The sequence below is a fragment of the Solanum verrucosum genome, unplaced genomic scaffold, assembly GCF_900185275.1.
Source record: "Solanum verrucosum unplaced genomic scaffold, falcon-dt-bn FXZP01000128.1, whole genome shotgun sequence".
Lineage (NCBI taxonomy): Eukaryota > Viridiplantae > Streptophyta > Magnoliopsida > Solanales > Solanaceae > Solanum > Solanum verrucosum.
In genome coordinates, this window is record NW_026020327.1 from 1,516,648 (window position 1) to 1,580,235 (window position 63,588).

The 63,588-nt window shown below is 33.1% G+C and overlaps 5 protein-coding genes, 1 long non-coding RNA gene and 2 pseudogenes across 8 annotated transcripts; 4 read left to right on the top strand and 4 right to left on the bottom strand.

Moving 5' to 3' along the window:
• Positions 1–2,638: 2,638 nt before the first annotated feature.
• Positions 2,639–3,592, top strand: LOC125835947 (transcription factor HEC3-like). Its single transcript, XM_049515055.1, has one exon. The coding sequence runs from the start codon at positions 2,771–2,773 to the stop codon at positions 3,590–3,592; it is 822 nt and encodes a 273-aa protein (XP_049371012.1). The 5' UTR covers positions 2,639–2,770.
• A 4,223-nt stretch (positions 3,593–7,815) lies between these two features.
• Positions 7,816–12,733, top strand: LOC125835933 (protein trichome berefringence-like 7). 2 transcript variants are annotated; one of them, XM_049515042.1, is made up of 4 exons: positions 7,816–9,420; positions 10,303–10,461; positions 11,166–11,474; positions 12,579–12,733. In XM_049515042.1, the coding sequence occupies exons 1-4, from the start codon at positions 8,606–8,608 to the stop codon at positions 12,595–12,597; spliced, it is 1,302 nt and encodes a 433-aa protein (XP_049370999.1). In that variant the 5' UTR covers positions 7,816–8,605; the 3' UTR covers positions 12,598–12,733. The 2 variants fall into 2 exon arrangements, with proteins under 2 accessions (XP_049370999.1, XP_049371000.1); XM_049515043.1 differs by lacking the exon at positions 12,579–12,733 and having other exon boundaries at positions 10,303–10,541; positions 11,166–11,307.
• A 389-nt stretch (positions 12,734–13,122) lies between these two features.
• Positions 13,123–19,394, bottom strand: LOC125835960 (chromatin assembly factor 1 subunit FAS2). Its single transcript, XM_049515066.1, has 12 exons — positions 19,241–19,394; positions 17,742–17,853; positions 16,609–16,635; positions 16,456–16,528; positions 15,571–15,674; positions 15,275–15,486; positions 15,090–15,186; positions 14,248–14,320; positions 14,036–14,124; positions 13,816–13,954; positions 13,612–13,712; positions 13,123–13,518 (listed from the first exon to the last, which is right to left on the bottom strand). The coding sequence occupies exons 1-12, from the start codon at positions 19,352–19,354 to the stop codon at positions 13,313–13,315; spliced, it is 1,347 nt and encodes a 448-aa protein (XP_049371023.1). The 5' UTR covers positions 19,355–19,394; the 3' UTR covers positions 13,123–13,312.
• A 564-nt stretch (positions 19,395–19,958) lies between these two features.
• LOC125835942 (uncharacterized) lies at positions 19,959–22,368 on the bottom strand (annotated as a pseudogene). Its single transcript, XR_007443429.1, has 3 exons — positions 22,171–22,368; positions 21,985–22,089; positions 19,959–20,982 (listed from the first exon to the last, which is right to left on the bottom strand). The product of XR_007443429.1 is annotated as an uncharacterized LOC125835942 (transcript).
• Positions 22,369–27,147: 4,779 nt separating this feature from the next.
• LOC125835950 (uncharacterized) lies at positions 27,148–28,569 on the bottom strand. The gene is made up of 3 exons (XM_049515057.1): positions 27,497–28,569; positions 27,317–27,407; positions 27,148–27,202 (listed from the first exon to the last, which is right to left on the bottom strand). The coding sequence occupies exons 1-2, from the start codon at positions 28,198–28,200 to the stop codon at positions 27,347–27,349; spliced, it is 765 nt and encodes a 254-aa protein (XP_049371014.1). The 5' UTR covers positions 28,201–28,569; the 3' UTR covers positions 27,148–27,202; positions 27,317–27,346.
• A 14,262-nt stretch (positions 28,570–42,831) lies between these two features.
• On the bottom strand, positions 42,832–43,391 carry LOC125835953 (cell wall / vacuolar inhibitor of fructosidase 2-like; annotated as a pseudogene).
• A 7,506-nt stretch (positions 43,392–50,897) lies between these two features.
• On the top strand, positions 50,898–53,637 carry LOC125835720 (putative late blight resistance protein homolog R1A-10). Its single transcript, XM_049514823.1, has 3 exons — positions 50,898–51,074; positions 51,184–52,538; positions 52,596–53,637. The coding sequence occupies exons 1-3, from the start codon at positions 50,898–50,900 to the stop codon at positions 53,635–53,637; spliced, it is 2,574 nt and encodes an 857-aa protein (XP_049370780.1).
• Positions 53,638–53,707: 70 nt separating this feature from the next.
• On the top strand, positions 53,708–55,230 carry LOC125835961 (uncharacterized). Its single transcript, XR_007443430.1, has 3 exons — positions 53,708–53,805; positions 54,339–54,422; positions 55,187–55,230. It is a non-coding gene; the product is annotated as an uncharacterized LOC125835961 (long non-coding RNA).
• Positions 55,231–63,588: the final 8,358 nt, after the last annotated feature.

Here is a 63,588-nt window from a genome sequence, read left to right on the forward strand (position 1 = left end):
TATTTTAATTTGCTTCCCCAATAGATTTTGATAAAATTATTACGATCTAATTCTTATGGAGAAAAAAATTTGGCTCATAACGCTCCTGCACATATACATTACAATAAAATAGGATTGCTGAGTATAAAAATTGTCATTTTTAGATATTACTCATACTTTAGTATTGAATCCTTTGTCCTGTCTAAATACAGAGTGAGAGCTTTGTTTATTGTTGGCTATTTAATCAATAGACTATCATCTAAAGCGTTAAATCTTGAGTCTCCATATTATCATTTTTTTATCACCAAAATTCAAGCTATCATATAAATTTCTTTATTTATTTTTTGCATCCGCCTCCTTCTCAACGCAATAGAATTTATATTCAATCTACTAAATGTGATTTTTTTTTTTGAGTTATAGTACTTTGCAGAAAAGTTTTATTTGCTAATAAAATTTATGTTCTAATAGTTTTTTGTATTTCTAGAAATGTTGTTTTCTTTTTAGAATCAATATTTATGTTCTACTTATGTTTAGTCATCCTTTGTGTCTCATTTTCTTTCTTCTAAACCCTGCATATCTATACATAGTTATGATTATTTTATACCATTTTACTGATTCGCAGAGTTGGTCATAAATTAACAGATCGTAAAATAATTATTTAAAAAAAAGAAAAAGATAGAAAATAGAAATAAGAACTCTATATTAGAATACAATGTTTATACTATGGCCATAATCCTAGAAAGAGGAATTTTAGCCACTCATGATTTGAATACAAAAGATATAATTCATGTATTTAACAAGAAATAAAGTTAACTGAAAAGATGAATAGTTTAACCTTAGGAGAGTTTATTTGCCTTCAGGTTGCCTTAAGTTGTAAAACATAGAAATGAGTAAAAGTAAAGAGTATTTAGCTTGATTATCTTTAAAACAAAATATTAACATGAAAGATATTTGACCAAAAAAATGTATAAAATAATAAATATGCCTAATATTACTAGCTCTGACGTTGTTTGGCTTTATGAAGTTGAGATTGAATTTTCTCAATCTAATCTTACTTTTCTCCAAGCTAACGATACAATTGTTATTCAGATCACTACTAATTCAATTTAGCATGAGAGAACAAAACATATTGAAGTAGACTGTCATTATATGAGAAAAACTATACATAAAATATTTATTAATACTCTTTAACATGTCTCCTGTGTTCTTCAAATAGTCTGTATTTATAAAATTCATGGGTCAACACGCGATCAATTTCTAGTAGGCAAATTAATGCTTCTTGATCCACCAACATCAGTTTGAGGGGGATGTTCGCATGATGAATGACTCGCATATCATGAATTAATAGAGAAAGATTGTATATATTTATGTAACTATATATATTGTATTGTATATAAGTTTGTAATTAAAGAGATTTGATGTAGTAACAAATTAGAATAAATATTATAGCATAACAATTAAGCATAACATATTTGGAGGGATAACATATATAACTGACGTTAAGGATAAAAATGATAGATCTTCATAGATGTAAATTCAAAAATAAAACGACTCTCAATTTGAGAAGTAAAAATAACAAAAATCTACATATATTCTATCCTCACGATTTCACCAATTCACAAATATCATGAACTAATAGAGAATAATTGTATATATTTATGTGACTATATAGTATTGCATATATATAAGTATAATTATAAAGATTTGATATAATAATCAAAGAGAATAAAATCATAATATAACAATTAGGAACAACAAATTTTGAGGGATAGAATTATAAGTTTTTAGAGATAAAAATGATAGATATTTAGAAATATAAATCTGCATACTTCCTATTTAATGACATGAGTCTCAATTTGATAGGTACACTATTAAAAAATTAATAAAAATTAGAATTATTTTCTAATATTTTCACGTGGCATTAACCTCTGGATCACACCCAAGTCAGCAAGAATTTATCAATTGATTTTGATGGCTAGCAAATTAAGCAAAGCAAATAGATAAATTCTAGGGATGAAGTAAAGGCAACAAGTCTCTACTAAATGCACTTGTATACCAATATAGTAAAAGTAGGACATTTATGGCCTTTGAAACACACTCCCCCCAAACCCACAATCCTCACAAAAATGGAATTTTTTTTTGCTTTTTCTAATTTATTTTGGAAATAACTTGATCTTGTGGTCCCCCTCCCACAATAATTATTTTAGTTCTTTTATTTAGGAACAGTGTTGGAGTATAATTTACGATACTTTGACTCAAATCATATATTTATCTTTATAAAGTTTACTAACTAGATTAACTTAAATGACTGAGTATGTTGTTGTTGCTGTTGTTTGACTAGTAACATAAAATGACTACAATCTCAACTTAACAAACTTTAAATATCGACTCCGCCTTTTGCTTTTATTAGAGGTTGAATAAAGTTTATAACACCCCCACCCCCTTCCCTTTGTCCCTCTATATCTTGATATATATACATGTAAATATATGTGTACGAATTGTGTATGTCATAATGTATATAACTTACGCCTTTTCACTACCCTACGAAGATGTACTATTTAGCCCTCTAAGGCATCACACAAAGTACATATTCAAGAGCTTTGATTCAACTTTGCAACAAGTCACCTCCCTTTTTGCACCCCTCTTTTCTTTTCTTTTTTACATTTTTTGCTTAAGGGGTTTCAATAAATATGAGAAAATATATTCATAATTACACAAGAAAAACACAATAGATATTCTTCTTCTTCTTCTCTTCTTTCTCCATATATTCACCATTTATATTCTTCTTACCATGGATATCAACCACATTAAACTCACTACCTCCACTTGGGAACCAACCATGTCCAATATGGACAACGAACATGTCTTCCGCGACCAACAACAACCATGCTTGTCCAGTATACCAAACGACCATGTCTACCACGACCATCATCAACAACAACAACAACAATTTCATTTCGAACATAACCCTATTTGGCCTAGTTTTCCTCTTCAAAACCCTCAACACCATCACCTCCCCTCTTCCTCAAGCCAACAACAACAACAACAACAAGTTGTTCCTTTTGATCATGTTTTAAACAACCATGTTCAAACACTAATAGAGGATCATAACGATCAAGAACACAATGATCAAGACGAAGATGAAGAAGAAGAAGAGGAGCTAGGAGCCATGAAAGAAATGATGTTCAAAATTGCATCTATGCAACCAGTAGATATTGATCCATCCACTATTCGAAAACCTAAAAGACGAAACGTACGTATTAGCAACGATCCACAAAGCGTAGCAGCCAGGCTTCGCCGCGAAAGAATAAGTGAAAAAATAAGGATCTTGCAAAGATTAGTCCCCGGTGGAACAAAAATGGACACTGCATCCATGTTAGATGAAGCAATTCGCTATGTTAAGTTCTTAAAAAGGCAAATTCGTAACTTACAATCATCAAATCATAACCTCCCACCAGCACAGATACCAGGACCGTCATGCCCTAATAATGAAAATTGGGCAAATATTGTCACACCAAGTACAAAAGGTCTAATTCTTGGCTCATCTAGTAATGTTACAACTTTTGTTGGTAACACTACATCGGATCCTACTTATGAGGTAATTGGTAATTGAAGTGTGATTAATATTATTATTATTGTGTACTAATTGGAATTTTTAAGAATAAAAAAATATTAGTAATATATAGAGGAATTAATTATTTGTGTATAGTGGATCATGTGAATTGTGAACTAAAAAAAATAGGTTTGTTAGGATTGTGTTGACTTAAAGGGCATGATAATCATCACAACGGTTAGACTTGAGTTACGTATGTTCTATATAGTATATTAATAATTATACAATAAGGTTTTTATCTATTTATTTTTTCTGATCATCAAAAAGTTCGTTTGGCTGAATTCTCTCCCGGGAATAAAACAGTGACGTGAGAAGCAATTGAATATGATTATACTCTTGGTCCCTCTCCCCCCCCTCCCCCCCCACCCCCAACCCCCACCTCACACACTTTTTTTTCTTCCGATTTCCCACCTGGTGTGTTCGGTACCCATATTGGAGCCTGATTAAATCTAGATTCACGTGGAAAAATTTCACATATTAGGGATAAAGTGCTCCCTAACAAAGGCGACTTTGTACTCATGAGACCGACTTGAACTCGAGACCTCTGGTTAAGGATGAAGGAGTACTTCCTACTCCACAACGACAACTCTTGTTGGTATCACACACACTTGTTTGTGCTCGTGTGTGCGCGTTTGTACAATCATGTAATGTATAGGTATATTGAGTTTTAACTTATATATATACATCGTAAAGAAATTATATGTTAGGAATATTCAAAATCTCATTTTGTATGGAAAATTTTATGTTCTTATTTTTTGAATGACTTAATAATGTAAATAAACGTTTTAGGTGGTCTTTTTTGCTCTCATTTGTTGATTTTTCAAAGATCTTTTCAGTTGAGTTTGTGACTAAATTTAGAGCATTTTGAAGTTTTATATGTATTTTCATATGATGAGAAGGGTGTAGTAAAAAAGAAATTAATAGGGATATATGTTAAACTAATTTGGATAAGGATTTTTTTTATATATTCAGGTGTTAGAAAATTAAAAAATTGGATTTTTAAAAAAAAACTACATATCCTGATGATAATTCAATTGAGTTGTTTTCTCTTTTTCCCTTAAAAATTAAAATTTGCTTTCTTTACTTTTTTGTCCTTTCAATACTTCAATGGCTTTTCACTTCAAAACCCTATATTTGCAATTCCACAAATCTCTCTTTCTCTCTCTCTTATTGAGTTTTTATTGTGTGTCTGGTATTTATATTAAAATTGATTAAATCTGAATTAATTTGTGCATTGCATGGTCCATTTCTGATTGCAGTACTCCCAATAGAATATTTTTATTTTCAGAATTCGAACCTAAAACCTCTAATTAAGGGTGAAGGGTTATCAATCATCCCATCACAACCTATATTGATCTCTCTCCGTGTGTATTATGAAGTAAAGATTAACTTTAAAACCCTAATTTCCAAACTAAAGGAATACAGTCAATATATTTCTATTTTTAGTTCCTAGCTAGCTAATTATCAAGTTCTAGCTAAATTTCATTAGTCATTATGTTTAATTTGAGAAGGCTTATTAATTAGTTGTATCACTAATTTATTAGTTTTTGCTTAAGTACTGTTTTACAACACTTAATTATTTGTTGGAAGACAGTCAAGGACATATTGAAGTTAATTTCTTTCAAAAAAAAAATTGCGTGTTAATTTCGTTAATTTGAGGAATAATTCTACTTTTTGATTTTATATACATGTACATTAGATATGATATTTAGTTATTAACTCAATCACTAAAGCGAGCTATATAATTGATGGCAAGCTTAGAATTCAATAATTTCGATTGAATAAATAGCTGACTTCACGTATGACATGTTATCTCAATTTTTATTGTTTTTTTATTAAATAAACGTTGACATTGTTTTGTTTTTTCGTTTTAAAATTTTAACGTCTTTTATCCATAATTTTTTTAGAAGAAACAATGTACTTATTATGGTGATTTGGCTTCTTGTGTTACTAAAACTATAGGTTGTATAAATCATTAAATCTTCATATTAATGATCGTTTCAATTTTTCTAGCATAAGTAATTCATGTATAATTTCATAACAACAACTTATTTAAAATGTCTATAGTTGAGTCATTTAGTTAGGTGAAAACGCATATTAATTTATTATGATTAATTATTGAAAATCTATGAGTAAATAGTTATCTAACATGTATTTATTGACTTTATATAAACATTAGATATCATTTTGAAAATGTTAGTTCAGATTAATCAATCACTCAAATAAAGTATTAACATACCAACATGGGTTGTGGTCAGAGGCGTATCTAGGGGGTCACCTGGTTCACGTGAACCCGTGATCCCCTCCCCAAATCATATATAGTAGTGTTATATTTTAAAAAATATATTGAAATATGAATGTGTGGACTGTGAACCCACACTCTTGAAGTATCACACAGTGCGATTATGAGTTGGTGCACCTCTCTTTATAAAAAATTAATCTTTTTCAGTAGTAAAAACCTAAATATCGAACCGATCAAATTTATATCATAGATCAACATTTTTATAACAGTGCACTCATCATCTCAAAATCTTAGATACGCCTCTGGTTGTGGTGCACTGGTGAGAGTGTTTCACCCTTAACCAGAGGTCTCGGGTTCGAGCTCTGGATATGGAGAAAATCCTGTTGGGAGCGCCACCCCGAATGGGCCCTGCAGAGCGTGATTCGAATTTAGTCGGAGCTCCAGTGTGGATTCCAAACATCGGATGGGAACCAAAAAAAAAAAAAAGTGTTAACATTGGATGAGTTTCAGTTGAAGAATACATATGATCATAAATTGAAAAAAAAAAAAAAAACATGTTGTGGATGGTTTGAAAATTCGATTTATATTAAGTCCATAGAAATTGCAGGTATATTAGTCAACCTGAAAGACATCATCGAAAATACATAATGTCTGAATCAGTTTGAAAAATCATTTGAGAATAATATCTTTCTCTCGATTTTTTTAATTGATAATATATATCGTGACCTTTAAGTCAATCTTTGAGAAATACTTTTTTTTTTATAATTAATCTTATCCATAATTATTGAAAGATATTTTTATAATTAATTAAGTGAACAGTGAACTCCTCCAAATCCCAAGAACATAGCACATGTGAACACAACTAGAGTGGTATGGAGACCTGTGACGGTTTCAACTATTGACTATTGAATTATAGATTAATACAGAATTATTGAAAACATCACTAAATTCGCATAAATTATTAGTTATATTTTTGAACTAATAACAGCTTTAAAAATCGCATAAATTATTAGTTATATTTTTGAACTAATAACAGCTTTAAAAAAATATTTTTATTTGATTAGGTGAACTTAAATATACTCCGATCTTGTAATATGCATTAAATGCATCTCTAAATTCTCGTCAAATTTAGAGATGTTTTCAACACTTCTCTCGATTTTTTATTAAGAGCATCATGCTCTTACAAGAATTCAAGATCACTTGCTATATCATGTGGCAGATCAAAGGTGTATCGAAAATATATCTAAATTTATATTACCAATACACCTTCGATCAAAATATTAAATTTATTATTATATTTAAAGATTAATATAATAGATTATGATTTTATAAAAATGGACAACGAGATTATACTTAAAAATCAATTATGATTCTTTAGCAATTCTTTAAGTAACAATAAAACAATTGATTTTGACAAAAAATTATTCTTTAAGCATCCCACAATTCAAAGGGAAAAAATTACACCAATTCTTGTTGGTATAAATTCAAATTAGTTGTTACATAAATGACCTGATATATTTGATTTTTAACATTTCTATAATGATAGAATTACATTAGAATCACGTTTTTCAATAAAAATATTATATCAACTCAAAATTAAATATAGACATCTTTCTGACCAAAAAAATAAATAAAATATAGACATCTTTCCTTTTAAAAAACTTTTTGAGACAAAGGATCTGAAAGAGATTTCCAATTTTGAATGGTGACAAAAAAACAAAACTTTGAACCATCTAGAAATAAAAAGAAAATCACCAACAAATATAACTACTTAATTTTTAATCAGAGATTTCGTATTTAAGCCATATTAAATATGAAAAAATAATTACTAGGGATCGTTTCCCTTCAAATGGAGCCCACGACAGCACTAATCCGATTTAGTTAAACTTTACGCAAATACTAAACACCGAATAAAAACTAGAAATAAACAAATAAAAAGGAATTTGGGGGGAAAATTGAAGAAAAAAAAGGGCACCCACTCTGTTCTGTTGGATAGTCTGCATCCCACGTACCAATTTTGCAACTAATCTCTCTTTCTTTAATCAGGTGCTTCTTTCCATAATCACAAAACATATTGCAATTTCGATCTAATACCAATATTCAAGATTTGCATAAAACCACTGTAAGTTGTCTAAATCATTCTCCAAATCTCCTCATTTGCCTACCTTTTTTCTTTGATTTGTTCAAGATTTTGAAAAGGGTGTGATTTTATTGTTGTTTGGAAAACAATAAATGGTTGTATTGTATATATCTCTTGTTGATAGCATGGTGGTGTTTGTTAAAGTTTAAGTTTTTATTGATTAAGTGAATCAAGATTCAAAAGGGGTTATACTAGATTTGGTTAAATGGTAATTGGGCTGGTGGTTTCTTGGATGTTTTTGTGGTAAAGTTTGAGTTTTTATTGATGAAGTGAATCAAGATTCAAAAGGGGTTCTAGTAGATTTGGTTAAATGATAGTTTGTGTTAAAGTTTGAGTTTTTATTGATGAAGTGAATCAATATTCAAAAGGGGTTCTACTGGATTTGGTAAAAGTTGGGCTGGTGGTTTCTTGGATTATTTTTGTGTTAAAGTTTGAGTTTTTATTGATTAAGTGAATCAAGATTGGAAAGGGGTTCTACTGGATTTGGTAATTGGTAGTTGGGCTAATGGTTTCTTGGAGATTTTGCTGATGGATTGTTTTGGTGTGTGAAGGATCGATAGTGCTGATTAGAATGTGTTTTGAAGGTTGTTGCATTAGTTATTGGAAGTGGTGGAACCAATAACTAGGACAAATGAGTACTTTCGGTAGAAGTCTCTCTCATAAACAGAGGGCATTGACAGTTAGCAGCCCTAGACTGTTTGATAAGTCGGTTAGCAGCCCTAGATTTAGTAGGAAAAGTGAGGTTTCAAGACTTTTTCGTGTACTTATAGCAATTGGATCTGTTGTTTCCTTTTTCTTGGCAATTGGAGGAGGGTATTTGTATGTCCTACCCAGTCTTACAAAATCATTTCATGAGGAGAATCTTATTAGTTTTAATGGTTCGGATAGTTTTTGTGACATATTTGATGGAAAATGGGTAGTTGATAACAACTACCCCTTGTACAATGCCTCAGAATGCCCCTTTGTGGAGAAAGGATTCAACTGTTTGGCTAATGGTAGAACCAATGGTGATTATCTTAAGTGGAGGTGGAAGCCAAGGAATTGTGAACTCCCCAGGTTTAATGTGCATCATATGTTGGAAATTCTCCGAAATAAAAGAATTGTTTTTGTTGGAGACTCAATGAGTAGGACTCAATGGGAGTCTTTGATATGCCTTCTAATGACAGGGGTGCAAGATAAGGGAAGTGTATATGAAGTAAATGGGAATAAGATCACAAAATTAATTCGCTTTCTGGGAGTGAGGTTTAGTTCCTTCAATTTCACCGTCGAATTTTATCGATCTGTATTCCTTGTCCAACATACTTGGTCTTCCAAATATGGAATAAAGAGAGTTAGATCAACCCTTACGTTGGACAAGCTTGATGATATCAGCGATGAGTGGATCAATGCAGACGTCCTCATATTCAATTCTGGACAGTGGTGGGTACCTGGGAAGCTTTTTGGAGTGTAAGTGCACTTTGTTCTTTTACTAATACAAGTTTTATTACTTTGCGAGTATATATACATGATTGCAAACTGTAGCTACCTTCATATACTGCAAAACTGTCATTGAGCAAAACGAACAATAACAACATGACAATTTTGCAGTATTTGAAGGGCCATCATGTATGGAATCCCCCTTTTAATCGTCATTCTCCTTTCCTCCTTTTTCACTTGTAGCCGCCCTTGTTTAGCATGTGCGAGTATCCCTGTGTGTTCCACAAGAATTTGGTTGAAGTCTCAATAGGACAGGTGTTAAAGCCACTTAAAATTGGAATTGCTTGTTCCATAGTGAGGACACATAATGCTGACCCCAACTAGCTTGGATTGAAGGGTAGTTAGTAGAAGCTTTTGTTCCCACAGTGAAAGAGTTCATTGTAGGAGGTCACTCGTGCATGAACGCATTACTTCTGTTTAGTTTCATTGGTTTCATTAAATCATTTGCTTAGGGCCTTCAAAGATTATTAGCCACTCACTATATGAATATGCACAAAACAGGAAGGTCTGAGGATTATGTTTGTAGCCCAAACATTTAAACTTTCCGGGAATCTTATGTTCATTTTTGTACATCTACTACATTTCGAATCAAAAGCTAGCTCACATATCAATCCCCTTAAGGTAGAAATGTCTCCGTATTTTTCATTTCTTTCCTGGATACATCTTGTGTGAATTTCAGCATTTCTGTCATTAGGTTTTAAAAACTCTTTAGTTTCTAAAAAGTAAACAAGATCAAGGAAACGTTTATGCGCTGGATAATGCACCTAGTGTTTCCTTCTTAGTTTTCATGCTGAAGCTGGTATTTTGTGTTTCAGTTGTTCTCATGATGCTTCTTAATCTTTCTTTGAATAGGGGGTGCTATTTCCAAGTAAATAGTACACTGAGGATTGGAATGTCAATTCAGATGGCATTCAGAACTGCCCTTGAGACTTGGTCATCCTGGATTGATACCAAAATTAACCCTAACAGGACGCGTGTTTTTTTCAGAACGTTTGAACCTTCTCATTGGAGGTACTTGTTGATAGCTATGCCTTCTATACAGATGAATGCTTTTGGATCTCTCAGTAGAAAGTTTCTACAAATTGGAGCTGGTAATAATTGGATGGACCTTTTGAACATTTCTTTTGATATTTCAAGATTCAAAGCAATTCTTTTAAAAAGCCAAAATTTTTGTTTGAGTGTCTCCAGCAAAAAGAAAGCTGCAAGAGAAATACATCCAGAATACAGTACACCATCTCAAAGTAACTAATGTCTTAGCACAATTTTGAAAAGATCATAACTAATCTCAAACAATGCTAAAGTTTTTTATTGAATCTTGTGAATTTTATTGATGTTCGAAAAGTTATAATGTTGATTTCTGCCAGTTCCAATTTTATGGAAAATATTCAATAGAACACAACATTTGGCCTCTCCGGTGTTAAATATAACACAAAATTTGACTCCACAAGATAAGGGTAAGATTTGCGTACATTCTACCCTCCCTAGACCACACTTGTGGGACTACACTAGGTATGTTGTTGCTGTTGTTGTTGATATAGTATGTTAGATATTGTATCAACAACAACAACAGACCTGGTGTAATTCCACTGTGGGGTTTGGGGAGGGTTGGATGTACGCAGACCTTACCCCTACCTTTGTGGGGTACAGAGGCTGTTTCCGATAGACCTAACATACTCTATCAGTGCAACTAATGAATACATATTGGTTTTCATCAGCAATTTAACTCAGCGGATGTGCAATGTGACAAATCAACCTCTTTCAGAGACTAATGGTCAGGAGAGTAGCTCATTTTCTGATGCTGTACTAGAGGTGGCACACAGCATGAAAGTTCCAGTTAATGTGCTACACATAACTCCCATGTCCGCGTACAGGAAAGATGCACATGTTGGTCTTTGGAGTGATAATCCATCTCTATCTGATTGCAGCCACTGGTGTCTACCTGGACTTCCTGATCTTTGGAATGAAATGATCTTTTCATACCTGCATGATAGCTATCAACATACGTCATTGTATCAACAAAGAGAGTAAGTTTTGATACTTGCATTTAAAAATGGTCAATTCAATAGTATTTCTTTTTTTTTCACTGTGTGATGTGTTATAGTTAATCCATATTCTAAGTGGACTCAAACAGCCAGTATGTACTCAGACATCAAGGCATCAAAGTTCAAAAATTAGGGTGTGGAATTGTATATCTTCTTTGATAGTCTCCTTCTAGGATATGTATTTTGTTGTACCTTTAGGAAATTAAGTTCTGAGCTATATACAATGTGACGAAAAAGGTGAGAGATTAGAAATTTGATCTGTTAGGAGTGACAAGTTGAGGGATCCTTGGAAGATTAACGAACAGCTTCCTATTCATGTCCGACATTCATAAACACATGTGAGAATTTGTGGAGGCATGTCTCCTTGTTGTGTCAAACTTGCGTCTTATCCAGTTAGTTGTAGCACCTGAATACTGCGAAACATTTGATATGCTTACTGCATGGTCCAAAAAATAGAGCCACACTTGCAATTTTTACATTAATAGCTAAATTCAAGAAATAGTGTGTTATGAGACCATAGCTGATAGAAAATTTTACGGGATGCTCGTGTGTGGCATCAGTTTTGCTCCAATATTTCCCATTCATCACCCAAACTTTGCATGAAAATTTTTCAACATAAAAGCTTGGACTCCATCTTTCTTGACTCCTTGCTTATATTTGTACAACTACACCTTTCTATAAGTTTGCTCATAAGTTGGTCTACTCGTTTCGTTAGCGAAATCAAGAGTTGCCATCTTGAAGCGAGTATTTGGTGACATCATTGGTTCAACTAGTCAACCTGTGCCTATTAAAGCTAATATTTTTTTCTATTCATGGCGAGGTTTTTTTTTTACGTGCTAAATCTGTTGTACGCCATTGTAGCAGTAAGAACTCGTTCTCTTTATCTTTGTTTTACTGGTAAGGTATCAAGGAGTGGTGGAATCAGATATCACCCTCTTCGCCTCTAGTTAAGCACGAAGGAAATGTTGCATAACCTCGTAGAAATTTGCTTCACTTAGATTCCAAGATCTAAATTATAAATATTATGATACATAATGCTTTATATATCCAGATTTTCTAGTTAGTGAGGTAATTTGTTTGTTGCAGACTTAATAGCTTGGACTGATGATGTATCATAAGAAGGAACTCTACCAGCTTATGTTTTTCTATGGAGGTCTATCAATTTTGCAAAGCAATTTTGAACAAAAATGTATAGTTACAGTGAGTTCTGTACCGCGAAATTGTTCCTCTTTTTTTTTCTTTTTTTTTTTTGGTTCACTAAATTTGTTGTAAGAGGGAAGGAGAAAAATGTATATCATTCCCAGAATGTTTGTCTTGTTTAGTGTAATATTTGGAAATAATATGTAATGTAGTTTTAAAAAAATTATACTCTAATGAGAAGTGTTACTGAGCTTTCTTATGTTGTTAACTCATGAAATAACCAAACCTTTTTCGGACGTGGCCAAAATATATGAAAATTGATTCATTATTTTCAGCAACTAAAATACATATTTAAGTTGAGGCAGCAAAAATGGCTTATGTAAATGATAAAGATCTCTTGTAAAGAAGACAAACTAAAAATAATTTATCAAAGGTCACAAAATCAATTAAATTGACCAAATGTTTGTCTGATTTAGTGTTACATTAGGTTAAAAATCACTCTAGATATATATAACAGGGAAAATATTCAGCAAATGACTTGGCTTACAATATTACTGGTATACATATGTACATGAAAAATTGTCCAAATTTTCCTCAAACACTTTCTGAGCCTCATATCCCCTTATAAAAGGAAATAGAACAAAAAAATAAACACTGGAATTTCAGAGAACTACCAAAAATTAATCAATGGCCATTGGTGTAATCCTCTTTCTCGCAGCCTTTTTAGGAATTTGAGGGGTTGATATTGTTGATTCTTGTTTCACTTCTGTTTTCTCTTCTGTTTTTGCACTATCTATATCCATGCATTTATCACTACCAATAATTTCTGGAACAGTTTCTTCCTGTTTCAGCACACTATTTTTATCATCTCCAGCTGCTTCTTTTTTTGCAAAAATTTCCAAATAGAAACATATTCAGTCAGCTATGAGGAAGAACACATGGACAAAACAATAGAAATTAGTTGAGGAACACAGCAAACCTGGCCTACAGAAAGTGGAACCTAGTTCCTCATTATCAAATTCTAGCAGAGTGCAGTAACCATCTTGGGAGGATAATGCCAGATATTTCCCGGTAGCGGACCTTCATCAAAAGAAAAGGAATTAAGTAGATTTATAGAATGCTTCACGGAAGAGAACGGAAGTACTGACAGGATTTGAAAAAAGAATAGGGAAGCCAGGAATACCATGCTATGTCTGTTATAGCAGCATAATGAAGACCAGCTACAATAGCTATTGGTTGAACACTTTCTGTGTCATAGATGTACAAGGAATTCAACGTAGCCACAGCAAAAATAAGACGATAAGGAAGCTTGAAGAATGATGCTGCAATCATTAAAAAGGATTGGGTATCAGAGCATAACATAGAGCAATCAGCTCAAAAAGGAATGCAGAAGGAGAACATACAATTGTTTGATCCTCTCAAGCTAAATGTCATGGGGCAGAAGCGTACAGCAATGACAGGTTTGCTGGCACCTGGGAGCATTAAAGCTGGCCTGTCAAAATCCAACAAAGTTGATGCGCAAGTATCAGATTGTTGTGAGCTAGAGGGAATATAATGGATTCGCTCTAATAAAAATACAATAGTACCAAAAAGACACAAGACACAAGATTCTTGCCTTGTGAGATCTTTCCTAGAAAACACATAAGCAGTGTTCGCTGGTTCTGAAGCAGGTGTAAACTTGTAAGAACCTGAAATAGCAAAACACGTCTATATTCTCAAACCTTCTACCTTTATTTCGCCAGTTCCCTTTTTCCCCATTCACCTCAAAAATGATAATAAACAAAAAAAAAAAAAAGGAATACAGGTCAGATGCCTATAATCTATCGCATTAGCACCATCACATGAAGAATATGAAGAAGTTCAAGTTTCTCTCTTGAAGTTCTATCTCAAGTACATTTCTACATTTCAAAAACAGTAAATTGCAAAAAAAGCAAATGAAGAGTCCAAAGATAAAGCTTAAATGAGAACTATAAAACAGATGTCATGTGAAAATTAACCTGACACTGCAAAATGTCAAGACATAGTTCACAAAGAGGGCTATGGTATGATTTTAATCTGAAAATTTCGGTGCGATACTTTTATATTTGGACTGCAAAAGAAGGTCTTGATGCTTCATTATTGGCTTATTCTGAAAGTAGAGAAATATCATAGAACTCCTTCAGTGAAAAATAAAACTGTTTGAAAACAGAAAATGATATTTCACAGGGTGACTGAACTGACACCAATGTCATGTCACTGCAAGAACAAAGAAGTATGTTTTAAGGCAAAGAACACATGAAGTCTTGATAGAGCTTTCCTTTTCTTTTTGTCTTTGAGGATGGTTTTCTTCGTCTTTTTCTTTTGGAGGGGTGGGGGGGGGGGGGTGCAGGAGGGAGCAGGAGAACATTCGGACACGGGTAGAAAGAATGATCAAAATGCAGAGACTCATAATTAGGACTTTTAGTTTTAAGGTTGTACCTGCAGGCACAAGCAGAAAGGAACCATCAGGAGACCAAGATAGCCTTCGGAAGAAAGATGGCAGTGTCTCATCAAGAAAGAGATGATTTTTAATAGACTGCATGAATTTGGAAGCGCCAAAGTTATTATGCATTTAACATTCACTTATAAATAGAAGACATTGAGAAACTGATATGATATTTGACCTTGGACTCATCCGGCAGTTGTGGTTCAACCTTCATAATGACATGTTGACACACAAAATTCAACTTCTCAACTCCTTTTGTTTTAGATGGTCTATTGCTGTAAATCCGGCAAGATCTATCTGAACTGAGTGAGGCAGTATACTTGGACAATGGATCCCATGCCACACCTTGCACATAGTGCAAATGAGCATCCAAAATCTGATGAACAGAACCTGATGAAGGAACTTGCCAACTGTCAGTATAAATTTTATTTATCTTGACAAAAACTCTTTAAGTTAGATCCTCTTTTATTTTACCTTTGTTGACATCCCATATGATGCACGAATTATCAACAGAACCAGAAATCAAAAAAGAACCATCAGCAGACCACTGCAAGTCCAATACATCCTTCCGGTGAAATCTGAGAAAAGTGAACTCATGAGTACTAGTATCAAATTAGAAATAATTCCATGACAACAATGATTATGCTCCTTTTGTGACTTAAATACAAAGTTATAGATCAACATTTGAAAAGTCTTGTTTAATATGGTTATTAAAATATTATGGATTATTTATATTGTGTTTATTTATTATTTGAAGTAGAGGTTAACAAAAGTTAACTATATATACAATAACATTCTTGCTAAATGTTATTAACACAAAACTGTTTTTCTCTGCAAAACTAGGGATAATTATACATATGCTGGTTTATTGCAACATTCTGCTTAAACCAAAATACAATCCAAACAAACAGACACTTAGAATATAATCTACGTTAATTTACTTTATTTTATTAAAAGATGAAAGAATATAATCAACATGACATGCTTTTTTTATAATCAACGCTACGTGTTATCACACACTTCAACTGTTTCATTTGGTTAGAATATCCTATAATCCCGAAAGCAAAACCCTCTTCCACCAACTGCATCCACTAAATTAAGGCTGCTACTGAAATACCAAGTATAACTATTTCTTTCTTCCAACATCAGATTTAAAAATTTATTTAACAAGCAAAAAAGGATAAAGATCACAATCAGAAATGCAGGACAAGAACCAAACAGTGTGTTCTAATAATTCTCTGGCTTTCCATAAGAATAAAACCAGAAAAACAGTAGCTAATGTTCCATAGAGCGACTCTGTAGCTATTTTATGAGTGCTTAGTAATTCATAAAGGCAATAGGAGCAAATGAAAGGCTTACGATAACGTCTTTAGGACTTTCCATGTTTTGCTGTCATCTGAAGAATGTAGCTTCCAAATGATGAGCTCGCCCCCTACATCAGGAGCAGTTGTAGAAATTGTTAAATTATTTGATCCAGACTAAATTAAGAGATTTATAGGAACAAGTCTATACCATCTGCACCAGAGGCTAAATGCTCTCCTGCATATTACAAAAAAAAATGATAATTCAGTTTGCTGGCTGACTAGATAGGTACAAGTATATTATCAAACAGTTTAAGAAATCAGATGGAGGCATACACTGGAAGTTCAGTTATAATAAAAGTTTTGATATATGAAAAGGTAGCTAAAAATGAAGTAACCACAGTTAGTTACATATTAACATTTCCAATGTATTGATCAACCCAGAGAAGTGAGGCTTGTAAGATGACATAGACCTAGAAGCAAGTTAAAACCCCAAAAGACTATCACCGTGACTCTCCATCAAGTTGTGCTTCAGACATGTTGAATCAAATGCTACAGACACTGAGAGAAACATTGTTATCTGTTATTTCATTTATAGTAAGACTGTAAGAGCAACCTTCTCTGCTTAGTCAAAGGTAATGATGATTTCGTGAATGTCATTGCAACTCAGTATCTAACAAATCTGACTACGAAAGAGGTTCCCACTCCACTCTGTATCTCTAGTTCTCAGATTAACAAGTGCTCAAAACTACAGATCCAGCAAAAAGATTCAAACTGCAGGAATTTCATAACCTATAGCAATCCCAGAGAATCACTCAAGCTAATAGAATATCTACAACTGACATTCCAACTTTCCAATATTAATCTTCAAAGCAATACATAGTCCACCAGGATAAACAATTCTTCTCACAGCAATTATTATTTCAAGAAATTGGCTAACAGGCCATCAGCTCTCTGAAAGACTGAAACTAAAGGACATGAAAGCCTACAAGTCTATTTCAAACAAGGTAATTATTGAAAGAAAAAAAGGAATTTTTTAACCAAGTTCACAGCTAATTGCAAGTTTGCAACTTAGTAAAGTCAGCAATAACATTACCAATGCTGACCCCTCTCTAAAACGAATATTACATTTTTCTTCAGGGAGGTATACAGAAACAGAGAGAAGAAAGCCAAGTCAGTCAAACAACTTTACTCATAAATTGCACAAAACAACCTGCAGCTTCAGATGAAACTTCAACACTCGATAGGATATAAGAATGTACCAATTCTTGCCTTGTAAAATTAATGCTTTCAGTGTGAAATAGCTACCAGAATTTTTTAACAAAGCAAGATGAACAACTTCACCTGAAGGGGAGAACCGAAGAGCATTCACAGCACCACCATGGTAAGAAAGGCTAGCCTGGTATGTAACTGAAGGCGCTTTCTTTTCATTTTCTTCAGAATTAATCACCCACATCTGTTGAATTTATTTTGAACCCGATGTTATCATATTTCATCTCAAGCATAAAATAGTAATATGAAAGTCCTTCAAAAATATCAGCGAACTTTGAGACTAGTGGTTAATATGTCAACATGCAAGTGTCCAATTTAAAATTTCATCATACACATGACTTTGCAATCTGAAGCAAAAGAATTCACACTCGTCAAGCAAGAGTCACTTCAGGTTGAAGTTGAAGTAGATGGTAACATTTCAGACACTAACAAAAATCTATATTAGATGTGATTTATTCTGTTGAGTTAGAAGAACCAGATTGGTTTTAAGAGTTTGCATTAGCTATTAGGCAACCATCACTAAAGGATACCCGGCTTATAGTTCAAGGTTGCAGAGAAATAAATCACAAGCATAAACATCCTCCTACTCAGCCATTATGGATTAATTCAACAAAGTTGAGATTTTTGGGTCAGTGGTAAGGGGATCATGAAACTCCTGAGTAGTTGCTTGGTTAACTGGATGGTAAATCTGGTCCATTAAAGAATACACTAAAATTCATACCAAGTTCTGTAATTCTACTAATGTGGGCACCCATCGAAATGACAAATCCTCAATTGATAAGAATATCACATGTTGAGAATATGGAATCAAATGCATATACCCAACGTTTATATTGTCCTGCAAGGAAGATGATTATAAACCTGTGTCTGAAGTGTCAACCCTTGGTTATCTTTTTGGGCCAATTGAGACCATACTAAGAAAGTGAATGAGAATTTACTTGTCTCTTTCCTTTTCTATGTCTTTTACTATCCAATTGGAATGTGAACCCCTGTTTTAAATAATTCAAACGTACTGCCACATTGTTGCTATCTATGCAATCATGGTATACACATTTCCTCCCACTCACTCAAAGAAAACGAGGACATCATGGAGAAAAATTCCTCTTTTCCGCTTCTAGAATTTTTGTTATTTCTTCACATTCTTTCATCTGTCTGATTCCCTCTTTCCTCCTTTCTTCTTCATTTCCCCCTTTACTGTGTTGTCATTTCCTTTGAACTTCAAAGATTCTTACACTATCTTAGAATCGCATTACCGAATTAACAAAAACAAAATTCCAACTATTAATTAACGAATAAAAATACAGACTTCCTCTCTTTTCCTCTTAATTTCCCTCTACTGTGTTTTCATTTCCTTTGAATTTGAAACTTTCTTACACCAACTTAAAATCGCAATACCCAATTGACAAAATCCAAATTCAAACTATTAATTAATCAATTAATAAAGTGTGATATTATCCGAGTAACAAACTAAAATAATTAAAACCAAAATTCAGCACTAGCATAATCGAAGCATGTAAGACAAACCAACTTCAGAAACACAAGGCTTAAAAGGGTAAAATAGTAATTTTAACCTTGATGTCATAGTCGGCGCCACCAGTAGCAATAACGCCGGTGAGGTGGTGAAAATCAAGGCACAAAACAGGCTTGCTGTCGTGCCAATTGATCTGAACCGTACCACCCTTCATTCTTCTTGTTGCTTCCTGATCTCTCTCCTTACTGATTTTTAATTTTGGAAGATGCAAGAGAAGAAGAAGAAGAAAGTAGGGTTTAGAGAAATGGTGATTTTGTTGGGAAAATTGGGGAACTTTAGATTTGGCGGGAAATCGACTGTGATGGGCGCCATATTTATTCGTACCTTTTGGATTGTGCCGAAATGACACAACTTGAATTGCGTCTCTTCGTCTTACTTTTTAAAATTTAAAATCCGAATTCATACTAGAAAGTTCTATATTGGGGTAAAACACTTTCTAATAAATACGACTCCATATCGGAGACTTTTAAACTCGAGTTAAGAATGAATGAGTACTTATTAGCGGTGTTCATCTTCCTCCTTGATCAGACCCTTATCTATAGAGAATAATCTTCGTTCACACAAAGGTGTGGCTTGGCCGTTAATCAAGGGCATAAAAAATCATAAAAAAGAAAAATGAGACCCGTATTTCAACACAGACTAGTTTCTTCTCATTTGCTCTAAGCCTTAGTGAGCAAGAAATAATCAAGGTGTACGCAAATTGCTCCGTTATTTAAACAAGTCTTGCTCAGGGACAATTAAGAGCCAGATCACGTTTGTTTTGGAGATGACAAAGTCAGATATCATCAAACTGCTAAGCAAAAGTTATAGATGAAAATTTTCATGATGAACCATTTTTACATGTTCAGCAACACAGGAGGCAATCTTCAAACTCAATCTACTAACACTACGCAGGTATATCGGAAATTGGTTCGTCGACATGATGAACACAAAACATGAAAGGTGGAGGTAGGGATAAAACTGAGAAAATAGCAATTCCCATATCATGAAACTTAAAATCAATCAAGGGAATGGGAAGCAAACAAAAAGAATACACAACTCTAACGCACGCCTACAAAATGTTTGGGAGCTGAGCATCCAATCTCTGTTGCAGTTCCTTGACCTTGATTGAAAGCTCGGTGGTTTGCTCCTTGTAGCTCTTGATCAGATAATCCTTCCCATCAATCACTTCTTTCAACTCATCTTTTTCGCGCTTCAGCATTTCAAACCTTTCTCCATCTCCTCTTCCCTTCTCTGAAGTATCTGAGTTTCTGTCAACATCCAGGTGACCGTTAGTATGACCATACCGGACTTCAGCTGGCCATACAGGTACTGTTGGAGGCTTATCGCAAGTACCCACTTGTCCAACGCAATGGTCTGCAATTGCCTTCCTCAGCCTCTGTATCTCTCTCTCTGAATCAAACAGATCCCTGTTTGCAGCATCCAGCACTGACTGCTGATGGGCGGAATGCGACATCTGAGAATTGAGAGAAGCTTGCAACTCTACAATCTGTTCTTGCATCTCTAATATTGTTTCGTCCCTTCTCTTTATCTGTAGCCTCAGCTTTTGTATCACTTCTCGCTTGCTGTATATGTCGGAACCGGATTCAGAGACACATGGCGACTCAGAGCTGTTAGAGCGATGAAATGGTTTCTGTGGCAGTTCAAGACGGTCAGGAGAGGTTGACCAAATCCCACCATTCTCTTTATTGAATCCAATGGCAGGAACTGCCACGAGAGGGAGCACCATTTCAGGCTCAGACCCATTATACTGCTGCTTTGTAATTCCCAATCCTCCAGCTTCTGTCGTATAAAAATAGCAAATGTTCACTAAAAATAGCTAACACTAGTTAACAGACTATTGTAAGATGTACAAGAGATGGAAGTACATTTAATCACACCATTTCAAGCACACTAATCTTGAGAAAAATAATTAGATGAAAACAAAACTCAAAAAACACAAGAAATACTGAATTGTCAAAAATAGCAATCATAATAATACTAATCCAACAAATGATACCTACAAAAATTAGAGGACCTATTCACACAGCTTGTGTTGCGTCCACTAGACTGAAGCCCTGAGGGCTCTTTAAGAGTTCTAATGGGAGAAAAAAGAAATCCTAGAAGTTCCTAGAAAATTGTACGTTCAACTAGGCTAGACGTAAGTTGCATGAGCCACTAGAGATACCCCAAATCATGCCCCATAATATGGCAGGAAACAGTGACACCCCATAAGATGTTGTAGTATACATTTCAGCAAACAAACTGGACCATAAGATCAAATAATAAGCATGTGCATTATGGGAACACAAAGGTTAGACATAAATGGAACTCAACTTTTCCCATGACTCTTTATTTCCTTAAGGTTAGCTGTTGGACTTAACTGCAGTGGTAATTTATTAACCTTCTGTTTTTGAAGAAAAATCAGCATAGTGTATACCAAGAAAATCATCATATTGATCACATAAGCTCAGTTTCAATCTTTCACTTGACATTACCATAAACTTCTTAAAGCGAGTAAGATAACTGTAAATAGGTCTAAATTGTGAAGAGTGCCGTGTTTAATTTTCATGTTAGAAAGCAACCAAATAATCAACACTAACATGTAAACATTGTTGATGCATGCCTCTGTGATTAACTTTACTAGTTCAAATCATCCTCTCGCAAATTTGGGAGTTAGACAACTGACAGGAGTACAGGAAGAAGATGATGCCAACATCAAATCACTAGCCACGTTCTTTACACCAAAAAGAACAACCTAAATTCTAAGATACAACACCAAAGGGATGGCAAGAATTTGCATACCCGTGTTGCAATTGTAGCAGCCATCATCATCTTGGGAAAAATAGTAAGTGCTTGACTGCATATAACCATTCCCTAACTTACTTCCATCAGAAGACTTTTCATTTCCTGCAATTAAGTCATTTCTCATATCTAAGAGGGCAAAATAATTTTACAAGACAAACCAAATTGCTTTAAACAATGTAGGACCTTTCAAACTGCTGGTCGTCTTGTTCGGCCGTCTTGAATCAAGCACCTGCTTCAGCTTGTAGCCTAAGCGTACAGATAATGTACTTAATAACGCACTACCTGCAATTATGACCCAGTTAGGACCCTCACTCTGAACACCATTGGACTTCTGGGACCTTGACCCCCGTTGGTTCTTGGCTTCATTTCTATAGTCACTGAAGTAGTAGATGGAGAGGCTGCAGATCATGAAAGTAATCCTATATAGGAAATGTGGAATAACGTCAATATATGCCAGGAGAAGCACAAATACCTGAGCACTCAAATCAGCATGCTTATAGGCTATTGAAAAATATAACATTATAACTACAAGAAACTTTGCAGCCAAACAAGGCCATAACAGATATTTGATAGGGAAAAAGATTCAGAAAATGCAAGGTTAAGCTGTCCAGATATAGTATGGTATCTGTTTAACTCCACGTGAGTAGATTTTCTGAGTCATTTTATTTATAATATTGCCAATACTTTATTTATGAAGAGTGAGATATATAATGGCAAAAATATTTGGAGCTTTTGACTGAAGGGAAGAATGAGGTTTTTTTTTCCTGGAATAAAGAGTAAGCTATTCAAGTTCTCAAAATTAAAGTAAGTTATTTGAAGGAGGATTCTCTATAATACCTATAGGTGGACATGTATAATTAATTTGTTCCCATATCCTTGATAGTGTGTTTCACATCTGTACTTTATTTCCCTTTTTTCATAAAAGATACCAGAAGAATAAGTACCAGAGTGTAGCACAAGCAACAAAATTCCCATAAGAATAAGTACCAGAGTGTAGAACAAGCAACACATTCCTAGTTCACAGAAGGAAAACTAACTGCAATCATACAATTCTGATAGCATAGATACCTTCACGTCAAGTGCTGATGCCACACCTTCATGAGTCTGATTACAGTAACGGTACAATGACAGCAAGATCACACAGGAAATAATGTATTCTGAAATAAAAAGCAATGGAAGTACAGCACCGATTACCCATAAGGACAGTATAATAAGGGAAGAAATAATTAATTAAAGTACAAATAGAAAAAAATCATGTAGACAGATCTGCTGACATTGCATTTACAGCAACCTATTGCATGCTTGCTCATTTAAATAAGCTGTATGGTTGGAATACACTGCTCATTCAGGATATTAGTTACATTCACTTGGATCATTGATATTAGTTTACAGCATCACTCAATAGTTCACATTTCACAAGATCACTCAAACAAATGGTGACAACTTAAAACCAGTAACTGCATCTGCTACTCTCTGTCGAGGCCTTACAAGTTTCCTTTTTCCTCTCTATAAACTATGCAGTTGCGAAGACCTTTATAAGGGTAAAGCAAAGAATCCAAAAAATAACAGCTACGGAGAAGGCCGATGTGTTGCAGAAGAGTAAAACTGTAAGGTCATTTCCAACCTCTTCGCAGTGGATTGAGATATCCATTGCTAATTGAACATTTTGAAGGAAGAAGTAACACGGGGAAGGAATCTCAGTTCATGACGATAATTCTCTAAGGCGGGATAGTCAGCTAATTAACGATAAAGTTGCTTGAGAAAAAAAGGGAAATTATTCATCCGAGGAAAATCTGAAGGAAAGAGAAAAAAATTGGTTTTGAACGAGCAGAGAAGGCCAAAAATTCCATGGTATATTCCTTCCCCCTGAACCACAAAACAGAACAGTCCTAGTTTCAATGACAACATTGCACCTAATAAAGCATAATCAATAGTGTCAGACTTGGATCCTCTCACTTAAAATAGCTAATTCAGATTACGATAATCAAAACAGCGCCCAGAACTAAATATATTATTCTTTAAGGCGGAGTAAAACTCGAACCTTGATAACATCAGCAGTGTATGAGTCACACAGTACACACACACGACAGAGACAATATAGGAAAGAAGATCTGAAGTCAAAATGGCTAAAGAGATTACGGAGTCAGGCTTTCCACGTATAAGACAAATGCAGTAAGCCTATAAGAGCCATCCACATGAAGACTAGAAGACTAGCAGATTCAGAGTGACAACGATATAAGGAAATAGCCAACACTTTCTCAAAGTTTCCTGGAGTTTAGACTTCAGATGACGAAAAGGCAAAGACCCTAATGAGGCAAATTGGTAAACAGTGGCAAGAAAAAAGTGACAAGAAATTCTAGCTTTTTGCATGAGCGGACAATAAGTTTGGAGTCATTTACTTTCGAAGTTGATGACTAACCTAACCCAATTATGCAATTATCTATTTAATAGTCTTCCATCACAAGATAGAGTGTGCTAAATCATAGAAAACCACAGCAAGCGATCTCGAAAAGTCGGTAGATGATAATTAAAAGTTGCTAATGAAAAAATAGCTTAGAAGTTGCTTCTAGACTAAGGTGGAGCAAGTTAAATACTGAATAATGGTATGGCATTCAGAAGTTTTAACAAGCAACACGTTAAACACACATTACACAAGCACTATTTTCACATAGATTGCTTCCTTGATTGCTACTAATGAAATACACTGTTCATTTTTAATCAAGCTCGCATATATAAGACACACAGTACGACATCTGCAATCCTGTTACAAACATGTGCTGCCTAGTCTAACAAATTGAAATTGAGATATGCCCTTAGCTTGAGGCAGCAAATAAGATAATAGACATGTATGTCCATCTCTTTCTTTTGAACTTCCTCTATTAAAAGATTGTTCACCTCATTGGTCATTAGGATATCAAATGGCTCGTTGAGACATAGGTACCTTCAACATCACAATTCAATCACCCACCTACTCTATCTATCTCCGACTTACCATACAACAAAAAAAGAAACCTATAGAACCTCTAATTCACGAAAACAAAACTGAAACATAAACCCACAGATTCAATCTTGAAAACAAAACACAAGTACACACAAAAAACCCCATTTATTTTCATACACTTAACCAGGTCATAACAAATGTTAGATGAAACTACCCATAGAAATGCAAGACCCACCTATCAAATAAAACAAAAAACAAAGAAACACAAAAATACAAAGACCCAAAAGGTTATATATATAAAAAAGCTCCCCAATCCTTGTTCTAATCTTGACAACCAAATGCCACCAACCACACACACAGAACTAATTTCTGCACAGTGCTGAGATCATATCCAATGCAAAATGAAATTCAAAGACCCAAAAGGCTATATATAGATATATATATACAAAAAAAAAAAACTCCCCAATCCTTGGACTAATCTTGACAACCAAATGCCACCAAACACACACACACACAGAGAACTAATTTCTGCACAATTCAGAGAACATAGCTAATGCAACATGAAATTCAAACACCCAAAAGGTTATACATAAAATTAAAAACCTCTCCAATCCTTGAACCAATCTTGACAACCAAATGCCACCAAAAACAGACACACACAACCCACATATTTCTACACAGCTCAGATACCATAACCAATACAAGATGAAATTCCCCATCATTAAAATTCAAGAAAACGAAAAGGGTATATGAAACAGTACCTGACTAATCAAGAAGATGCATCTATCGACCAAGAACTGATAAAATAAGTTTCTGCTGTAGGGTTTTGTTTTTTGTAGAATTAACAAAACAACACTTTATTTCTTTCTAATACAGGCAACTCTTAGGTAAGTAAAGCAAAGATTTGATTTGCCCCTTTGGGTTACGGGGTTGGACTGGCAAAGTGAGCTAAATTCAAGAATTGGTAAAATCCAGAAGAAAGTACAAACATTTTAGCACGTCGTACAAGTACTGCAATGCACGTTGGACAGTATTTTTTTATGTGGCCTAAAGAATCTGAGACCGTTTGAACAGATTATGCTAACCTCATTTCCTATATTTATGTTAAAATCGCGTATGAGTAATATTAGGTTAGAAAATAAGTTACTCATAAATAAAATTAATATAACGTTGATTTGTATAAATTAGGAAAGAATTTGTGGATTGTATATAATTCTATGCAAAATATAAAACGGAATAACTAAAACATGAATAATAATTAAGTCGTATATTACTTAACGTAAAATAATCGAGCAAATGACATAAATGGTCCCTAAACTATCTTAGTAGGTCTAAAATAGTCCCTTAACTATACAGTTGACAGATATGGTCCTTTAACTATCCACCCTTTTGTCAAATTTGGTTTCCATCTACTTTTAAAAAAAAACTGTTAGTTAACATCTGTTAAGTCAATCTGTCTTCTTTCTTTTTTTCCACCTCTTTTTCTTCATTATCTCATTGTTTCCTCACTTTCTTTTTTCGAATTCTTCTCCATTAACTTTCTTTTTTGTCATTTCTTTTGTCCATTTTCTCAATTTTTTTTCAATTCTTTTCTTTATTGTCTTATTGCAATTAAGTCGTTGGTCGTTATTTCATGCGAGTTAAAGCAAAATGCAAAGTAGCGAACACAACTGAGAAAATATTGTGAGCAAAAATACGATTCTATTTTCACGTTAATAATCAGTCATTACATCAATGAAACTGCATAAAATTGCAAAAAAATTCAAAAATCAGCAACTAAATTGAACTATAGTGCTTTGTTTTCAACAATTGTTGTGCAGAAAATAACTTAAACTACAACAAAAAATAGCAGCTATCAAACTTTGATCGAATTGCAGCACTAGAACACCCAAAAAACCAGCAGAAAACTGCTTAATCAGCACCAAACTATACATAACACATCACTAGACAGCAGCATCAAACCACCAAAAAATCAGCACCAAACTGCACAAAAACAGCTCCCAAAACGTCACCAAACTGCTGCACATACAGCTCCAAAAACGTCACCAAACTGCTGCACAAACAGCAGCACCAACCACCAAAAATCAGCACCAACCTGCACAAAACACAGCTCCAAAAACGTCACCAAACTGCACAAAAACAGCTCCAAAAACGTCACCAAACTGCTGCACAGACAGCAGCACCCAACCACCAAAAACCAGCACCAACCTGCACAAAAACTAGCATAGAAACTGCGACAAACTGCACCAAAAAACATCACCAAGCTACCCTAAACTGCACAAAAACAACATCAAAAAACACTACAATGATCAGGTAAAGAAAATAACATAAAACAACAAAAAAAAACAACTAATCACATAAAATTATCACTCAAATGTAAATTTGCACCATAAGTCAAATGTCGCCAAACTACATCAATCACGAGAGCACGTCACTTTGTTGAGTTGAAATTAGCTTGACTCTCTGCAACTCTTCTAACCTGTGAAGTATAATGAATTAGTGGAAGCTTTTACACAAATTTAATATAATAAAGTAAGTGAAATACGCTATAGATAAAAGAAAAAGTACTGGTAGTTTTGTAGGAGCACATGATGAAGATATTCATGATATAGCGGAGACACATTTTGAGACTCTGTCTGCAACAAATTATACTTGCAAGTTCTTGTGTTATGTCCAAGCTTGTGGCATCTACTGCATCCTAAATATTTTTGCTTCCTCTTCACTTTTGTCCTACTCGCGCCCACTTCATCTGATTCTTTTCTTCTCTTCTTTTGTTTTCTCCCTTTAGTACTTTGTCTTACTACTCTGGGAGGCAAAGGAGGAATATTCTCATGTTGCGACCACATACTTTGACCATTCATAGGAAGAATAACAAATTCATAGATCCTTCTATAAGTTTCCACCTTATAACAATCATCAATATACGAACTGATTTCATCATTTTTAGCCCAAATTGCTGATATAGCATGTTTACAAGGTAGCCCTGTCAAATTCCATTTTCTACAACTGCATTTTCGGTTTAACAAATCTACGGCCCAAATGTCAGTTATGCTAGCTCCTATAAGCTCATAGTTCCACTCATTTGATTTTCTAGGAATATATTCAGCAGCAACAACTTGACTTTTGCACAATACATTTTTAATTCTGGGGCAAATATCATCAGAACTCCACTTGATAGATTTATCCCTATTTGCTTGCATTCTTGTCATGAGCATATACCGAATTTTCTCCAGAAGAGTGATAATAGGCTTATCTCTTGCATCCAATATCATGCTATTAAAACATTCACATATGTTATTCACTAAGGTATCACATTTTGCATCTTCGGAGAAGTGAGATTTAGGCCATTCACTAGGTGACTTATCTCTCAATCAAATATCAGCTTCGGGATCCAAATCAAATATTTCAACCATGCGTTCATCAAACCACCTTACTGTTGTCGCACTAGCAACTTTCCAAAGTGCATTTCTTAGTGTGTCACCACAAAATCCGGCCCTTTTGAAATTACTATGCAAGTGTCTAACACAAAATCTATGAGCGACCAAAGGTAATATATCATTAAATGCTTCTATCAGACCTTTTTGCTTATCTGACATGAAGGTCTAGTGAGCTCCATCATCGATCTCCAAGTCAAGCTTTAGATGATCCAAAAACCATGCCCATGACTCACGATTTTCTTTCTCCACAACTGCATATACTATCGGATAGATATTGTTATAAGAATCAAGCCCAACAACAGTTAACAATTGAGTCCCATACATCGGACCCTTGAGCCAACAACCATCCACTCCTACTATCTTTCTACAACCACTCTTGAATCCTTCCTTGAAAGCACTAAAACAAATGTAGAATCTCTGAAATCTTTCAGGTTTGCAGGATTATTCATTTTCAACCAACTTCATATAAACAAAAGTATTTGGATTTGTCCTCACTATTTCATTGCAATAGTTCCACAATAGCTTGAATTGATCAGAGATATCTCCATCAATCATTGCAATTGCCTTCTTTTTTGCCCTTCTACATTTAGATAATGTCACATGTGCTCTTAACTGAATACTAACGTGATCTCTAAATTCAGAGATCTTCCAATTCCTGTTTGTTTTGATGGCATCAAGATATTTTCTAGCAATGAACAAAGATGTGATGGTTTTGTTAACACGGTTCCAATTTTTGCACTTGTGGGTCGGATTGTATGTCTTTATTTGAAAAACACAATCTCTATACATTTTAGAAGCCATAATCTCCCAATCACAATCTGGATGCTTTGCACAAACTGCTCGTATCCTTTCCTTATCATTCTTGCACCATTTTATATACTTTCCTTGACCGACTTCATGAGTTATCACAACATTCTTGAACTCTTTTTTACTTTTAAATATCAATTCAAGTGCCAGGATAGGATACAACCCATCTGTATTTGGGTTGAACACAGTTAAGTTCATACCATCTGAATTAGAATCACTTTCTAGGCTCTTGAACCCTTCAGAGTTAACACAATCAGAATCTCCATCTTCATGAGCCATCTTTTTTCTCACTGCTTCGCTAACTTCATATTCACGTGTCCCATTTTCACTCCTTTCTAAAATATCATGTTCATCTGACAAATCATTATCCGAGTCTTCAAAATCATCATCACTTGAAGAATATTCAGCCCTTCCCTCTTTTCTATTTTGTTCAACATTGTTGCTGATATCCATTCCAATATAGGAATCTAAATGTTCAAAGTAAACCTCAATTACTCTATTTCGAGGGATGTTTCTGAATACTAAATTAGCTTCAAAATCAGTTGAAACATGCCTCATTTTTTCACCGAGTCTACCATATTTGTGCCAAAATGCGACTGACTCATTATCATATCCACATATCTCAGCCAAATTCTTGAATTGAGATAACTTTATTTCTGAAACATCAACATGGTCAATGAACTGGACACGACCCCCAAAATAATGTTTTTTAGGCTGGTGCTTCATAAAACCACCGTGGGTTACTTTCATGCTGATCTTTAAGGCATCGTGTATATAATCTATAAACGAAAATAATTTTTTAAAAAAATTGATATTTTCTTTTTTACAACAAAATCTCTCACAAATAAAAACTTGAACTCTAGAAAACTTACCATACGGAGGAGTTGTACCACCTTCTGGTCGTAGAATCATTGTCTTGAGCTTTCACTAATGGCCAAATCTGAAATGAATCTAGGGTTTTCTTGACTTAGCGTCTCACAATGAAGAAAAGAGGAGGGAAAAAGAAAATTGAGAGAGAGAGTGTATTGAACGACGTTTGTTGACGGTTTTTATAAAAAGTGGATGGAAACCAAACTTGACAAAAAGGTGAATAGTTAAAGGACCATATCCGTCAACTGTATAGTTAAAGGACTATTTTAAACCTACTAGGATAGTTTAGGGACCATTTATGTCATTTGCTCTAAAATAATCACACTACTATTTAACGTTTATAATAACATAACTAAGTTTCACGTAACTTACTTATAACCCAAATGACCATATTATTATTAATGGCTACCTTGGGACAACATTTGACATTAGTGTTACAAAGCTAAAATAAGCATGAAATCGATTCAATATGTTAGCCTTTTATTAATAGAGTGAAATGAAACAATACCGAATATAATATAATATAACGGATTGAGTATAATATTTTTTTAAGTAATTAACGTATAAATATAATCGTTACTAGTTTTGCATAACTTAATTATAAACCAAACGACCATACTATAACAATATTTGGACAACATTAGAAATAGTTTTGCATGCAAGACATAAGCAATCATGAAATTGATTCTATATATTAACTTTTTTATGTTGATTAATAACGTAAAGCAACATAGAATAATAAATCTTTTTTTAAGGGATAAGGGTCTGAAAAATACCCCAACTTTGGTCGGATTTGCTATTGCGATACTAAACTTTCATAAGGACCTATTACCTCCCTAGACTATTTAATACCATATTTAACTTGTTATAACTTATAACGTATGTAAAATTCAATCATACCTAAACACCCTTGTGCGCCTCTCAATATAAATTATGTAGAGGGAGGAGTGGAATAGGTAGGCTGAGGGGGTTCATTTGAACATTTTTGCTGGAAAATTATATTATTCATATATGGTTTTTCACCACTGATAGAGGGAAAATTATATTATTCATATATGAAAAATCTTCACTTTTTGAACTCCTTGTGAAAATATTGACTTCACCACTGATAGAAGGATATGAGTTGAAGGTATTCTCTCTAATATCTCTGGGGTTTGTAGTTGAATATCATTTATAATGCAGAGAATGAGCTTCAAACGAATGACTGAATGAAATTATACAATATATGTTGAAACTGTCTTTTAATCTTTTTGTTCTATTTTCTTGTATGATGAACGCTAAGTGGCTTGTGTGGAGCCTCTCGGGGTCCTATACGCCATGTTACGCCTAGGTGCCATCTTGGATCGTGACAGTTGTCCAAATCATCAGTCCGGTACTAGATGCAACCTTTCCCACCTAACAAGACACAAGAGCTTTATAAGAGTTCCGGTAGGGAGAAAACAACCTGAGACAAAATTTTAACTACTTGTTTGACTAACAGGACGGGAGAATGAAAATATTTCCTTTTGAAATTTAGAAAACAAATGGACTTGTACTACCCTTTGTATTAGGACAGTTAACAAGTATGAATAAACAAGTGTAGTATTTTTTTTTCCCAACACAAGTCCTCAAAAGTGCAGTTTCTGTTCCTTGCATTTGTTTCCACTCATAAAAAAAATAACAAAAGAAGTATGGAAGACATAAGCAAAGGGATTGCTAGTCTTATCAGACACATTATTAAAGACTGAACTTTCAAAACATCTATTTAACAACAAAGTTTATCAAAATAATTAAGGGAACATACTGAAAACATACTGCATCCTGCATTTGTAGCTTAAAATTCTAATCTAGGGAACCGCATCAAGTCTATGCAAATATTCCAATCTTCCAAAAGAACCAACCGGGACAATACTCATCCTGACCAAAGATGGAGTACAAGCAAGCAATAGCTTAATGAAAAACAATTCTGTTTTTGAACCCTTAAAATAATGCACAGTAACATCTTTGAGCTTGTTGAACGGTTGATCCAAGAAAGCTGGTGCGTCTATATATTTATAAACATCTTCAAGAGTATGATCAGAGGAATTATTAACCTAACGATCGATATCAAATAAATACCACACGTTAGTACTTTAGCTTCTCATGTTTTAATATATGAAGTGAAAAAACGAAACATATCATACATTTATATCATTTCTTACCCAAATCTCAAGTTTACTCAAATTAGGGCAACTCTTAATCAACTCGAATGCATAATAAGTCTGGCCGATTTGAGTGAAGTTTACACCTAAATGTAGATGATACAAGCTGTTGAGCGTAAAAGGGATGACCTTTGGAACTTCACCTGAACTCAAAAACTTTGGAGCAAATTCAAGAATAAGAAACAAATCCCACCCATTAAGACGGGAAGTAAAATAATTCATGTATGTCAGGTTCTTACCTCAAGTTCAAATGAACTCAACAAAAGTACCTCAAGTGTAGTCAAACTAAGAAGAAGCTTTTCCAAAGTTAATCTTTCAACCTTGAGATAATTCAATTGTTTGCACTTCATAAAGCAACTTAGGTCAAGATTGCATCGGCTCTCATTGTAAAACAAGTTGAGGTATTGAGTACCATTACACTTCAATAAGGTTAAACTGACAAGAAAGGGGACATTAATAACACAAATTTCTGTATTTGACACAAAAGTTACATTTTCCAGAAAAAGCATTGTAAGTTGTTGAAAGCCAAGAAAAGATTTTGGGAGTTTGACGACACAGTTGAAAAGTTATATTAAGCTAGCATTTGGTCATAGATTTAAAATATCATCATAATATATCTATATATGTCTATTTATATCTATACTATATTAAGCTAGTGTTTGGTCAAAGATTTTCATATCATCATAATCTATTTATTTATATCTATACTATATTAAGCTAGAATTTGGTCATAATTCTTGGAAAAATATTTGACTTTTTAAGGAAATATTATGATTATACCCGTAAGTTCTAAAACTATTAGAAATACCTTTATATTTGTATTATCATTTTAATTTATAATATATATGTTCGGTGAAAAGTCATGACAAACAAACACAACTAATATGAATCTAAAAATAGAGAAAGAAAACAAAAGGAAAATTGTCACGACCCCGACCCGTCATGAGTGAGACCCACATTAAACCCCCGATGGAAGAACAAATAAACCCGCTAAACAATCAATAAACTAAACAACAAAAGGTAAGTAGTATTCATAAATTGAACAAGTTTGTATACTCAAAAGCCGTTATCATATCTTTGAGAACATCGTAGAACTTGAAAGTCGTGTACCAAAATTTTACATAGTCTAGAATACGGGGATGTAATCCCAAAATGTAAGAACTAAAGAGTCTATGCCAGAACAGATAGACTAAGAAATAGAGATGAATTCGCTGCAGCCCAGAGAAAGTAGCTCACCGTTGAATTCAGATAACGTGGGAATCACAGTTCAGGTCGTGTCAATATGTTATGTACTCAACAAAGAAAAAGGAAGTACAATATCAAATATACAAAACTACACTGTACTTGTAGGATCATCAGCTAGCTCCCAAGATATGAATGCATACGTATAGCTAGAGCACAAAAAATACAGGACAACTCATGCATCAACAAATCAACAATATAACATGACTCTCAGTCCTCGATTCTTATTTACACATACACGAAACATGTTCCACATGATCACAAACAAGATCAATTCACTCAAGAAACCAACACACATCAACACAAGTCAAACATGTACCAGATGTGATACACGAACCAACCATATAGTAATTTGTACTAGGCATTGTATCCGAACCAATCAATACTAGAACATGTACCAGATGTCGTACCCGAGCCAACCAATAGTTTCATGTATCAAAACGTGGTAAGCCAACCAATAGTTTTCTATACTAGGTGTGCTATCTGAGCCAACCAATAAACCATAGACATCAAACAATCATATTCACAATGAAAACAATAATTGAGGCTAAATAATCAATTAATAAACAAAAATCCAGGAATATGAACCTACAAGACTAATACTAATACTCCAGAAATGAGAAAGCAAAGCACTCAACAATTTTCTAACCTTCTATCCTAATGCTCAGCGACCTCCCCACCTTCCTTCTCCCCATTATTATGTTTTTCAGTTTAAATAGGTAAAAAGGGGAAAGATGAAGATTCTAATTTTCTGAACATCTAGAATGAATCAGCAAATTTTGTGAACCATCACAAGTACGGCCGGCCTATATATATTTGAACGAAAATGACGTGTTGTCCAGTGGACTCGCGCAAATAGCTGACTCCTTTTCAATAGAAAATAATAGCCAAACCAACCCAGCTGGTTGGTCAATCTCAGAGATCTTATCGATCGACAAACCAGAGACGGACGACCACAGTCCCGGCCTTACCAGCGACTTGTGCAAGGTTCCTTTAATAAATATGTACTTCACTATATGTTTTGGAAGTTCAACTCTGTATTGATGAGAATAAATTCTTCTACTTCTTCCTACGGTTTTCACGCTTACTAAGAAAATCTGGGCGCGGGTCGTTCAGATCATCGATTTGGCATTAGACATTGCCTTTTTCAGGCAAAATGCCGAATATTTATAGAGCTATGATAGTAGAAAGGTTGAGATAGTACTGATCAACCAGTTAATGTGTCTTGTGAAGTATAACAATTGTAGGAAAAAATCAAGTTAGACCAATACAATGGGAGTTATAGGCGAATCCAGGATTTTGAGATGATGGGTGCACTATTACAAAAACGTGGATCTAAGATATAAATTTGATGGGTTTGACATTTAGGTTATTATCACTAAAAATCGTTAAAATTATAGGTCCAAATTAATTCTTACTCTATTCAAATGGTGTATTTATATATTGTACGGAAGGTACTGAGATATGAACCCATTGATTGTATGTTATATCATTCAGTACTACTAGTTTTAATTAATATACACATTTAGTTTAATTATATTTAAAAAATAGAAATTCCCAATGTGACAAACTTGAAGATTATAAAAGATTAAAGTTTTTTATATATATAAAATACTACCGCAATAACCACATAAAGATGTGTTACCCAATTTTAGAAAGAAAAATAAAACAAGATAGACATAAGATTCAAATTTCTAACCTCACTTAGAAAGGTGCACTCAATCATCATTGTATATTTATATGACACTTCAAGTGTGGGTTCACAGATCTATATTTATATATTTTTTAAAAATATAGCACTACCACATATGATTTCAAGAGGGGATCAACATGGGTTCACATGAACTCGGTGATCATCCCCTCTCGCATACACCCCTGAATGATCACACAAACCAACTCGCGGCTTATAAATTCTAATCTACATTTTCAAATGGAATAGCTTTGCCTTGGGAGATGCTCTAGGGAACCGCAATAATTCTGTACAAATATTCCAATTATACAAAGAACCATACGGTTTGATACTCATCGTTACCAAAGATGGAGTATGAGCAAGAAATAGCTTGATGAAAAACAATTCAGTTTTTGAACCCCTAAAATAATGTACTGTAACATCTTTTAGCTTGTTGAGCGATTGGTCCAAGATAGTTGGTGAGTATATATATTTCAAAACTCCTTCATCAGCATGAGAGGAATTATATACCTAATGATGTCAAATAAATACCACACGTTAGTTAAGCTTCTCCTGTTTTAATATATAAAGCGAAAAAAAAGAAACAATTATATATCATTTCTTACCCAAATCTCAAGTTTACACAAATTAGGGCAACTCTTAATCAACTCGAATGCATAATAAGTTTGGCCGATTTGAGTGAAGTTTACACCTAGATGTAGATGATACAAGCAGTTGAACGTAAAAGGGATGGCCTTTGGAACTTTTCCTTCACTCAAAAGCTTTGGAGAAAATACAAGAATAAGAAACAAATCTCACCCAATAAGTAAAATAATTTATGCATGTCTGATTCTTACCTCAAGTTCAAATGTACACAACATAAGTACCTCAAGTGTAGTCAAGCTAAGAAGAAGCTTTTCCAAAGTTAATCTTTCAGCAGACGAATAGTAATTTCCAACCTCGAGATATAAACATGTCAATTGTTTGGAGTTCATGAAGCAACTTAGGTCAAGATTACACCGACTCTCACAAAAATAAAAGAAATTCAACTCAGCTGAAACAATGTTGAGGTATTGAGTACCATTACAGTTTATCAAGCTCAATTTGACAAGAAAGGGAGCACTAATAACACAAATTTCTGTAGTTGACTCAAAGGTTATGTTTTCCAGAAAAAGTGTTGTAAGTTTCAGAAAGTCAAGAAAAGATTTTGGGAATTTAGCGACACAATTGAAAAGTTTCAATTTTGTCAGCGTTGGACAATTAAATATATAAGAAGGCACTTTGTAAGTGCTATCATTTGGCATGTTAAGCTTTAACTTCTTGACACTATTTCTGGTGGCATAAAGTAACCATCTATCAATATCTGGACACAAAGACAACTCTACTCCTGACATATCGAGGTCAAACTTCGCAATGTTTCCTATATGTTGTAAAAGAATCTTGTCAATTGTTTGTTCGAAGACATATCGACATATTGATGTCAATTTATTGCAAAATAGTTTATTCAGCACCAAATTTGGAATTGTGGCCCAACTGTATCTCCAATTTGTGGACAAAATACTAGTTCTGGCTGCATCTTCAACAGGTAGGATCTCAAAGATACGATTTATAACATTTCTTGGCAGACGACTTATTCGATCTTCTTTATCCATTTCAGCAATAGATATTTAAATGCTCTGTAAGCAAAGTTGACAGTTTTAGGCATAAAACTTATAAAGTATTCAAAGTGTTAGATACACATATTCCTATATTAAAATTAAAAAAGAGTCAATGAGTAAGGAATTTTTTGCATCTCTAAATATCTTTTTATTTGTTTTCACCGATAAAGATTTATGTCGAGTCACAAAGGCAATTGAGCAAACAAATTTGTCTACTACCAAGCAAATATGAAAATTCAGCAAAATTTAACACATACCTTTTAAAGAAGATGAATGGAACGAGCCTCTTGCTTTTTACTTCATAGAATCATAATCTATCCGTCTATATTTATATCTATTTACAAATATATTTTATTAAGCTAACATTTGGTCAAAGATAGATATCATCATATTCTATCTATTTATATCTATATATTTCTATATTTGTATCTCTCTATATCTATATATACTATATTAAGCTAGCGTTTGGTCAAAAAATTTCATATCCTCATAATTACTATTTCACTCTTCTTTCGACACGTGGCACCATGGCCCACCTACTTTTATTTTATTTAAATCATATATCATATATATTACTATATATAATATAATTAATAATAAATATAAGAAGAGTGAATTTTTTTCGACACGTGGCACCAAGATGGCCCACCTACTTTTACATTTGGTTTTTGAAGATGGCCCACCTATCACAAATATGGCCCACCTACTTTATACACTCCTCTTTCATTATATTTTAATTTTTTCCTTTTTAAATAGTACTAAAAAAAATATTTAAAATATCACAAATTCGATTAACTCTCAAAATTTTACGCGAATTGTATAATTAAGACGAAGGGAATAACATATATTATTTGAAAAATTACTATATAATTACTACTCTTCTTATATAGTAATATTTTAATTTTTTCCTTTTTAAATAGTACTAAAAAATAAATTTAAAATATTACAAATTCGATTAACTCTCAAAATTTTATGCGAATTGTATAATTAAGACGAAGGGAATAACATATATTATTTGAAAAATTACATTAAGAGTACCATAAACCACAATACTTAACAACTTACAATATTTGAAAAACATATTAACTCTCAAAATTTCACATGTGTCACATAAATTGGGACAAATGGAGTAACATATATTATTTGAAATTACGTTAAGAATATTTTTATTTATTTTTTTAAATTAAAAGTTAGATCCCAGGGATCTTTTTATTAAAATGGATAAAAGAGGTGGCTCAAAGCCCAATCCGAAAAATTAAAAAATAAAGTATTTAAAAATACATAACATATATTATTTGAAAATAATGTAAAAAATATTATAAATCATAATAATTAACAATTTAACGGATATTGTGCCCGTGCTTCCATTTAGAAGTGAGAATGTTTAGGAGCTTAGGGTTAGTCAGTCAATTGACCGATTTGCCCTTCTTCTTCAACTTCCTCTATTTAATACAAAAATAGTACTAAAAATCAATTTAAAATATTGAAATTTTGGTTAATTCTTGAAATTTCACATGTATTGCATAATATAATAGAGTGAGTAACATATATTATTTGAAAATTATATAAATAGTACTAAAATATAGTTTAAAATAGTACTAAGAATTTGATTAACTCTCGAAATTTCATATGTACTGCGTAATTGAGATTGAGTGAGAAATATATATTATTTGAAAAATAGAATAAATATGTGATATTATTAGAAAGAGCTTTAATATATATTTTAAAAATTATTTTGTCTTCCGTATATGATTTTCTGCATATATGTGGAGTTTTAAAGTTTTTAACATTTTAATATAGAAATATGATTATTTGAAAATTTTAGTACTTTCTTCATTTAAATTTTTCCTTGTTTTTCTTTTAATTTGTTCTAGATTTAAAAATTACATAAAAAGTACTTAAAATCACAATGTAATAATATAAGATATTAAAAAAACATAATTAAAAATCATAAAAGAAATTTTATTGACTCTTTAATTCCATATTGAAACAAAAGAAGTTTGTTTGAAAATAACATAAAAAGTAACGTAAATTAAAGTAAAATAACAACTAAAAATATTTAAGAATCATATAAGAAATTTAGTTGAGTTTCGTAAAAGTACCTACGTCACATAAAATGGAACAGAAAGAGTAATAAATATTATTTGAAAATGATATAAGAAGTGCTATAAATCACAATAAATTAACAACTTCAAAATATATTGAACAAAATCACATACAAAAAATTATATAACTCTCCAAATTTCATCGGTGTCACATAAATTGAAACAAAGAACTACTCCCAATTTATGTTATTTACTTTCCTTTTTAGTCAGTCCCAAAAGAATGTCACATTTCTATATTAAGTAACAATTTGATTATAAAATATTTATTTTACCCTTAATGAAATAATTTACAGTCATACAAATTTATATCATTCATTTTGGACCACAAATTTTAAAAGTCTTCATTTCTTTTTTAAACTCCGTGGCGAATCAAACTACCTCACATAAAATGAGACGGAGGAAGTAATATACATTGGGCCCGCGCTGGCGCGGGAACCTAATAACTAGTTTATCTATAAATGCCTATACCATATTAAGCTAGAATTTGGTCAAAGATTCCAAATAATTTTGGCATGTACTTTTTGGATAAAATTTTGGGTGAAGTTTTATCATATGTTTGACCATAGTTCTGGGAGAAATATTTGACTTTTTAAAAAAATATGATTTATATCATAAGTTTAAAAGATATTAGAAATATCTATCGTCACGATCCAACCCACTCGGCTGTGCGGACACTTACTCTAACGCCTAATTAGGATAACCCTTACAACCCAATTTGGATTAAAACATGCGGAAAATAAATAATTGACTACTACAAGCTCATTAAAACATAATTTTCAAGACAAACTTTAAATAAACCTTTTTTATAAAAGACTGAAAACACTCCCCCCCCCCAAATGAAACTAGTCTTAACAAGTACAAGAGCTACGATAGAAGTACAATATATACAAGAAAATAGGACACAACTCCCACCATAAGGAAAGGAAACATGGAAGCTGTTGGAGATTATTGTCGTCTGCATCTATGAAACATTACTGACCCTGCAACTAAACTATGCCAAGTGACATAGCAAGAGTAGTGTTAATACAAACAACACATACTGATAGACATCATCGGTCGATCTGAACCTACCGCATAATATAATGTAGATAATCAGAAAGTCATGCAATATGAAGTTAACCACCCCACTTCTCTATTCCCTTACTTCTACCCTTCCTAGGTAAATAATATAACTAAACACCTCAATTATGGCACCATAAGGCTTCCCAAGCCTACATATTATGTCACCATAATGTCAAAATATACATACATAAATACATAATCACATGTGTTTCGAGTTATCCTCTTATCAAGATTTTTCCTTTTCTATCAAGACATCAGAAAATCAAGGTGCTACGTGTTAGGACCAAGTCATACATGTTGCACTTGCTAAGGAGAATTTGTTGGGAAAGGCAAGACACTAACAAAAATGTCAGACAGGATAGCAGCGGAATAATACCCAAATCTAAACTTTCCCTTTCAATTTGAATCAAGAGAAGACAAAGCAAATCAAGCAATATGAAGAATGGACAACAAGTATATCAATCAAACTAAGGCAACAAGATAAGAATAACCCAATCACACAAGACACAACAATTTACGTGGAAAACCCTTCGATGTGAAGAGTAAAAAACCACATGACCAAAAGCTCGACTATAAACACCAAGAGTTAAAAAATTGTTCTCCAAAATTGGCCACAAAACAAGCGCCAAACAACGAGCAACAACAAATCAAGATTGCACCAAAACTAGAGAATTAAAGAAGAGATTTCACCCAAAAATGCGCTACTGGTCATGCCCCAATATCAGAAGCTACAGACCTTCAAATCCGACCTCCACCGTTGAATTGAAAGAACCAGATTCTGAGAACTCCCAGTTCAAATTTGAGCACGATCCAACGGTTAACGAAGTGACAAACTCTGTCTGAAGTGGACTGCCTGAGCAGAAAATTTCCAGAAGCAAAAACGTGATTTTTCTCTTTTTCTCTCAATCTCTAAAACGAATTTCTCTTGATTTTTCTCTCTTGTGTTTCTGAAAATAAGACCAAATAAGCCTTATATATGCCACATAATATTTGGGTTATGGGCTAAAGTGAGCTGGTCCTAATAAGACTTTTATTTATCCACATAGGAAGGGAAAAAGATCCTAAACCCAACATAATTGAGGTTGATGATGAATGTACCACGCTTTGCGCACATATGTTTCGTAGATATTGTTTTAAAACTTGGTTAAAGTAGGCTCATACTTGCCCTATTTATCGTTATGATCTCCTAGATAGCTAGCTAACAAAAATTGGCGATGGACAAATTCTAATTTGGCTAGCTATGAACAATTTAGCGATGAAGTTCACAATTAAATACTAAGTGTCAGCTGCTAAAGTATCCACTCTTTACAATGAAGCAAATCCTTTGAAAAATTTGCGTGAGAATGTCATTGTTAGAGTACTTTTTTATATGATTTTTGAAAAGTGACATTTAATTGAGGTTGATGATGAATGTACCACGCTTTGCGCACATATGTTTCGTAGATATTGTTTTAAAACTTGGTTAAAGTAGGCTCATACTTGCCCTATTTATCGTTATGATCTCCTAGATAGCTAGCTAACAAAAATTGGCGATGGACAAATTCTAATTTGGCTAGCTATGAACAATTTAGCGATGAAGTTCACAATTAAATACTAAGTGTCAGCTGCTAAAGTATCCACTCTTTACAATGAAGCAAATCCTTTGAAAAATTTGCGTGAGAATGTCATTGTTAGAGTACTTTTTTATATGATTTTTGAAAAGTGACATTTATATTTTTGTTCCATGTAAATGTATAAAACAACAATGAATTTTAAAAAGAATATATATACTCCTTCCGTTTCAATTTATTTCAACATCTACTAGTAAATGCCAAGTTCGCAAAACCTTCAAAAAGATTAATGACTAATTCAAAACTTATTCTCGGAAAAATGAGAATAGATAGATATAGATATAAATATAGATAAACAATTGCAAGTACAAAAAAAGAAAGGAGGATTGTTGCAACTGTTGGGATAATTTATTTATTTTTCATTTTATTAAACGAATTAAAAGAAAAAATTTGTCACATGAACTGAAACGAAAAAGCATTTAGGCAGAAGAAGAAAAGAATGAGATTTACTTCTAAAGACATGAATTCTTTTTCATCTCCCTTGTCAAAGTCGACGTCTTAACCTGACTTCCTGAGCTCAGTTGATTCTTGAAGCAGTAGCTCTAGATCTAGGTGAAAGATAAGGCCGTAAGCGAGTGTGATTGGATTTTTCCGAACTAGCCTCAAATGAGCTTTCTAAGCGGTTACAAAATCTCTTTCACGTTTTTTCAAAAGTTAGTCAACTACTCGTCCTTGATTCGGATTGCTGGCTACAACTCGCCTGCTTGAAGCCGAACTCGCTAGTAATCACCGATCAGCCATACCGCAGGGAAAATAGACAATTGGTAGTGGGAAAATCTTCCCACTTTTTTGCTTTCTTTCCTTTTTTCGAACTTAATAGTCAAATAGATTTGGTAAAAGAAGTCAATTAAGTAACAAATTATGATTGACTATTGATCACCCTTTATAAGAAAAAAATAATTTATATACATTGGGATATAGAAGCAGGGGATAAGCATCATTCAAATGTCAAATTTAACCACTTTTAATAATTTTGATTTCAATTTTATATTTATATTTTAAAACTTATTTAATATATATAAATAATATATTCATAACTCAATAAATTAAAAAATATATAATTCAAATCTCATAGACTAAAAGTGCCTTGCATAGAAAGGTAAAGTCTGAATAAAAAGAGTAAACAATTAAAGACAACATACAGATCCTCATTTCTTTAAATCTACACAGAGACAAAGACAAACCAAACACAAAATAATAGAAAAAGTTTACATTTCATATAACATGAAAAAAAACAATAAATTAAAAAAGGATTATTTTTTTTCACCAACCAAGAGCATCAAGAATACCTAAAACCACATCACAAATATGTTTAAATCCATCTTCCCTAATAGCAAGTTGAGTTGGATAATCCAATCTTGGATTAAATCCATTATGACAAACGTTAGAATAATCCGCAGCCGCCATAACATGCGGGTAAGCATAGTCATAAACTTCATTATTCAAATCTTGAAGTGAATCTTGAAGTGCATTAGTAGCTAATGCATATTTGTCAGCACAATCTTTGAGGAGTTTCTTCATTAATACCACATCATTATTTGTGTAATTAGTAGTGTTAAGTACTAATTCATGTGATGAAAGAAAAGTGTTTGTGGCTGTGGCATTGACCATTCCAATTTTGACCATGATAATTGCTAAGCCTTTTGTGTCTGCTTTGAGACTTGTGGAATCTGATTTGAGAGATGATACACAAAGATCATAGTATTTTGTGTTCTTACATGTTTTTTGATCAAATTAATTGATGATGATGAGGTGGAAATTGTTGGTAATTGAAGTGAAAACAAGAAAACAAGAATCAATAAGAAGTGGAAATTAGAAGGCATATTGATTTGCTTTTTCAAATATTTTTTTCTTGTTTTGCTATTTGAAGAGGTATATGAAAAGGGATTTGATGTTAGATTTCTTGGTGTAGTAAAGAAAGAATATATTGTTGTATGAAAAGGGGGTTGCTTTATCTTTTATACTAAGGAGAATTACTAAGTGGGGAATACGAAAACTAGAAATACACTTTATGGGAAGTTAATTTTTAGAATTTTTTTAAAAGGGGAATAAGGATTAGTTTTTTTAGTTGAAGGTTCCATGAATGGAAAAAGAAAGATGAGTATTCATAAAATGTGTTAGGAGAAAATTGGAAAATAATCCCCAACGGGTTGTGGTGGAATAAATGTGATCCTTCCACTTCTTGTATTGAGCATGAAAAGAATCTTGGTAAGTGTAAAGTAAATGAATATCGAGTCTAACTTAACCCCAAAAACTAACTCATGCAAGGAGGATTATCCAAATTCATATAAAGAGACTACTTATTTCATTAATTATTGATGTGAGACTTTTTCATCCTTCAACATGCTACCTACCTAATCATGCACGTCCATCAGTGGCGGATCTATGCAAAGGTTTGGGGGTGCCATGCCACCCCCGAACTTCAACGGAAACTCTATATATACAGAGGTATATATATATATATATATATAATATTTATATAAATATAAAGCGTGCCACCCACAAAACAAAACTGTAGTGCCATGGTAGGAGGGAAACTTTAGAAGGCTGATGTTGCGGGTTCGAATCCCATTTGTACCTATTTTTTTGAGAAATTTGATGCAGACGTTTTTTAAGAAAAAAAAAAAAAAGGCTCCAAGCACGTTTTTTTTAGGAAAAACAGCTGGCACAATTTTTATTTTTATTTTTTTATAATTGTTATTGACTTAAATTAAATTAATTACATTATTACTCCTTTGACTTTTCTTTTATTTGATTAAATACTCAATAAAAGTGTAATATCTTATTATTTACATTTTATTGATTGATTTATGATATATATCGAAAAGACAAATAATTTAATCAAATATAAAATTAATTTAATCGATAAGTCTATTTGGCACCACGGACTCTAAATCCTGGATCCGCCACTGACGTCCATGGCTGGATATTTAGAGCGTTGACTAAATCTCATTTGAGGTAAAACTATTCTGGATAATGAAGAAAAGTTGAAAATCTCATTCCCTGAAATAAACTAGAATATCTTTTCATTCCCCATTTTGCATAATTGTTTGGTTTAGTAATTATGTTCTTGATATCTATTCAAGAATATTTCATCTCTAATGAGACCTACTAGTGACCTACTGGCCTAGTTTGTCACTAATAAGTTTTCTTGGTCTAAACAAACGTCGGCCGATATTCATATTGAGATTTGATATAAATTAAATTCGTGTTGAGAAGTCTCAGATTGACAAGTAAAACATTTTCTAATGAAAGCGATTTTGTATCCCTCAAATTCAAGACTTTTGATTAAAAATAAAAGAGTACTTACCACTTCACTGCAACTCAATTTATTTTTGAGTGTTTCAATAATTCAAATCCTATAAAATTTGGATACTGGTTATTTTTTGTGATCTATGTGTTTGTCATTATCTAGCTATGGTACCAATATAAATTATTGACTTTTTATTTGTTTTTGTAGGTTTTCTCCTAGTTGTATGTAAGGGACTGCTTGACATCGGAATGGAATTCCTGACCATGTGAACAAGGCTTTTTGTCCATGCATATTCAACAAATAAATGTTGCTGCGTTTCCACCTGTTCATCCACACATAGGTTACACTTCTCATCTCCGATTAGCATGTTCAACTGTCAAGAATTGAATGGCAAGGCACAATTCTTACGAGTTCTTCTAACGTTTTTTGTGCAGTTACGTTGAAGCATGCAGACAGCAAATAAAAGATCCTAAACTCACACTACAACTCGTTTGAACAAACACACTTGCTCTATATTTTTAATGATATGTATAATATGAAGAAATTAATAGAGAAAATGCATAAGTACCCCCCAGCCTATGCCCAAAATCTCTGAGACACACCTAACCTTTACTAAGGTCCTATTACCCCCCCGAACTTATTTTTTAGTTAATTTTGTTACCACTTTTCGGCCTACGTGGCTGAGTCCGTGACTTCACCTATGTTAGGTGCGTGGGTGCAGTTTTTAGACAGCACTGACCAATAAAAATTGGCCATGTGTTAAAATAAACTTGAAAAAAATAAATATTAACTCAATTGTCTTCATCTTTATTATTGTTCTTCATGTTTGAAAAAAAAACCTCCATTATCATAAGTTAAATTACTCCTTTCTTCGAAAAGCTAACAAAATAAAATCAAGAAAAAACTAACCTTTGAACTCAACCACGATTCTTGATGACTTAGAAGTAGGGGTGTACATAGGTCGGTTTGGTTTGGTTTTTCATTAAAAAAAACCTAAACCAATTATGTCGGTTTATGAAATCTAAATACCAAATCAAACCACGCAAAGTCGGTTTTTTTTGGTTTCAGTTTTAGTCGGTTCTTTCAGTTTTTTTCGATTTTTTGGTTTTTTTCGGTTTTTTACAACTTAATGGTGTTTGAAAAAGAGATCAAATATATTTTCACCTACTGTGTGATAAGTTAAACTTACGAAACGTTAAATGAATAGAAATTTTCAAGCCCAAATTTGAAATAAAATATATAAACATTGAAAGCTATAAACTAACTAAAAATATATTAACAAAGTTATAATATTTTTATCTATAAATAAAATAAAATTATATATATAATATTTACAAAATTTTACAAGCCCAAATTTGAAATAAAATATATAAACATTGAAAGCTATAAACTAACTAAAAATATATTAACAAAGTTATAATATTTTTATCTATAAATAAAATAAAATTATATATATAATATTTACAAAATTTTACAAGCCCAAATTTGAAATAAAATATATAAAGATTGAAAGCTATAAACTAACTAAAAATATATTAACAAAGTAGATTATAAGTAATATTTTTTTATCTATAAATAAAATAAAATTATATATATATAATATTTACAAAATTTTACAAGCCCAAATTTGAAATAAAATATATAAACATTGAAAACTATAAACTAACTAAAAATATATAAACAAAGTTATAATATTTTTTTTATCTATAAATAAAATAAAATTATATATATAATATTTACAAAATTTTACAAGCCCAAATTTGAAATAAAATATATAAACATTGAAAGCTATAAACTAACTAAAAATATATAAACAAAGTTATAATATTTTTTTATCTATAAATAAAATAAAATTATATATATAATATTTACAAAATTTTACAAACCCAAATTTGAAATAAATATATAAACATTGAAAACTATAAACTAACTAAAAATATATTAACAAAGTTATAATATTTTTATCTATAAATAAAATAAAATTATATATATAATATTTACAAAATTTTACAAGCCCAAATTTGAAATAAAATATATAAACATTGAAAGCTATAAACTAACAAAAAATATATTAACAAAGTAGATTATAAGTAATATTTTTTTTATCTATAAATAAAATAAAATTATTTATATAATATTTACAAAATTTTACAAGCCCAAATTTGAAATAAAATATATAAACATTGAAATCTATAAACTAACTAAAAATATATTAACAAAGTAGATGATTATAAATAATATTTTTAGCTAAAACATAAAGTGATAGCTTTTTGAAATTTTGGGAAGTGTAAAAGCTACTTTTGAACTGCTAGCTTACTTTTTAGAAAGTTGAAAAAGTGGGGCCCTGTCACGCCCCGAACCTATACCCTGGGCGGGATCGGCACTCGGAGACCATTGCTGCCCCCAAGCGAACCCTTGGCCTGGCTTTCTTAACTCAGCAGAAACTTAACTCAACAGCACATCTCAATGCAACGAAAGGTTATAAAACAACCAACTGATAAAATCTGGCCAAAAAGGCAACTCGAGTCTCAAAATAGAATATTTATATATATACATGGATGAGAGACTCAAAACTAACTGACTGACTGTCTATGAAGCCTCTATAATACTGAGATGGATGTTGGGACAGACCCTACAACATCCTAATAAAACAAAACTAGGAAAAACGAAATAACAGAGTCCTCCGGAACACAAGGAGGCTCACCACTGACTCTGGAGTGCTCAGCTGGATCAACGGCGTGCAGGATGCTGATCCGGGGTACCTGTATCTGCATCGTCATAAGATGCAGGCCAACTAGCATCAGTACATTGAATGTACGAGTATGCGAGCTGGAAAGCTAAACCACAACTTAAGCTTGAAAAGAGTAAAAAAGAACTCTTACCTTGGCTCTGTTTAACTCATGAATAACTGAACTCAATACATAAAGCAATAGGACACATGCAATATATAAAGCTTGTAAGACTATTAAAACGTGACATAAAAATCATATTTATAATATCATGAAAATACCATGCTTCCTCTCAAAGTCTCCTTGCGCAATGCATGAATGAAGTCACATACCTCCATCCATACCAAACAGAACCCCTCGAGGAACCATGCAATTTCTACTGTGGGAGTTTCTCTAACCGACAACCACCACTTATGAAACTAAGTGGTGATACAACGTTTTACCTCACGTTGCCCAAGGACCATCATATACCTTGTCGTGATATAGGAAGCTAGTGATACAACGTTTTACCTCACGTTGCCTAAGGACCATCTTATACCTTGTCGTGATATAAGAAGCTAGTGATACAACGTTTTACCTCACGTTGCCTAAGGACCATCATATACCTTGTCGTGATATAGGAAGCTAGTGATACAACGTTTTACCTCACGTTGCCTAAGGGCCATCCTATACCTTGTCGTGATATAGGAAGCTAGTGATACAACGTTTTACCTCACGTTGCCTAAGGACCATCCTATACCTTGTCGTGATATAGGAAGCTAACTTTACTAAGTGGATCCACTAGCTTAACTTTACGTGATCATCTAAAAAGTATGACACGTTAAATCCCATGTTGGCTACATGGCTCCTATGGAGAGTTGAGTTAATATGAACTCGTGTCCCCAATTCGGTGCTCAAGACTACTCCCAAAAATACTTTAGCTCATTAGTGATTTAAACACATCTTTCTTTAGTTGAGATAATTACTCAAAACTTAGCCCAAAGGCTCTTGAAAACTCTTTCTAAAAAGAACATCTCAAAACCATATTTTAATATGATCATTGATGACTCGGGATATTCATACTGCGTAAACATTGATGGTATATCTAGAGACCATGCTGTTTAAACATTGATGACATACTCGATTTGCCATACTAATCATGTTTTAGAAACTCTTTTGCAAAACTCATCTTTTCTCAAAAAGGGATAGTACTCAAACTTCTCAAAAACTCTTCTGGAAATCTCAGTTTCCTCTCATCTTAAATGTGAAAACATTTATAAACTTCTTTGGGAATACTTAGTTCCCTAATAACTTTTGAGAAATTGACTTGACTCATACTCTTGGCTTAACTTGAAAATGAGACTCTTTACTTAGCTTGAAACTCTAAACTCTTTACTTGACTTGAAACTCTATACCCTTTTCTTGACTTGAAACTCTAAGCTCTTTGCTTGACTTGAAACTCTATACCCTTTTCTTGACTTGAAACTCTAAGCTCTTTGCTTGACTTGAAACTCTATACCCTTTTCTTGACTTGAAACTCTAAGCTCTTTGCTTGACTTGAAACTTGAGTCTTAAAATGAAGTTAAAACATTCAATAAAGACTCTTGAACAACTTTGAAGACTTGCTTGACTTGCTTCTTGACTCTTGAACTTAACTCTTAACTTCACTTGACTTCTAACTTCACTTGACTTCCAACTTCACTTGACTTCTAACTTCACTTGACTTGGAAACTAACTCTCCTTGAATTGGATTATGAATTCAAGGTGTTTGATCACATGTTACAGATGAGTTCTTGACTTTTAGAAGTACCTTGGAGTGTTGGAAACAACTAGGAAACATAGGTACCATACCTAGGAACATGCATAAGAAAGTGGGGGATAAAAGAGAGGTCTTGGCGTCCTTCCGGGAACATGCACCAAACCAACAAGAAACTTCAACAACACAACTACAACTTCAACCAACACAACCACAAACTTCAACAAGAACAACCACAAGAATTCAACCACACAACCAATCCTTTCTCGGAATTAAAAAGAGTTTGGCATGTGGGGGAAAGAATCAACCCAACGCTATGAACTCACATACCTTAATAGGGATCACCCCCGACGAAATCCACGACGATCTCTACGAACCTTGCTTCTTCTTCTCCTTCTCCTCTTCTTCTCCTCTTCTCTCAAGAACCCTAACCCTCACTCTCACTCTTTTATAATGGGACAAACTGATAAAAAATCAGTCTAATACATTTATATAACCAAAAGAATTGATTAGGGAAAAGACCAAAATGCCCTTAAAATTTCCGGACGGATTTCCCTGCCAACTGCCCAGCTTCCAAAGGGAATAACTCACTCATACGAACTCAGAATCGAGCAAACTCGGTGGCGTTGGAAAGATCATTCCACGAACTTCGCAACCATAACTGGAACTACACCTAAATCATTTTGAACTAGAAGTTATGACTGATCAAAGTTGGCCAAAACTCACTGATTTCCCACACAACCAAATTTACAGATTTTTGAATTCTTTCCAAAAATGGCTATTTCCAATTCAACTCTTCTTGGAACTCAATGTGCTACATCTAGGGACCTTAACACTCAAGAAATTTTTATTCCTCGGTAAAATCTCACTCCACATGAAGGACGGCTTGAGTCTTAGTTCGAAAAATTCTCTGGGGTGTTACAGGCCCAACGCGTGTTGAACAAAACTTTTAACCTATCTGGTTTATATTGCCACGTAAGCCGAAAAGTGGTAAAAAATTAATTAAAAAAATAAGTTCGAGGGGGTAATAGGACCTTAGTAAAGATTAGGTGTGTCTCAGGGATTTTGGGCATATGCTAGGGTACTTATGCATTTTCCCAAATTAATATAAAGAAAGGCATGGATACTATTAACTATTTGGAGTTATGAAAGTGAAGAGTCGTACTCGTTTGGCAGGGTACAGTATAAAAATAGTACCGAATAAGGTATATGTATTAGTAAAGTTGGTTATGCTTAGATTATTGCTTATTCATTATTTAGATTAACATATTCAAGGCAATAACTTATTCATGTATTAATAACTTTGATATTACTAATACAATGTGTTTGTATTAGTTATATACTCGATAATACTGAATAAAATGTATTAGTTAAATAAGAAAAAAGGATGGGCTAGGTCGGTTTTATATAAAGATAATTTTTAAAAAATTGCCTCAATTTTTTTGGACAGAGGCAGTCCCTGCTTTTTCTTGAAGATGAAAGGTCAGGTATATATGGACCATTCTAAAGCACACATTTATTATCCTCTTTAGTGTGCAAAAGATTAAAGAAAAAAGTTAATAATTTGCACAGAACAAAGCAACTGAAATCTGCAAGGCTCTATCCTTTAGAAATGGCTTATGCTGCTCTTTCTTCACTTATGTATACATTGGAACAACTCTTCAAACCTAATCAATCTTTCTTTTGTCGATGCTCTACACAACAACATCTTCAATCTCTCTATCAAAATCTTTCTGCTCTGCAACTTTTCCTTGACAATACTACCACAAATGATATTGAAACTCTTAAGGTATGTAATTCACTAGTATAGTTATCTAAATCTTACTGATCTTATATATATATATATATTTATTTATTTATTTAAAAAAATAATTAATTTATCGAGTTTCAATTTCAAGGTTGTAGAAAAGAGGATCAGAAATGTAGTATACAAAGCAGAAGATAAAGTTGATTCAAGCTTAAGAAGCATCATTCTAGCAGATTGCACAGAGAGTAGAGAAGGGGCTTGTAAATTCTTCGACAAAGAATTGGTAAAAGTGGAAAAAGATGTTGATTCTCTCAGGAAAGAGGTGATGGTGGTTAAGTTTAACAAGCATGGAAGCAAATCTGCAGAATTAGCAACAACTCCCTTCTCACCAGATCAAAAAAGTACAATTGTGGAAAATACTGTTGTTGGGATAAAGGATGACTTCAACACCATACTTGATCGCCTCACTGCCCAAACAGAAGAGTTAACTGTTATACCAATTTTTGGTATGGGTGGTATAGGTAAGACAACTCTTGCCAAAAAAGTTTATGATGATTCATCTATTCGTTCTCGATTTGATAAACATGCATGGGTCACTATCTCCCAAGAATACAATCAGAGACAAATGCTTCTTGAAGTTGCCTCTTCAATTACCGGAAGCAATCAAAAAATGAGCGATAATCAACTAATGGAGATTGTGTATAGAGGTCTGAAAGGTAGGAGATTTCTAATTGTCATAGATGATATTTGGAGTACTGAGGCATGGGACCAAATTCAAAGAATATTTCCAAATGATGACAATAAAAGCCGAATTCTATTAACCACTCGGCTCAAGTATGTTGCTAATTATGTCAGCTCCCTTGATTATCCGCCTCATAGTAAGTCTTTTCTTAGTCTAGAAGATAGTTGGAATCTATTCACTGAAAAATTATTCAAAAAAGATCACTGTCCTCCTTTTCTAGAAGAAATAGGGAAGCATATTGTACAACAATGTCGAGGATTACCTCTCTCGGTGGTTGTCGTTGCTGGACTTCTTGGAAAAATGGACCCAACACATGATAATTGGAAGAAGGTTGAGGAAAATCTGAACTCATTCTTTGGTACGGTGTCCGAACGGTGCCAATCAATTCTGTCTCTGAGCTACAATTACTTGCCCCAATATTTGAAGGCTTGTTTTCTCTATGTTGGAGGTTTTCCAGAAGATAGAGAGATTAATGTTTCCAAGTTGATTAGGCTGTGGATTGCTGAGCAATTCGTAAAGGCAAGAAACAATAAAAGGTTAGAAGTGGTGGCAGAGGAGTATCTACAAGAGTTAATTGATAGAAGTCTAATTTTGACCGGTACACAAAGAGTTAATGAAAGGATGAAAACTTGCAAAATTCATGATCTTCTACGCCAACTATGCCTAAGTGAAACTCATACTGAAAATGTTGTGCATATCATGAATGGGAATGTTCCCATGTTCTTATTAGAAGCCATAGATGATCAACGGCGAGTTATCGTTCTGTCTAAACTTGAAGAGAAGCAAGTTTATCCTCCAATGCATAGCAATGGTATAACAAGTACAGCTCGGACCTTTATTTCAATGCAATATTTTTACTACTCCGATTTTCCAAAAGGGATTTGTTCCATTGTTTCAGAGTTCAAGTTGCTTAAGGTGTTGGATGTATTAAATGTTTGGTTAGATTTCTCTAGTGTAATACCTGAGCTTGTACATTTGAGATATGTTGCTGCAAATATTGAGGAAGCTCTTTCACTAGACAAATTGAGAAATCTACAGACCATAATTCTTCATAGAAATATCAGTGTCAACAGACCAACAGCGTTGGAGCAGCCACTAGATATCTGGAGAATGTCAGAGCTAAGACATGTGGATATTGATTCGCCACTATATATATCTAATCCTCTTGAGGCAGAAAATCCTTTGTTTCTCAATAACTTGCAAAATCTTTATCTCTATAACTCTCCTTTTATTGTGGAAATCATAAGAAGAACTCCCAATCTAAAAGAGCTAGACATCATGATAGATAATTCTGATCATCCTGACTGGCCTGGAATTTTTGATTCTCTAATTCTTCTAGAGGATCTGGAGATACTACACATACGTCTGGAGAGCATAGACCTGAACATTTTCTCTGGAGATATTTTGTCTTGTAAAATCAAGAAATTAAGTCCTAATATCAAGAAATTGATATTATCACGTACTTATATACCATGGGAAGTTGTGAATTTACTTGCTAATTTACCTAATCTTGAGGTGATCGAAGGGGAGTACGCATTTTCTGGAACAGATTGGAAAGTAGATGAAGATGTTGTGTTTCACAAATTAAGATATCTATTAATTGGTGAAGCAGATCTGGAAAGGTGGGAAGTAGCAGCTGGTAGTGATAATTTTCCTATGCTTGAGCGACTAATACTTTATGGGTTGAAAAAACTGGAGGAGATTCCGGAGAGTATTGGAGATATAATGACACTAAAATTAATCCAAATAAAACGTTGCTGCTCTTCTGTAGTAAATAGTGCAAAGAGAATTCAACAAGAGCAAGAGAGCTTGGGAAATTATGAGCTTCAACTTCGAATTATTCCAAAGGTAATTTCAATATAGGATAAAAAGAATATTATAATTTCAGATATTATGCCTTTTTTGTTTTAAAAAAACTTTTGGGAATTGTGTAAAAGGAATGAAGGAGGAAGAGAGAGAAGGGTACTTGAAGCAAGCTGCTAATCCCTCAAATACTGAATCTCATTATATACTTCCACATCTTCTCAATTTGTGAGTTATACTCCCAATTAAATGTTTTATTTTATTCTTTTAATTTTCTTCTATTACTATATATATATATATATATTTTATTTTTTTTATATATTTTTTTATTATCATGTATGTTGTAGCAATTATAGCAATCAGTTACGTGATGGAGTCTGAATTTCCACTCAAAAAAAATAAGAATATGATATAGAGTGTGGAGCAAAATATTTTTCACAAATTCTTAAATATATACAAATATTAGCAAGTTTACTTTAGGTTCAATGTTCCCTAGAAGTCTTTTAGTCTTGTCACAGACTCATATGGCAGTAGAATGTTGAGAACCTGTAGCACTGAGAAACTACATATTTATAATATCGGGACGAGACAGGCTTAAATAGAGTGATATAGATAATGAGAATTCATATAGTTGATATCCAACTTGTTTGGAACAGAGACACAATTGTTGTCTTAGTGATATCTGTTAATCAATAGCTTATTAGTTAATGAATCATTTTTATAGTAATTATGCTCACAAGCTTTCTGCAAATAAATTCCAGATATGCATCGCGAGCCAAGGCACAAGATTTTGAGATTTATGCTCCAAATGCAACGTTTGAAGATCCCCTTATGCGTGCAGAGGGGTATGCTTAACTTGTCTATCTTATAGTACCCTTGTTTAGTAGTTGATAGATGTTGCACTTTAGACAAGTGCCTTCAATTGATCATGCTGAATATATTAGAGCAAGAATTAAACATTTTTACGTGCTTCAGCTGCAGAATTTCTCAGTGCAATCATTTTATATGATAAAAGAAGATAACGGAAAACAATTTAGTCTCCACGCCTAATGATTGTGAAATTTGAAAATCAAGCGCTTCTGTATTTCTGAATCAGAAGTAACTCGAGTCCGACCCTTTTATGCTAAACTGAGGTTTACAAGATAAATCATCATCAACATTCTTGTTATATTAGAAATGAGGAGCAAACAAGAAACTAATTTCAGTGATAAACGGTTCTGTCATGCTTTCTTTAGTATTTTGTCTTGGTTTTTTCACTTCCGTTGTTTTCTTTTTTCCAAACTTCTTTGTAATGCTTTACTTGAGCCGAACATCTACCAAAAACAACCTCTTTACCTCCCAAGGTAGGGGTAAGGTCTATCTATGAACACACTACTCTACCGAGACCCCAGACCCCAGTTGTGGGATTACACAGAGTATGTTGTTGGTTAATTGAATTGAGAGGTTCTAAGAAAAAATTCAGAGTAATGCTTGCTTTCTGTTATCTTCCTTTCACACGTCTAGTAATTAGCTTGTTCCTTTCAATTCTACTTCAATTCATAACTTGTAAACCACTTTTGTAATCCTCAATATTAGCAAGGCTGACTATGAATATTACTGTTGATTGCAGGGTAAAGCAGATAAAATCGTCATTTTATTCTCTCGGGAAGGTCTAATCAATTCTCCTTCTTGCTAAGTGTCCTATTTCATACAAGTCTCCTACTATGCTAGATTGATATACTTTATTGTGGAAAGAAATAGGCAAGAACCTTTTGGGAAAACGCTGCGCGATGCAGTTTTAAAATCAGTTTTGCTAGCTTCTAACATATGGATATCATAATTTTGTTCTTAAACTCATTTCTCTAAAAAAAAAAAAAATAGATCACGAAAATATCTAAGGTTCCCAGCATAATCTCCGATGTATGTTGAGAGACTGTAATTACTATGGTTTACGTCAATAGTTCTTAGCCAACCCTTTCTTCTTAAAGCTAATCAATTTATTACTCCCTCCGTCCCTATTTACTTGTCCATATTTCCTTTTTTGGTTGTCCCTATTTAGTTGTCCATTTTGACAAATCAAGAAAGGACAACAAATTTTTTCCTATTATACCCTTATTTACACTTCTTGAAAATTGTAAAAGTGTATGTTGTTTCCCTCCAATTTATTTCACTTGAATTCAAATAAGTGGTTGTAATTTTGAAGTGAAAAGTTGTCATAAGGGTAAAATTGTAACTTCACTGTGCTAATCATTGTTGCCTTAATCTGTGTGCCATTTCTAAAGTGGACAACTAAAAAGGGACGGAGGGAGTACTATATTATGTCTTCCTTTAGGCTTGGGATTGCTGTGTATGAACAACTTCAAACTGTTGTTTTTTTGTACATTTCAGGTCTTCAGTGAGTCGAATCGTGGAGTACAACGTCACAGAGAAAGAAATTTCTCCTGGAAATAAAGAGGTTTAAGAACCCTCCATCCTATTGCGTTTTCTTTTTGCTTTGTTTATTCTCTGCAATAGGACTCTGACATTATGGTTGATGGCTTCAGATTTTAATTGGCAACAAACATTATTACAAGTTCTTGGGGAAAGACATTCATATGATATCGATGATCAAGTTGTACACGGAAGGAGGAAAGGTTGTTCGTCATGAAGACTGGTACGTATATATTTCACATCAAGAATACTTTTTGAATTTTTAGTTCAACTAGGAAAATGTTAAGCATTTCTCTTGGTTTCATTACAGTGTACTTCTTTAAGTATGTTCAAATTCTGTGCAACTTCAAATGTTCGATAAACTTAATGCTAAAGTCGCACAAATTCGTTTTACGTGGTCTAGGGCTCTAGATATGCAGGGTTGATTAATGCCACTTTTAGCTATCTCTGTGTTCTTGTCATATGACATAATTTTGCCAAAAGATGTTCCCTTTTTGGCAAAAACGAGTAAGGCTTGCTAAGTTGTGTTCTCTCTCATTGCTATAATGTGACTTGAACCCTCGACCAACAAGCTTAAGGCAGAGGAGTCTCACGAATTGAGCAAGCCTCACTCGTCTTGCCAAAATATACTCCTTTATCTAATGTTTTATGTACTCGTCACATGACATACTTTTGCAAAAGATGTTTCTTTTTGGCAAAACAAATGAGGCTTGCTAAGCTGAACTCCCCCATTGCTACAACATGACTTGAACCCTCGACCAGTATAATTGGCTAAAAGTAGAGAGATGTTTCACCAACTGAGCAAGCCTCACTCGTCTTGCCAAATATATTCTATACAATCCAATATTATGTTTGGTTGTATAGTTTGTTCCTGTTTCTGAATGGTTTTCGAACAATTTTTGTAGCTGGGATAAGAAATCTTTAGGGAATAAGGAGACAGTGAAGGTAGCACTTGTTGGACGCGTGATTGAGGTATCTCGTAGAGCTTCAATGCTTTTAACACATGCTCTAATGGGGTTTGGAAAAGATCCCTCCATGTGAATTGCAGTGTACTGTTTTTAAGTGTTTCAATTAGTTTTTACCATGTAAGAAATATATATGTTTGCTTGAAAATATGTATAGATAATTATACAGTTGATCCAATATTTGGGATAAAACTTGTGTGCTCCTCATCTTCTTTTCTGGTATATCATCCATTAATTAGATTGATGCATATTTGTATGGCATAATACATATATTGGACCTTAAACTTGACTTCAAATTTTAACTTTGACCTCCAACTTTCAAAGTGCACAAATAGACACTTTAACTATCCAACCTTTTAATAAATAAACACGCGTGTCTTACCTGGCAAAACGCGTGACGTGCACGCATTTTGCGCGAGTGAGAAGTAATTTTTAGGCACACAACAGTGAAAAAAATGCTGAAATGACAACTCTACCCTTAATTAATTTTTATTTTTTTTTAGTTCTAAAATGGACGTGTAAAGTGTTTAATTAGTTGGCAGCCATTGAGTGGCTCACTAATACACGTGGCAGCGATTGCATTTCACGCTCTTGGCTCCAAAAATCGCGTGTTTATTTATTAAAAGGTTGGATAGTTAAAGTGCTTGTTTGTGCACTATGAAAGTTGGAGGTCAAAGTTAAAATTTGAAGCCAAGTTTAAGGTCAAATATATGTATTATCCCTATTTGATTCTCCAGATAATATTTTTGAGGCATAATGCATAAATATGCTCTTTAACTTGGTTTCCACTGACATCTATACCCTCCAATTTTGGATGTATACAAGTTGACACTTAAGTTTGTACAAATTGAACAAGTAGACGCATGCGTCCTACGTGGCATAATACACGTAGGATGCCACATAGGACACAAAATTTTCATGTATGACGCCACATAAGACGAGTGTGTCTATCTATTCAATTTTATACAAGTTTAAGTATCTATTTGTGCACAGTGTACACCTAAATTAAAGTTGGAGGGCATTGAAGCCAAGTTGAAGGGTAATAACGACTGAATATTCTTTGTACGTTTTAGCTTATTCTTGTTTTAGTTGTTTTACCAATTTCTAGAATTAGAGTCCATCTCAATCACTTCAATTATCCTATTTTATTTCTTATTGTTATCACTAGTTTCTGGACGCATGCTTTGCACGTGTATCCCATATCAATCTATAATATTTTTGAAATAACATGAATAAGAGTTTAATCTATTTATATATAAATTGAAAAACATTTATAAGATATAAAATCAAAACAGATACCTTTAAATTTCAAACTATAAGCATAATAAGAATATGTATTTCTCATGAGTTTAATCAATCATACATTGCAATAATCCCTGCAATTCATTGAGAAACTTTCAATATATACACCAACCGTGTATAACGAAAACTTGAAATGCATAACCACAATTATATTTATATTTCAATACACTAAAAAGTCAATTTTCCTTTCTGCATTATACTATGGATTCCATACAACAACTTCTATTAAAAAAAAAAAAAGAAGACAAAATTAGGAAAAATAATATCAACAAATTGGAATTAAAAATGTAAAATTGAAATAAGAGGAAGTGAAGCAAAGATAAGTAGAAAATATTCACCTAAGCATGAATAAGAAAACGTGTTGAGTAAAAGAAGGGTAAAGTAAAAGTGTGAGCTGATATATGGAGGAAATTGACAAATATAACTGTCTGTATTGAATAATGAAAAGACAACTCATCAATTTCTTAACTGGTCCAAAAAATTTATAACTATGAGCTCAAGATAATATAAATTTATTAATTTAATAAATAACATACATTGTACATATGTGTAGTTAATGGGGTAGTGGAAAAGACTCTTCTTGGATTTTTTTTTTTATTTCTTTAAAGCAATTTTAAACTTATAATATTAGTGCTATAGAAAAATCATATAAAGCCATAAACTACTGTAAGTTTTTTAGTAATTATTTTATTAAATTATATACCTATTATTTATTTGTAATTATTTATAATCATTCCGGAAATGTATAAACTAATTTTGTAAATCTTGTAAAACGAAAGAAATTATTATTCTTATCATTATTTTAGCTATTATTAGCATTTAATATGACAACATTTAAAAATGATTAAGACGGGAAAGGTCTTTTCATGATAGTAATTACTATTTGAGTCCCACATTTTTAATTTTTTTATATATATATATAATAAAGAAGACTAACAAAACAAACAATTAGCCAAAGTAAGATTGCTAATCTCATCACACAATAGTTTTTCTTAAGCTTCAGCGCTGATATTTCATGGCTAGATATATGAATTTTTAGTTATAATATAAAAAAAATTGTGGCAAAGACATTGAGTTATAGCTATGAATTTTTTGATTCATAATTAAATATAAGTATTATTGCCACGAGATCAGTTATAGAACTAGCTACAAAGTTTAAATATTCGTGGCAAATAAATTGAATCTTTTGCTACAATACAACCTCTTATGGCTACTTTATAAAGATAGATACAAATTTTATTTAACGTGGCACAAGAATAAAATAATTTGCTATAAGTATATTTTTCGTGGCAAAAGTTTGTATCCATTGCAGCTATAAACAATTTTATTTTGTAGTTATACGTATAAAATCTTAGTTACGAACCATGTAAAGTTTGTAGCTAACTATTAGCCACGCTACATCTTGCTACGCATGCTACGAAACAAAATAATGTAGCTAAAGTGTTTAGCTACGGAAAATTGTATATTTAGCTACAATGTATTTTGTAGCTTAAAGTACATTTTCTTGTAGTGTCGAGTGCCGGTCCCGCCCAGGGTGTAGGCTCGGGCGTGACACCTTTGTTTAAGGACATTTAATAAGTTGAACATGTATGAATAAACAAGTGTTCTATTTATTTTCCAACACAAACACATGACTTTAACAAGTTCTCAGATGTGTTTTTTCAGTTCCTGCATTTCTTTCCACCAACAAAACAAACAATTAACCAAAGTAAGATTGCTAATCTCATCACACAATAAATTAAGATAAAACTTCCAAAACATCTATTTAAAAACAAGTTTATCAAAGTAATGAAGGGAACACACTGAAAACATATAGCATCCTGTCTTTATAGCCTTGAATCACAAATCAACCCGCGACTTATAAATGCTAATCTACATTTTTCAAATAGAATAGCTCTGCCTTGGGAGATGCTCTGGGGAACCGCATCAAATCCCACCCATTAAGACGGGAAGTAAAATAATTCATGTATGTCAGGTTCTTACCTCAAGTTCAAATGAACTCAACAAAAGTACCTCAAGTGTAGTCAAACTAAGAAGAAGCTTTTCCAAAGTTAATCTTTCAAAAGGCATTGAATAATTTTCAACCTTGAGATACAAACAAGTCAATTGTTTGCACTTCATAAAGCAACTTAGGTCAAGATTACATCAGCTCTCATCGTAAAACAAGTACTCCAACCCAGCTGAATCAATGTTGAGGCATTGAGTACCATTACACTTCAATAAGGTTAAACTGACAAGAAAGGGGGCATTAATAACACAAATTTCTGTATTTGACATAAAAGTTACATTTTCCAGAAAAAGAATTGTAAGTTTTCGAAAGCCAAGAAAAGATTTTGGGAGTTTGACGACACAATTGAAAAGTTTCAATTTTGTCAGGGTTGGACAGTTAAATATATAAGAAGGCACTTTGTAAGTGCTATCATTTGGCATGTTAAGCTTTAACTCCTTGACACTGTTTCTGGTGGCATAAAGTATCCATCTATCAATATTTGGACACAAAGACAACTCTACTCCTGACATGTCTTGATCAAACTTCACAATGTTTCCAATATGTTGTAAAAGAATCTCGTCTATTGTTTGTCCAAAGATATATCGAGATCTTAATGCTAATTTATTGCAAGAGTTTATCTAGCACCAAATTTGGAACCGTAGCCCAAATGTATCTCCACTTTGTGGACAAAATACTAGTTCTTGCTGCATCTTCGACAGGCAGGAGCTCAAAGATGTGATCAATAATATTTCTTGGCAGATAACTTATTCGATCTTCGTTATCCATTTCTGCAACAATTTTAATATTATCTGTAAAAAAAAGTTGATAGTTTTAGGGAAAATTTGATATAAAAAAATAATGCATGCAACCCTATTCACCTTTTTATTCAGTTCTACTATTTCAACACAAGTATACAACACCATACTCATGGTTTTACCTATCCATGTTTTGCAAATAAATTTATTGGGTACTATTTATATTTACATAAATTTATTGAAAGCTATTGATTCCATTACCGAACCAATTAGGAATATTTTTTTTATTCGTTTTATTCAGCGATAAAGATTCATCCCGAGTCACAAGAGCAATTGAGCAATCAAATATAAAAGTTCAGCAAAATTTAATGCATACCTTGCGAAGAAGATGAATGGAACCCTAACTTCCCAAGTGAGGAGCCTCTTGCTTTTTTCTTCATAGCTTCATAATCTATCTGTCTATATCTATATCTATTTATATGTGTATTATATTAAGCTAGCATTTGGTCATAGATTTAAAATATCATCATTATATATCTATACTATATTAAGCTAGTGTTTGGTCTATCATAATCTATTTATTTATATCTATACTATATTAAGCTAAAATTTGGTCATAAATCTTGGAGAAATATTTGACTTTTTAAGGAAATAATATGATTATACCCGTAAATTCTAAAAGCTAGAATTTTGGCATGTTATTTTTGGATAATTTGGGTGATATACTATATTAAGCTAGCGTTTGGTCAAAAAATTTCATATCATCTTAATTTATCTATAAATGCCTATACCATATTAAGCTAGAATTTGGTCAAAGATTCCAAATAATTTTGGCATGTAATTTTTGGATAAAATTTTGTGTTTGACCAAAGTTTTTGGAGAAATATTTGACTTTTAAAAAAAAAAGATTTATATCATAAGTTTTAAAAGATATTAGAAATATCTATTGTCACAATCCAACCCACTAGATCATGCAGACACTTACTCTAACGCCTAATTAGGATAACCTTACAACCCAATTTGGATTAAAACGTGCGGAAAATAAATAATTGACAGTTACAAGCTCATTAAAACATAATTTTCAAGACAAACTTTAAATAAACCTTTTTTATAAAAGACTGAAAACACCCCCCCCCCCCCCAAATGAAACTAGTCTTAACAAGTACAAGAGCTACAATAGAAGTACAATATATACAAGAAATTAGGACACAACTCCCACCATAAGGTAAGGAAACATGGAAGCTGTTAGAGATTATCGTCGTCTGCATCTATGAAACATAACTGACCCTGCAACCAAACTATGCCAAGTGATATAGCAAGAGTAGTGTTAGTACAACAACACATACTGGTAGGCATCATCGGTCGACCCGAACCTACCGCATAATATAATGTAGATAATCAGAAAGTCATGCAATATGAAAGTTAACCACCCCACTTCTCTATTCCCTTACTTCTACCCTTCCTAGGTAAATAATATAACTAAACACCTCAATTATGGCACCATAAGGCTTCCCAAGCCTACATATTATGTCACCATAATGTCAAATCATAGTCTAACCCTTCTATAACATTAATATCCACGAATACAAGACCTCTAGAATGTCAAATCACAGCCTAACACTTCAACAATAATATTCACAAATAACAGGTCATCACTAGCCCTATTAACCAAGTTACTAGTCCTTCTTCATTGCTCATGCCAACTCCCTAGACCTTTTTGGAACAGTACATGAAACTGGCGCCTTAGACCAACTTATCCTTACCAAATATGGAGTATGAGAAAGCAACAACTTGATGACAAACAGTTCAATTTTGGAACCTTTAAAATAATGCACAGTAACGTTTTCTTATAGGAAATGTAAGAAAACGTTGTACAAATCTATCAATGTTTTTACTCTTATACTCTCGCCATTCAATTTTACTTGTCCACTTTGAATTTCACACATTCCTTTAGAAATGATGATTAATATGAATATTTTACCACAATACTAATATTCATTGATTTATAATTTTATTATGCACTCATTCATCAAATAAGTAGTATCCTCTGTATCTTTGTATGATACATACTTAGAAAAAAATATACATACATAAATACATAATCACATGTGTTTCGAGTTATCCTCTTATCGAGTTTTTTCCTTTTCTATCAAGACATCAGAAAATCAAGGTGCTATGTGCCAGGACCAAGTCATACATGTTGCACTTGCTAAGGAGAATTGAGGTTGATGATGAACGTATCACGCTTTGCGCACATATGTTTCGTAGATATTGCTTTAAAATTTGGTTAAAGTAGGCTCATACTTGCCCTATTTATCGTTATGATCTCCTAGATAGCTAGCTAACAAAAATTAGCGATGGACAAATTCTAATCTGGCTAGCTATGAACAATTTAGCGATGAAGTTCACAATTAAATACTAAGTGTCAGCTGCTAAAGTATCCACTCTTTACAATGTAGCAAATCCTTTGAAAAATTTGCGTGAGAATGTCATTGTTAGAGTACTTTTTGATATGATTTTTGAAAAGTGACATTTATATTTTTGTTCCATGTAAATGTATAAAACAACGCTGAATTTTAAAAAGAATATA

Excerpts from the sequence above, each read along its gene's own strand:
- LOC125835947 (XM_049515055.1), top strand. The coding sequence starts at position 2,771 with ATGGATATCAACCACATTAAACTCACTACCTCCACTTGGGAACCAACC.
- LOC125835933 (XM_049515042.1), top strand. The coding sequence starts at position 8,606 with ATGAGTACTTTCGGTAGAAGTCTCTCTCATAAACAGAGGGCATTGACA. Across the intron at positions 9,421-10,302 it reads CCTGGGAAGCTTTTTGGAGT|GGGGTGCTATTTCCAAGTAA; the intron begins GTAAGTGCACTT and ends TTCTTTGAATAG. Across the intron at positions 10,462-11,165 it reads TTTGAACCTTCTCATTGGAG|CAATTTAACTCAGCGGATGT; the intron begins GTACTTGTTGAT and ends GGTTTTCATCAG.
- LOC125835960 (XM_049515066.1), bottom strand. The coding sequence starts at position 19,354 with ATGAAGGGTGGTACGGTTCAGATCAATTGGCACGACAGCAAGCCTGTT. Across the intron at positions 16,529-16,608 it reads TTTAGCCTCTGGTGCAGATG|GGGGCGAGCTCATCATTTGG; the intron begins GTATAGACTTGT and ends CTCCTGATGTAG. Across the intron at positions 13,519-13,611 it reads TTCCACTTTCTGTAGGCCAG|AAAAAGAAGCAGCTGGAGAT; the intron begins GTTTGCTGTGTT and ends AAATTTTTGCAA.
- LOC125835950 (XM_049515057.1), bottom strand. The coding sequence starts at position 28,200 with ATGATATTGGATGCAAGAGATAAGCCTATTATCACTCTTCTGGAGAAA. Across the intron at positions 27,408-27,496 it reads GTGCTCCTACAAAACTACCA|GTTAGAAGAGTTGCAGAGAG; the intron begins GTACTTTTTCTT and ends TATACTTCACAG.
- LOC125835720 (XM_049514823.1), top strand. The coding sequence starts at position 50,898 with ATGGCTTATGCTGCTCTTTCTTCACTTATGTATACATTGGAACAACTC. Across the intron at positions 51,075-51,183 it reads ATGATATTGAAACTCTTAAG|GTTGTAGAAAAGAGGATCAG; the intron begins GTATGTAATTCA and ends TTCAATTTCAAG. Across the intron at positions 52,539-52,595 it reads CAACGGCGAGTTATCGTTCT|TACAGCTCGGACCTTTATTT; the intron begins GTCTAAACTTGA and ends TGGTATAACAAG.